The sequence below is a fragment of the Amaranthus tricolor genome, chromosome 8, assembly GCF_026212465.1.
Source record: "Amaranthus tricolor cultivar Red isolate AtriRed21 chromosome 8, ASM2621246v1, whole genome shotgun sequence".
In the NCBI taxonomy this organism is placed as follows: domain Eukaryota; kingdom Viridiplantae; phylum Streptophyta; class Magnoliopsida; order Caryophyllales; family Amaranthaceae; genus Amaranthus; species Amaranthus tricolor.
In genome coordinates this window covers 28,936,045-29,008,133 of record NC_080054.1, presented here as the reverse complement: position 1 = coordinate 29,008,133, position 72,089 = coordinate 28,936,045, and the positions used below count along the sequence as shown (strand labels likewise).

Genomic DNA, 72,089 nt, shown 5'->3' with positions numbered 1-72,089 from the left:
TCATATTAAAAGCTCGGCACATTAAACAAAACTAAACACAAACTATCGGCAAATTGCATCCCGGAAAAGCAAATGAATGAATACTATATGTGATTGATTTCTAAATTTCAAATACCTGTAGTTCAATATCTCCATCAAGATTGTATCGCCCTGCTTGCTGCAATAGACAAACAGACTATCAGAATGAAAGGTACACAAGATGAGCACAACGATAGAAGCATTCCCTGAACATTGGTGTCACCTAGGTGTTTAGTGTCCAATTCAGACACAATGCAACAAAAGCATCAAAGCAAGGAAATTATTATTCTAATAAAGTGGAAGGGACTCCGTGACTTCTAAAGAAAATCTAGACAACTTATATTTACGCAACAAACCAGCTCCAAAGAAACACCCCATCTCGAAAAATAATAAAATCATTCAAGACAACAAACACTTCCAATGGGCAATCACTATGGGAAAGTAGATATTTATATCATTCAGTTACATATTTATATTATTAAGTTACCTTTGTTGATATACAGAATAGTTACTTTCCTAAAATAGATGCTAGTGCTCATGTATATAATGAAGAAGAGTTTACTCCTTAGTATATAAAAAACTGTTTTTTTATGAACCCTAATTTTCATTGTCTTAAAATCTTCATGGTATCAGAGCCTTAGGGTTTAGATCCGGGAAGGACTCATCATCTACCGTATCTTACCTTGCAAATGGCCGATTTTTCAGAAGAACAAACACAGAAAACCCTAATGTCCATGGAACAGATGGAACAGATGTTACAGATGTTTCAGAAACTCAACAAAATAAACAATCAAACTGAAAACCCAACCTCAATCATAGTTTCAGAGAAACTCACATACCACAATTATACAAAATGGTGCAAATTAATGCACGTAGCCATTGGAGGTCGGGGGCGGCTCAATCACATCACTGCCGCACCCCACCACCGTCAGATCCCAATTATGTCCAATGGGAACAAAGAGATGCCATGGTCATAGCGTGGATAATTGAGAATATAGATGGAGAAATTGTCAATCAATTCCTGGACTACACAACTGCACATAGCCTACGACAAGTAATCGAAAGTCTCTTGGGATGTGGTAGGGACGAACTACAGATCTTTGATCTAAGTTCAAAGGCAGCAACATTAAGACAGGACAACGATACCATAGAAGTTTACTACGGTAAACTCAACATACTATGGAAAGAAATCGATCGGAGAATGCCGAATCCAATGACATGCTCAAAGGACATAACAGAATTCAACAGATACATACAAAGACAGAGACTTTACCAATTTCTCACTGGGATTAACGACAACCTAGACAAAGAAAGAAGGGACATTCTCAATAGTAAACCTTTACCAACGGTGGAGACAGCCTACGCTACAATCAGACGGGAAATCGCACGCCGGAGAATTATGAACGGCGTCTCATCACCGGGAACGAGTCCCTCAGAGATTAGATCGGGTTTAGCCACGTGAAACAAACCTTTCCAGAGAAGCAACAGCCGTCAAACAAGGGGAAGGGAACACTCCCAATTCACACTCAAACCCACCTATTTATAACCAAAAAAACCTAAACCCACCCTCACAACCCTTAAGCCCAAACTCAAACCCAAAGCCCAAAAACTCTTCTGGCCCACACCACACAATTTCCACAAGCCTTCTTAGCCATAAACCTAACTCTCAATGGATATTTGACTGTGCGGCAACTGATACAATGACCTTTGACCCCAGTGATTTTTTATCCACCCATCCTACTAACCGAACCCATATCCAGACAGCTAATGGGGAGTATGTACCGGTTGCCCGAGCTGGACCAGTCAATATTTCTCTTTCTCTTCATCTTAACAATTGTTTGTCAATTCCCAGTTTGTCTCATAAATTATTGTCGGTTAGTCAGTTAACCAAGGACTTAAAATGTACTGTGCTTTTAACCTCTGAAAATTGTATTGTGCAGGATGCTCAGACGGGGACGATCATTGGGCGTGGTACTGAACGAGGTGGACTATACTATGTCGATGAGGTGATTCAAAATAGTGGTGCAATGCTTGCTCATGGATCTCCTGCTCACCAATTGTGGACTTGGCATCGTCGTTTAGGTCATCCGTCCTTAGGTTATCTAAAACGACTTTTTCCTTCTCTTAATAATTGTACTACATCCCTAGATTGTGAAACTTGTGTACTGGCTAAGAGTCATAAACATTCTTATTTTCCCAGTAATACTCGTGCTCCCAAACCCTTTGATATAGTGCATTCTGATGTATGGGGTCCATCCCCACATATTGACTCTCATGGTTTTTCATATTTTGTGTTATTTGTTGATGATTGTTCTCGAATGTGCTGGGTTTATTTTTTGAAACACAAATCTGAAGTTTTCGATGTCTTTGTAAAATGCTATAATATGATTCTCACACAGTTCCATGCAAAACCTAAAATCCTTCGCTCAGATAATGGTGGTGAATATATCTCTGTTGCAATGAAACAATTTTTTCTTGATCATGGTCTTGTTCATCAAACCTCCTGCCCAGACACTCCACAACAAAATGGGGTTGCTGAACGCAAAAACCGTACCCTTCTTGAGGTAGCACGGGCTCTCATGTTTGAAACTCATATACCTGTCCGTTTTTGGCCTGAGGCTATTGCTACTGCCACCTATCTCACAAACCGACTCCCCACTAAATCCTCAATTTCCAAACTCCTCTTGCCACCCTCAGTATCTTCACTCCTGTTCCCTCTTCTCATTCCCTTCCTCCTCGCATATTTGGGTGTGTTGTGTATGTCCATCTTTCCTCTAGGGTACAAACCAAGTTTGAACCACGGGCAGTCAAATGTGTGTTTTTTGGGTATGGCACTACTCAAAAGGGCTATCGATGTTATGATCCTCTCCATAACAAACTCTATACCACCATGGATTGTGACTTCTTTGAACACTCTACCTACTATACCCAACCTCGATCTCAGGGGGAGAGTGTGAGTGAGGATCTGAGCTGCTTGATTCATCCCTTGGCTGACAGTCGAGATCCCAAAGAACAAGTAGGTACTACCACTGATATTGCCACTGACATTGTTACTGAACCATCTCCTCAGACTACTACTCCAATCCCTGAGCATCCGGCCGAACAAGAGGTAACACCAAGTTCTCTTGCTCCTTTCATTGATATAACTACTGATGATATTGTGCCAAGTAGTGTTGTTGTCCCCAGGAAATATAATTTGCCCCCTCGAAGTACAAGAGGAATGCCTCCTAAGAGGTATGATCCTGAGTATGAACCCAAAGATCCCGATATCCTATTTGTAGACAGGATGATGAACAACTATCACAAACAACTGTTGCCTTCAATGCATCTCTTTATTCCAGTACTATTCCGAAAACCACTGAAGAAGCCCTCCAAGAACCAAAGTGGTAGCAAGCTATGGATGAAGAGATCATGGCTCTCCAGAAAAACAGGACATGGGAGAGGTGTAGATTACCAGGTAATAAAAAGACGGTTGGCTGTAAATGGGTTTTTTCAGTCAAGTATCATGCTGATGGAACCATTGAGAGGTATAAAGCAAGGCTTGTTGCAAAAGGGTACATACAGACTTATGGGGTAGACTACTCGGAAACATTCTCTCTTGTGGCTAAAATTGATACCATTCGAGTTCTGTTCTCTGTAGCAGCAAATAAAGAATGGCCTCTGTTTCAATTTGATGTAAAAAAGGTCTTCCTACATGGAGAGATTGAAGAAGAGGTATATATGAAGCCACCACCCGGGTACTCAGATAAGTATAACCAAGGAGAGGGATGTAGACTTAAAAAGGCACTATATGGCTTGAAACAATCTCCTAGGGCGTGGTTTGGGAGATTCACTACATCAATGAAGAGATTTGGCTACAAACAGAGCAACTCAGACCATACTTTATTTCTCAGGAGGAGTGGAAACCAAATTACATGCCTTGTGATCTATGTAGATGATATGGTGATTACTGGAAACGATTCTAAGGAAATTGATCGACTCAGGAGCAAATTATTCCAAGAGTTTGAGATGAAGGATTTGGGACAACTGAAATACTTCCTTGGGATAGAAGTTTTAAGATCAAGGAAGGGGATATTTATTAATCAGAGAAAGTACATTTTAGATCTCCTAGCAGAAGCAGGCTGTTAAACTGCAAACCGGCAGAGACTCCTATGGTAGCTAATCATGGTCTACAAATTGTTGAAGGGGCAGAAATGGCAGATCAAGATCGTTATAGAAGAATGGTCGGAAAACTGATCTATTTATCTCACACGAGACCAGATATCGCCTATGCAGTAGGGATTGTAAGTAAGTTCATGCATCGACCTCAAGTGGAACACATGGCAGCAGTCCTGAGGATCCTGAGATACTTTAAGGGAACCAACAATAAAGGAGTTTTCTACTCAAAGAATGATAATCTTTATCTTATCGGTTACACATATGCAGACTGGGCTGGTGATCGGGACGACAGGAAGTCTACCTCAGGGTACTTCACCCTTATAGGGGGTAATCTAGTCACTTGGAAGAGTAAGAAGCCGAAGGTAGTTGCTTTGTCCAGTGCTGAAGCAGAATTCAGAGGGATAGCAAAAGGAGTTACAGAGATTCTGCGGATCAGGAAACTTTTAGGAGAACTAGGTTGTCACCAGACACAGGCAAGTCTTCTATATTGTGATAACAAAGCAGCAATAAGCATTTCCGAAAATCCAGTCCAACATGATCGAACGAAACATGTAGAGATTGATCGACACTTTATCAAGGAGAAACTAGAAAACAAGGTCATCCGTCTTCCTTTTGTTAGATCGAAAGACCAACTAGCCGACATTCTTACAAAAGTTGTTTCATCAGAGGTCTTCAATAGCACTTTATGCAAGTTAGGCATCGGTGATCCCACGACCTAACTTGAGGGGGAGTATGGGAAAATAGATATTTATATCATTCAGTTACATATTTATATTATTCAGTTACCTTTGTTAATATATACAGAATAGTTACCTTCCTAAAATAGATGCTAGTGCTCATATATATAATGAAGAAGAGTTTACTCCTTAATATATGAAAAACTTTTTTCATGAACCCTAATTTTCATTGTCTAAAAATCTTCAATCACAACATGCAAATCAATTTCATTTTCCCGCATCACATTAGTGTACTTCCAAGTTAATCACCTCCACACTCCTACTGTGCATAAAACTCTTTGATCTAATATATAAATTAGCTGTCAGATTGAGATCGCTACATTACATATTTATACCCGTGTGAAGAGTTTCTTTATGTCAAAGTAGCAATGTCCATGGTGTTAGAGTAACATATCATGGGGCCTCAACCATGAACTTAAGCTTTTGATGGAGTTGGTTCGTGTGGATGCGCACATACGCCGAGTATTCTACTTTAAATGAGGGATGGTTGAGATTCGAACACGTGACCTCTTGTCACGTTGGCTTCTAATACCATGTCAAGGAACCAACTCAACCAAAAGCTTAAGCCGATAGTTGAGGCCCCATGATATGTTATATACTCTAACAATTAACACAAGTAAATTCTAAGAATAAACTATTTCTACAAGAATGTACTAGTCTACTCCCTATGTGTAATGACAAATCCAGTTCCTGCTAACTAAGTCACTGTGCTTTATCCATCCTTTTTAACTCTATCAATTACCCTCTCTTACCCACAAAACCACCAAAAATTATTAGCAACAACAACTACCAATTATTAACAGATTATTCCTAGAAGACCCAATTAGCCCACATTTGCTCATCGTACCCTACCCTGTGTATCTCGTACTCATAGATACTATAATTAGGTCTGACGACAGACTATACCCTTGTCAAAGGGAGATAAGAGGTAGCTACAATAAGACCATCAGCAAAAACAAAAATCCCACATTTGATACTAACCATAAATGTCTAACATAATCATATACACAAAATCTATAAAATACTCATAATGTTATGATCTTAAAATAGAAAGACTACTTTACACATCATACCCTAACGATTACCTAACATTACTGTACAATCCTTATACTTTTCAAAATTATCCTATATTTAGACATAATCAAACCCATTAACTTGTTAATCATACCTGAGAAGCAGGATCAGCGGCTAAAACAGCACGAGCAACATAAGAAAACCGATGAGAATCCATTAATTTCTGGGTATTTGAGGAAGATCTCAATTTTTTCCCATAAAATTTCTTAGTAAATGTAGCTGAATTCCTTAACTTTGATGTTGCTTGTGCTCTGAATATTGGAATCCCAGAATTTACCTTGCTTTGATGCTGCTCTAACAACAAATTCACATTCTGTCCTATTGAATTACTCATTCTTTTTTTTAATTCCTTCAAATTCTCTGTAATTTATTGTTCAATCATCCAAAATACCCACAAATTTCCCACAAAATTATGGTTAAAATTGAATAAAAATCTCAACTTTCTTTATAAAAATAGTGACCCACAAAAAAAAATAGATATAATTCTTGAAAAAGTTTAAAAGATTTGATTTTGTATAAAAGCAATAATTTATCTCTGTAATATTGATCATTTACCAAAATACCCACAAAATTTTCCACAAAATTATGGTTAAAATTGTATAAAAATCTCAACTTTCTTAATAAAAATAAAGACCCACCAGAGAAAAACTATAAAAAAATCGGATTTTGATGCAAAAAAACTACTAAAAAATGGGAATTTTATAGAAGCAAATTGTGAATAATGTAGTGAATACTTCCAAGTAAGATGGCATTGGTGAGACCCTGAAGCTTAAGAGTGAGACTAGTGATATTTCATTTTTTTTTCCTTTAATTGATTGGTAATAGTTGTTTTAATCATAAGAAGAGGGATACGTGTAGGGTGGATATTGAAGCACTAATTGATTTATTGGAAAAAGTGAGGTTCTCACGTGTGAAGGATTAAGGAGGATCTCAAGCGTGGGACCCATGTATGGATGATACGAATCTAGAGGTTTAGATATTTAAAACTTTGAGAAGAAAAAGGGCCCTTGATATTAGGAGGGAATTCTATAAAAAAGGTTTATATTTAGAAAATTCTACACACTAACAACCAACCAATTTTAAGAAAACACAAGTATTAGAATTTTTTTAAATTTTCCCACATTCTAACAGTAAGATTTGAAATTTATAAAAATAGACAAATTCTGTTAAAAAGTAATATAATATGTTAACTTTGAATTTATATAAATCTTTCCTTTTTATCTAGTTTTATGATTAAAGACAAATTAAGGAGAAAAATAAAGTCAAATTAATGAAATAAAAAAAATAAATATTTACCTAGTTTTTATGATTTGAATTTATCTAGTTTTTATCTAGTTTTATCTAGTTTTATGTAAATATTTAAGGAGAAAAATAAAGTCAAATTAATGAAATAAAAAAAAATAAAGTTGCGTAATTGAGATAGTTGTGAAGAAGTTAAATGAACATGTAATAAAAATAATAATAAAAAAATAATTTCTCCTATTATGACGATAATACATTTTTCCACCCTCTTATATAATAAATATTTACCCCCACAAAATAAAAAGCTTCTTTCAATTTTTTCATCACTTTACAACCATTCTTCCACCTCTGCAACAATTAAATTTCACTAATTTTTTATTAATCAACTTCGTTTTCTTACTTTAACTTTTTTACCCTTAAATATTTACACCTAATCCAAATACACCTTAATTTTATTATTATTTTAAAAAAAAACTCAAAATCCTACTCCAGTCACCCCCTACCCCTATTCAAAACCTAGCCCTTTCACCCGCAATGCCCTTACCCCCCTTCCTTTCCTCCACTAAGTCTAGCCCTACCCTTTCCGAGTCATTGGCTTGCAACTTGCAAGGTATTGAGAATGTAGATCTTTTCATCAAGAGTCTCTTCTCTCTAAAATACGCACCCACCTTTACTCGCTTATATAACTTTTGAAGTTTTCTCCATGGGTTAGGATTTGGGTAAGTGGTAGCGAAGTGGGTAGGGGAGCTGATTTTGGGATTTTTCTTTTTTATAATTCAAAATATATAAAATAGAGAAAAAAATTATATATGTCTTTTCATTTGTTTTTAACAAATAATTTGCTACAGTTTGCAAAAACTTAAGTTAAACAGCTTTAAGGTGATACTAATGTATGATATTTTCTATTATTATATGGAAAAAACTAAAAAAATACTACAATTCGCTTTTTATTAGAATATGATTTTCTACAACTTCAAGCAGTTGCGTTTTTTGCCAGTAATCTGGATCAACTTTCACTTGAGTTTGATATCATTATTTATTAAGCTCGTCTTGTATTTGACCTATGAGACGGACTTATATAATTAGCTTATTTTTTTAATTGATTACTTTAAAATCGTAAGTGATCGTTTTAAAATTATAAATAATCACTCTAAGATTATAAAAAATAATTATTTTAAATTGTATGTAAGCACTTTAACGTTGTAAGTAATCACTTTAATACAAAAAATATATATTGGGCCAGCCCAATAAAAATGGTACTATATGAGTTCAACTCATTAAGAATAAGTGTTATTTAATTAGAGTTATCGGTTATTCTTCATGCTGCCAGCTGCATGCAAAAGTTGAGTAATACTAGATTACTATCACAGGTTTAGAATTTTAAAAATAAATTTTTACAATACAAACAAGAGTCAAGAAGTCAAACTTAAAGGAGATTTACTATTAAAATAAATTGGTGGTAGTTGAAAGTACTCTATAAATATATAAAGTGGCAAATCCTCTTCTATTTTACGGATGTGGAAAATGATAATAAGCACTTTAAAACTTCCCCTTACATGTGAGTGTCATTAGAATTTCACGGCTAACGATTCATTTGGTAATCTGTACGTAATGGTAAGAATGGTAATTGAAAGTTAGGTAATTTTGGTATGAATGATATTTCTTGACAAATTTATTGGTCATAATTATTTTTCTTCAACAATCTCATTTTCTTCAAAACATTCAATTCAATGCATTTATTTGAACATGTGAACTGTGGTATTAGGTGGTAATGAAAAATTACGAACAAAAAAACGTTTTTATGATCAAACTCTCATTACCATGGGAATGACATTATACATATAATAAAAATTTACACTATAAATCATTCTTAATACAACTAATTAGTACCGATAACCAAACAGACCGTTAGTGCACTAGAATGATTACAAACTTCATTGAGAATAAACATCCAATTTAAGGCTCCTTAACCAGTGGTAAATTTAAATGTTCTCTTATAAAGGCTTAACAACAAATCAGACTCTAATACCATTTTAGAATATTAAAAAATGGGTCTGAGCAACCCAAACAAAGAGAAGAAAAGATAACTCATATGAACTCAAAGGAGGCCGATGAAGTGACATATTATATTCTCTTTCTCTAATATTGAATAACTCACATGTAAATAATAATGGACGCTTTAACACACAAGCTTAGCTGTGCAGCCTGTGCCTACCACAGATCGTTGGATCATAAAGTGTTCCACCATCTACAAGAAAAAAATGATCATCCTATCAAAGTGAATATTATCACATGAAATTTGGCCCATAAAATTGGGTCATGCCCAACAAAGATAGCAATACTAAACCTCACAATTTAACATATAGGGATACGCAATATATTATCCAATATTTTGAAGTATACATAAAAACTTAATAAATAATCACATACATTTATTATCTATATTTCAACCTGCACAAATTTTTTTTTTTGGAAATGACCTGCACAAAATTAAGATCAAAGCATATAAATTGTAAGTATAAAAACATAAATATCAGGAATATCAACTAATATTCTCATTCTTCCTGATTTATGAAAGAAATTGTTAATTCATATAACTTATTTTCAGAATGTTATTCATATCAATGATTTTTTATTATTATTATTATTGATCGATGAGTATTATTAAAAATTAATCAATTGATTTACCAATTTATTGATCAATGTGACATTATTGGATTCTTTCAACTGCTCGCATTTTGCATCATTCTAAAAATAAATGATATGAAAGAATCCATTGGAAAAATGAGCAAGCTTGAATATAAGCTAATATAGAGAGAATGAACTTAGAGAGAACATGAGAAAAGAAAAAAAATGAAAAAACTGAATTATTATTATTATTGTTATTATGTCTATGTTACAAGCTGAGAATACATCTTATATATAAGAGATAACTAGCTTCAAGAGAACAAACTAACGGCTAAAACATCTAACTAAAAACTAACGGCTATTACTTGTACATAATAAGCTATGTATAACCAACATCCCCCCTCAAATGGGGAGGTGTAACACCCCGGCCCCTCGGACCGCTGGTGACTACTTATGGAGACTGTAGACTGGCCCCACAAACCAACACAAGTCTTTCCAGCGCACTTTAGCCTCACTCGTGCGCACCCGGGAACACTTCCCAGGAGGTCACCCATCCTAAGATTGCTCCCCACCAAGCACGCTTAACTGTGGAGTTCTTAGCAAATGGGTTCCCTAGAAAAAAAGATGCATCTTGTTGGTATGAGTAGTCTATCAATCCTTTTTCAAGCTAAATCTAGGGTATTACACTCACCCCCACTTAAGAATACAACGTCCTCGTTGGACCGTAACTTCGAATCTTTTCCCCCACTAGGTGCACTGATCACTATCAGTCACGGTCGCAGGGTTGCTCTGATACCATTTGTAACACCCCGGCCCCTCGGACCGCTGGTGACTACTCATGGAGACTGTAGACTGGCCCCACAAACCAACACAAGTCTTTCCAGCGCACTTTAGCCTCACTCGTGCGCACCCGGGAACACTTCCCAGGAAGTCACCCATCCTAACATTGCTCCCCACCAAGCACGCTTAACTGTAGAGTTCTTAGCAAATGGGTTCCCTAGAAAAAAAGATGTATGAGTAGTCTATCAATCCTTTTTCAAGCTAAATCTAGGGTATTACACTCACCCCCACTTAAGAATACAACGTCCTCGTTGGACCGTAACTTCGAATCTTTTCCCCCACTAGGTGCACTGATCACTATCAATCACGGTCGCAGGGTTGCTCTGATACCATTTGTAACACCTCGGCCCCTCGGACCGCTGGTGACTACTCATGGAGACTGTAGACTGGCCCCACAAACCAACACAAGTCTTTCCAGCGCACTTTAGCCTCACTCGTGCGCACCCGGGAACACTTCCCAGGAAGTCACCCATCCTAACATTGCTCCCCACCAAGCACGCTTAACTGTGGAGTTCTTAGCAAATGGGTTCCCTAGAAAAAAAGATGCATCTTGTTGGTATGAGTAGTCTATCAATCCTTTTTCAAGCTAAATCTAGGGTATTACAGGAGGGGAATAAACTGAGACTCCCAATTTGTGCAACAACTCATTAAATTGTAGTGAAGGCAAAATTTTGGTCATAACATCAGCTAACTGATGTCTTGCAGGAAGATAACTAAGTTGTAGAAGCCCTTCTAAGACCTTCTCCCTTGTGAAGTGACAATCTAATTTAATATGTTTGGTCCTATCATGAAAGACAGGATTTTTGGCAATGTGTAAAATAGATTGATTGTCACAATGCAAGGTGACAGTCTTGAGGTCATGGAACCCCAACTCTTCCAATAGTCTGACCACCCAAGTTACTTCTGAAGTTGTTGCTGCCATTGCTCTGTACTCAGCTTCAGAAGAAGATCTGGAGACCGTTGATTGCTTCTTAGACCTCTATGATATGGGTGACTTTCCTAACAAGAGAATGAAACCTGTCACTGACCTCCTTAAATCTGGACAAGCAGCCCAATCTGAATCAGAAAAAGCTTGTAAAACAAGCTTATCTGAACTTTGCAACAGAATGCCTTGATTCGTTGTATGAAACACATATCTTAATATATGTAGTAATGCATTCCAATGTGGAATTCTTGGTGTCTGCATGAATTGACTGAGATACTGAGTTGTGAAGCTCAAATCTGGCCTTGTATTTGTAAAGAAGTTAAGTTTTTCTACCAATGATCTGTATAGTTCTGGTTCCTTTAAAGGCTCTCCTTCTGTGCTTGTTAACTTGCAAGCTAGTGGAAGAGGTGTAACAGCTTTCTTTGTAAAATCTTCATGCTGCTCCACACTTGCTAACAATTCTTTTACAAACCTTTTTTGAGAAATCATGATTCCACCAGAAACATAGGTAATTTCTAATCCCAAAAAATAGTGTAACAGACCCAAGTCTTTGATACTGAATTGCTTTTGCAAATGAGCTTTTAAAGCTGTAATACTCTCCAAATCATTTCCTGTAACAACTATATCATCAACATAAACTTCCATTATTACCTCCTTGTCTCCTTGCCTTTTGATAAACAAGGAATGATCATTCATGGACTGGTTAAAACCTTGACTGAGCAACTCATCATGAAGCTTTTCAAACCATTGTCTACTTGCCTACTTCAATCCATACAAAGACTTCCGAAGTTTGCAAACCTTGTGTTCTGGATTGTCCATGCCTGGAGGAACTCTCATGTACACTTCTTCATGGAGAATCACATGTAAGAAGGCATTGTTCACATCTAATTGGTATATGTCCCAATGCTTGTGAACTACCAATGATGACAAACACCTAATAGTAGTCATTTTGACCACTGGACTGAAAGTCTCTGAGTAGTCTACCCCATATCTTTGAGTAAATCCTTGTGCTACTAATCTTGTTCTAATGTCCCATCAGCTTTCAGTTTATTTTTAAACACCCATTTGCATCCAATTATTCTTTTGCCTGCAGGTAGATCAGTCAGAACCCAAGTTTTGTTATCAAGAAGTGCTTTGATCTCAGCATCCATTGCTGCAACCCAAGATGAATCCCTAACTGCCTCAGCATATGTGCTTGGTTCATTTGATATGCTATCACTAAAACTCAGCTTTTCATTCAAAGAAACGAGATTACACCAATGTGATGAAAGAGCTGTAGAACTCTGTATACTATTGCACTTATAGTCTTTCAGATATGAGGGTGGTTTTGAAACTCTAGTAGATTTCCTACCTGGAATTGGTGGCGAATCTGAGGAAATATCTGACATAGATGTATCAGTAGAAGACTGTTCTATAATTGATGAGGAATTGGTATTATTTGAAATTTGAGAATTTGATGTAAGTTTAAAAGAAAAAGGAATGGATGTTTCAATAAAGGTATTTGTAAGAGGTGTAACCATGGGTAGAAAAATAGGATTGTGATTTTGGTTTTTTGTGTTTGAATAATGAAAAGGAAGATGGTTCTCATAGAACACAACATGTCTTGAAATGAAAACTTGATTTGTCTCCATATCCAGTAATTTATAACCCTTCGATGAACTAGAATAACCGATGAATACACATGATGCTGTTCTTGAATGAAATTTCTTCTTGCCTGGAGCTATGTTGGTTGCAAAACATAAACCAAAAACCTTGAGATGTAAAATATCTGGCTTATGCTTGTATAGCCTGTAGTAGGGTGTGTCAAGATTAATGCTCTTCAATGGTGTTCTATTGATTAAATAAGTAGCACATAGAATACAGTCACCCCAGAATCTGATAGGCAAAATTAGCTTGAAAATACAAAGCTCTCCCAACCTCCAGAAGATGTCTATGCTTCCTTTCCACCACACCATTTTGCTATGACGTGTAAGGACAGCTACTTTGCTGAATAATGCCATGTCATTGACAATATGACTTCAAATCTCCTTCAACAAGTTCTTGAGCATTATCAGTCCTAATACTCAAAACTTTTACACCAAATTGAGTGTTGACATAACTACAAAAATTTGCAAAAATCTTACGGACTTCAGATTTGGATTTTAGTAAATGTACCCAAGTAAACCTGCTATAATCATCCACAATCGTCAAAAACTGATTACAACCAGTATATGTTTTATTGATATATGGTCCCCACAAATCTATGTGCAACAATGCAAATGGAAACTTGGTCCTGATGCTACTTTGAGGAAAAGACAATTTAGTCTGTTTGGCCTTAGGACAAATCTTACAGATGCTGTCATGAACAACAGATTTGACATTACAATATGGAAACATCGACTGCAATTGAAGAAAAGGAACATGACCTAATCTGAGATGCCAAAGTTTTTCTTCATTTATTACATTGCTAGAAACTGAAAGACATTTTTTATTGGATTAATTGACTCCTAAAACTTCAAAATTTCCTACTTGAACTTCTGTGACTGAGCTTGGTGTAAAACTGTATAAGCCTGCTTGTAGTTTACCAAGTACTGTTGGCCTCTCTTTCACTGAATGGCCCTGAATATGACAGGTGTTAGAATTGAAAACAACTTGACAGTCCATATCCTCACAGAGTTTTGGAACAGAAATTAGATTGAACTGAAAGTCTAGTACATGTAAAACATGCTTTAATTCAATGATTGGGTTAGACTGAAGTCTCACTGTACCAATGTGTTTAACAGGAACCTTCCTCCCATCAGGAACCCTAATATAGTTCCTGTCACCAGAGAACACAACATACTCACTGAACAAGCTCAAATCACAAGCCATGTGATCTGTAGCCCCACTGTTTATAAACCATCTACCATTTACGGAATTGAAAACAAAATTTACCTGCTAGCATGGCATGTGGTGCATCATGATTAATTTGTTTAGAGTCATTGGATTGCATCTTCTCTACCAAAGAAATGAGATGATAATACTGAGACTGTGTGATACCCTTATCTGCCTCACTACTGCTTCCAATTTCATACTGCGTTCCAGCAATTTTATTTGAGTAAGAGAATGTAGCATTAGCCTTTCTTTCTTTGAAAACTTTGAAGTTTAGTGGATAACCATGTAGCTCATAGCACCTTTGATTGCTATGGCCTGGAATTTGACAATGTGTGCAGAAGTAATAAGGCCTTTTTTCATTGTTCTGTCTGAAACCACCTCTAGCATTACTTGCACCACCTTCATATTGCCTTGTACCACCATTGTAACCTTTGTTATCTCTGCCAGTAGCTGTAGCAAATGACCTAGAACCACTACAGCTATTCTTGTATGGTTTGTGGTAAGGCTTGAAATTAGTGTATTTCCTTTTATCTGCTGCAAATGCCATGTTCTTAGAGTTTTGCATAGCTGAGATGCTCCTGTGTTATTGTTCTTGAACAAGAAGCCTATAGGCTTGGTTCACTGAGGGCAATGGCTGCATCATTAGCACATTGCTTCTGACATTACTGAAGTCATCACTCAACTTCATGAGAAATTGTATCAACCTTTGTTCTTGTTGCATCTTGTGTATTTTCTGAGTAAGATTGCAAATGCAAGAAGGAAGCGGATAGACGGAGTGGATCTCATCCCAAATTCTCTTGATACTAGTGTAAAATTCTGCAATATTCTGTATGCCTTGAGCAATTTCAGACAATTGATGTTCTAGAGCATATAATTGTGGCCCTGAGGTTTGCCCATACCTATCCTCTAGGTCCTTCCAGATTTCCCTAGCTATATTGGAATATAAGACAGACTTGGCAATGGTTGTATCCAAGTTGAACAAAAGCCAGGAGATGATCAAATCATTAAATCTCTCCCATGGTTTGCACTCAACAAAATCAGAACTAGGTTTAGGCAAGGAACCATCAACAAACGCAACCTTGTTCTTTGCAGAAAGTGCAATCAACATACATCTCCTCCAATCACCATAACCATCTCCTTTAAATTTTATAGAAACTAGTTGAGAACTTGTATCAGAAGGATGAATATAGTATATGGAAGAAGGATCAGAAGTGAGTGGAAGTACAGAAACAGAATCTAAAAGCATTTTGTGTAATTTGTCAAAGAAAACCGATCTTGAATAGAGATTGAAAAAAAAACTGTGATGAAAATGATAATGAGTAATGTAATGAATTGAAATATGAAATTGAAATCGAAAGATAAAGTAAAGAATCGAGTATAAGATCAATGGAAAAAGAATTAACACAAATTCTCAATAAAATTGTACATACTGTATGAAAATCATCAAGAAGTGCATAAGAAATATGTGATGATCTCGTTGATGCCTCATGATTGAACTCCAGAAATACATAAGAAATGCGAAGAAGATGATGAACATTATTGCTGGCTCTGATTATTTAACAAACTTTCTGACATTATTTAACAAAAACAACAAAGATCAGCAATGCACAAAGAGCAGCAATACAGAATACAGAAACTGATTTCTGACAGCAATTACAGAAATCTGTTGTATGCCCAATTTTGCAATACACACGTTGTTTAATCTCTTTAAAACCAATCTTTCTTTTAACAAAAAATACACCAAAGACTCACACTATGATTACGTAAGGCTGTAATCAACGAAAATTGGAAAAATCTCACCAATCTTGAAATTTCAGAAATTTCAGAAACTCTTCGATCCTCTGTCTGAGTTCAGTGTTTGTGAGTCTCCTACTGCCCTTCCTCGAACAAAGCTTTGATATCATGAAAGAATCCATTGGAAAAATGAGCAAGCTTGAGTATAAGCTAATATAAAGAGAATAAACTTAGAGAGAACATGAGAAAAGAAAGAAATGAAAAAACTAAATTATTATTATTATTGTTATTATGTCTATGTTACAAGCTGAGAATACATCTTATATATAAGAGATAACTAGCTTCAAGAGAAACAAACTAACAGCTAAAACATCTAAATAAAAACTAACAGCTATTACTTGTACATAATAAGCTATGTATAACCAACATGATAATGGTATACATGATCGAGTAATTGCTTAGCTAATTTATAGTATCTTAATAATAATAATAATAATAATAATAATAATAATAATAATAATAATAATAAGAACTTCGTGCATTGCATGAGTTTCAATACTAGTTTATTGTAAAGAAGAATACAAAGAGAATCTTAGGTTGCAAGACAATTACTCATAGTCATAGATGATATTAAAAGATAAAGGTAAGGACACTCCTAGTATTCCTCACAAGGCAGGATCTGGGTGGGGGGGTTTTCTTTTTTTTTGAAAGTTGCGGACAAATCATACTCATTCCCCCAAGGAGAGAGTAAGGAGTGATGCGCGCAGTCAAGAAACTCCCAACTGATATCTGCATCCAGTTGGAGTCGAACCCTACCTAAACCTTCTGCTTCACATACAGATGTTCTATCCATTAAGCCACAAGCATTTTTTTTTAAAGTAAATCAATAACAGGATATCATTAAAAAAAAACCAATTAAAAATCTTATCTCAATTATAATAAATATTACTTTTTTTTAAGTAAAATCCTAAATTCGATTCTCACCTAGAAAATCTCTTTCCTTCATTTATCATATAATAATAAAAACAATAATATCACTAATTACTTGTGTGCTAATGTGGAAATATTTTATGGTTCTAACAATTATGATGCACGTGAATGATGGTCCCTAATTTCAAAAGAATAGTAGCCTGGAGAATATGAAAAAGCCTGGAGAATAGGTAACTTTTTTGTTTTTATCATTCAAATCTAAGTATACATGCAACATGCAAGAAAAATAAATTATATAAACTTAATAGATTACAAAATATATGACAAGTTTAAATCTTTGCTTTACAGACATTAAATGTAAACTTCATCATCAGGAACACCATATATCGAACCTAGTAACAAGAAGTTTTTATATGTGAACTTGATATTAATTCTAGGCGAGATACTCTTTCCTAAAATATCATTTCCTCCCTACTACGGTGTTTGGGAATATAAACCAAAAATATGTTCTAAGCTACAAAGAATTACATTAAATTCCTAACACAAGGAACTTAGAACAACATGAGAAAACTTAAGTGGAAGAAGAAACGGAAATTTACAATCAAGGATTGCAAGTTCTCTATGTAAAGTACTAGAGAAGAAAAAAAAAATCAGAAATTGCATGTATATTCCATTTATACCTCATGTAAGAATTAACTTACACATGTCTTCTATATTTATAGAAAAGTATACAACCATTCATGAAGTAATATGTCACTTCATGAACCGCAACATCGATTCACGAATCATTGTCGATATTAAATCAATTCATCCCTATAATTCAGTTAATATAACCATATTAACCGTAAGTAGTTATTGCATAACTAACAAAACCGAAAAAAACGAACATTGCAAAAACCAGCGCGAAAGTCGCGAGCCACGACATGAGCAATTTCCAAAACAGAAATTTTGTCTTGAAATTTCGCAATCCCCATGTCTTTTATTTGATTTAATTAATTATCATTTTCGACGATCATTATATGCTCTAAATGACAACAGAAAATTGATAACAATGAAATCTAGCTCAATTATTTATTCAAACATTAATTTATAGTACTTTTATATGATTGTAAATTTGAAAGTAAATAAGCCTTGCATGAGTATTCGCGATAGATTAGGTAAAATACTTATGTTTTAATTATTTAATTCAACTTTATAATTAAGATATAATGTTAACACTTTTATACTTCTTCCATCATCATTTTATATATAAAGGGTGTTTAGCAAACAGTTGATAGTTGATTATAGTGATTGATTTGACTTGTTAAAATTATTGACCCGTTTGACCAGTTGATTTTGAACCCACTGTTATGAGCAGCTTGTTCAATAATAACTTATTCATATCAATAAGTTGTTTGAACCATCTAATTTACATACTGTAGCATTGAATGGTTTGACCACTCAATCCTCTATTTATATCAAAATAAAGTAAAATTGTCTAATAAGCTACTTTATAAAACACCCATAGTTTATTTAATGTATCAAAAATTAAGTTAAAGATAATTAGAAGACAACTATTAATATATAATCCAGCTATATACATGGAAGCTTTATTATTAGTTTCATATGTAAGATGAATTAGATCCGAATTTGAATTTGAATTTGATGAGTTGGTGCAAATAGTAATAATCTTTTTAAAAAGAATTTTATCATTTTAGGATGAAATTAAGAATAAAGTGTTTCGACTAATTTCTAACAAAATCTGTCGGATACTAGTCAAAAATTTCCTACCGACTATTTTTCGACTCTAAAATATTAGTTGGAAATTTTGACTGTAACGAACTCTCCTAAGAGATTGACTTTACAAGAGACAGATCTCCTAGGCCCAACCCAACAATGTATAAAAAAAAAGAGAAAAACTTAAAAACTAATGCGCGTATGACCCTATTTGGAGTTGGTGTTTATAACCTATTGAAGTTGGTATTCTAACCTATTAAACATGATATTTGGAGTTGGTGTTATAACCGATTATTAAAGTTGGTATTTGGACTTGTTATTATAAAGTATTTGAAGTTGGGGTTATAATCTATTTATGTTGGTAGTATAACCTATTAAAATTGGTATTTAGAACAATTTAATAGGTTAAAATGCCAACTCCAAATACCAACTCTAATAGGTTATAATGCCAACTTTGATAGGTTATAACGTCAACTCTAGATAGGTTATAATACCAACTCTAAATACTACTCCCTCCGTTCTTTTTTGATCTTCCACATTACTATAACGGGTAGTTTCAAAAGTTCTTCCACTTTAGAATACTTTCTAGTTTTAGAAAGTTTTTATCCCACTTTTACCCCTTAAAACCCCCATTTTCTTTTAATGTACTTCTTTTCTTTTATTTATAATTATTTTTTCTCTCATACTTTCAATACAATCTGTAACACCCCTGAATTTCAGACCCTTCAGGGGTGTCACTTGTGGAAATAAATAATTATTTAAATAGGAAAAAGAAAGATGACGTTTGAAAACTTCCAAACAAAGTCCTACGGAAATTTCGGCAACATCTGCCTTGAAATTTGACGCGCCGAAGATTTAGACAAACGATAAATCATCATAATGAAGAGGCATCAATGACCTCGTAATAGAATCACGGCGGAAAGGTCATCGCCAAAACCTCTGTCGACATGCTAAGCATGGATCGTGGTTCCCATGTAAACGCTCGGGTTTTCCAAGCAAAAAGATAATCCACTGTACAAGCCATTCAAGATACTATAACAAAATATAAAACGATATAAATCTTTGCAGCGGAACGAATTACATCAAAAGGAGGACTCATGCCTCAACCAAAACATATACACTTTCAATTCGAAATCACATGTAGCGTCAAAAATGGTTCGAACAGGGCACGCGTCAAGGTTCTCACTCGATTTCCCCCCCCCCCCCATATGCAATGCAAGGAAACTCCAAAACCTGCAAGACCTATCTACGACGTCCCTGCTGCTCAACGTAAAGTCGTAGACCAAACGTGTCATAGTAGGGCCATCAGAGACAAGCCGTCAACAAGGAAACAAGCAGTACACGTCAGTATCTAGCAACAAGTTATCTATGCAACCAACAATCAATTCAACAAGATGAGAGAAGATAGACACTCCAATGTATAAAAATCTACTCCAACCATTCCTCACTTCTGTGCACTTCTCAATGCCTTCACCATTTTCTATTCCTTCCTTAATTCCACGTATCATCTTTTGTGACTAGAGGCCACCATATTGGGGTTTGCAAGACCCACATGGCAACACCTCAGCCAAGGGCGGTGACGGCCATGCCGGCGCCCAATGGCAAAGTATGATCATACCCCCGTACAGCGACCATATATAGATGATCCATGCCTCCGGGAACTAAACCAACTGGGGTACCAATCCAGTGGAGTCACAGTAACATCCAACTTAATATCTCATCAATAAGGGACTCATTCCCATTCCATCTCATATAATCCAACATTCTACTCTCGCGATATCAGAACTCAATCTCTACTATCTTTACAACTGATTTTCACTTGTAACACAAACTTAACCGTATTTAAATAGCAAATCATATTCAACCTAGTTCGTATAATATTATCACGCAAGGAAAATAGATTGAAGATGCATGCAAGAATCAGTTACTGCGTGTACTTACCTGCACTGCAAGATGACAAGCCACAAAAATCGCTTCGAAGGGGTTCTTACGCCCCTCTTATGAACCGGGCACCTATACACGTTTAAAGTAAGACTAATAAGCCTACTTCACATCATTTACGAAGCACCGACTCCATACAAGCTACGCTATTAGCCAATTAAGTTTCGATTCAAGCTAATACGCATTCTACGCATACTCATGCAATAAATTCAACCCATGTTCATACATGAACTACGCCATCAATTCCAATCAAACCATAACATTAGATTCTAGTCAGGTTTATATCAAGATATGTTCAAGAACACGTAATACATGACGTTACACTTAATAACAATCATATCACCTATGATAGTAGTGGTTTATTATTTTTCCAAGGTTTTTAGAGTGAAACGATTAAGAATAAATTAGATTTGTAGCTTGGCGAATCAATAACGATTCGTATAATTTGGGTCAAAGTCACCCAACTTAGCGACACAATTGAACATATCAGTATAGCAACCGAGCTCAAAACTAACCACCTCATCAACGACTATAACCACGATAATACTTTCATTAATGACAATCGCTACCTTAATCCGTCTCAGTAATTATTATTATCGTTTACTCTACAACAATGGATATTAACAATACTAGTCACCATTCATCCAAAGTGTCACATACACAAGCTTATACAAGATTTCCAATACAAAACATCATCCAAGCCACAAAAATAGTATATACTACTTTTAATTCATCCACCCCTAACTTATTCAAGTTCAATTCACACTTTCAAATGCTTACCCACTTTAAATCCTATTAAGATATAACTTAATCCAAGCTAAGATTCATGAATTTACCCAAATTACTACCTTTAAATTCATCATAATATAAACCCTACCTTATCTAATTTCAGATCACCATAATAATCAAACCCATAACAAAATCAAGATATTCATACTCCAATTTAACAAATATGAACTCTAAATAATAAGAAATCAAATATCAACACATACAAACTTAATTTGGGTAAGAGATTGCTCACAAGGGGAACTAGAAATGGGTGAGGGTATAAGTGGTGTTGTGGTGGTGGTGGAGCACGAAGGTGGACAGCTAGACACGGCTGCTGCTGCCGGGAAAACCACCACGAAGGTGGCTGCCCTTGCTGTGGGTTCACGTTGCTGCAACAGGGAGGAGGAGGATGAAGCAGCCACTGCTGCTGCGTGTCGCGAGGGAGGAAGGCAGGGCTGCTGCTGCTACGATGGTCGCTCACCGGTGGAGGAAAATGCGGCTGGTGGTGGTGAAGAGAGGAGGCGGCTGCGCCCGTGAGTGAGGGAAGCGAACTGAGAGAAGAGAAGGAGAAAACGGCTTGTCTTCAATGTTTAGGGTTTCGTGGGTCTTTAACCGTTTTCTTTTTTTTTTTTTTTATTTTTTTTTATTTTTTATCTCGGTTCATTTTGTTGCAAGATCCAACTAAGAGACTCACCTTCGCGGCCTCATACATTTTAATAAAATAATCATTTTGATTCGAACCTCTTTATTTGAGAAGTCGTAACTATATTTTTAGTATATATATAAGTCGACATTTAAATCCATATGTGATAGAAATTTATTAAAACTAATTCGGAAATAATTAAATAATAATTGTAAAATCTTTAAAAACTATTAAAATATTAAGTGATTACGTCATTAAAATGTCGGGGTGTTACACAATCATTACTTCACACTACTATTTAATTAAAATAATACCCACTACAACCTCATACTTCCAATACAATCATTACTTCACACTACTATTTAATTAAAATAATACCCACTACAACCCAAAGATTCTATCTTCCTTAATATGTGTGAAAAACTCAAAATGGAAGATCAAAAAAGAACGGAGGGAGTAACTTTAATAGGTTATAACACCAACTACAAATACCAACTTTAATATGATATAATACCAATTCTAATAGGTTATAATACCAACTTCAATAAGTTATAACACCAACTCTAAATAAGGTTATACAGTGCGCGTTTTTGTGTTAGTTGTTTTTTTAGTAATAATGGCCGGCCCATTTGAAACGCGTCTTTTATAAAGACGAATTCAATTAAAAATTTGTGTTCCGTCTGATTTCCTACTAAAATGAAATACCAATTACCAGAAACATTTATTCCAATTATTTGAAAAGTAGAAAATTATTCAGAATAGATGTATATTAACTAATTTCTAAATATTTTGGGTAGTTTGTACATAGATTTTTTTTATAGTGAACGGTAACTTGATACACCTCCCTAGACAATTTTAATGTTTTTCCTCAAAGCATATTTCTCTTACTTGGTGGCCAGGATGTTTATAGAATAAGCCTAATAGAAATAAAGAGAAAACTACTCTAGCCTTTTTTGTATTTTAAAAGTACTCCAACCTAATTGGTAATTAGTCTTTCATCCCCTCACACTCCAGCATCATATTGTTTTAGTGAGATACATTTAGCGATATTTAATTTAAATTTTACTATTTTAAATTTTTAATGGTATAAATAGTGGATTTAATGATATTTATCAAATTCTTTAGCAGCATAATTAAAAATCATACTGAAGTTTTTCGCTACATAAGATCTAGTGACATTTTTCATAAATGTCATCATAGACTATAGTAGCAATTACATATGTCATTAAAGGTCAAATAAAGTGTCATTTAATCACTTTATAGTAAAACTTAAAATAAAAAACCAATAATTAGTACACTAAAAAATAAAAAAGTGATAATTTTATTAGTGTCACTCGGAAGAAAAACAAACGATTGCTCCATGCTTTTATTCATACATAGTTTAAATTTAGATTGCTAACAAAGTACTACCAATGCAAGGAGCTTCATACAGCATACTTCTCTGTCTTACTAAATTAAATACACATAACATAACAAAATAAAAGAGACAGAGAGAGTATTTTAATTAATTTTTAATCAAAGTGTACATGTTGGAACTGGAGGACCAAAGTTGCAGCGACAAGGAGAGCAGCAGTTTCTTGAGGAGATACAATTCTGTCCACATGGAATACACTTCAATTCTTCACTTTTTAACATCATTTCCTTCAGTGGATTTCTTTCTAACTCCGCCTCCACAATTGCCATTGTTTCCGCCTTCAATAATATTTCCTTTTCCAACTCATTCTTCATTTCGGCCTCCTCCATGCTCATTGTTAGCTCATCCGTAAACCTTGCACCTATATGCATAATTTCGTAATTTCAATTATTATTTATAATTTTTAATTATGCGCAATTAAATATATTAAACAGGAAATAAAAAAGTTGAATTTTGATGAATTGTCATAATTTTTAGTACTCCACGTACCATGCATGACTCATTCGTTTTGTTATGATCAGTTTACAATAATCAATGGTTATGAATACTGTAAAGGTGTCTAATTCTATATCGCCCTAAATTAAGGGTCTAATTAATTAATTACTTTACATTAATTTATCTTTAACTTAAGTAATTGAATTTAGTCCTTATTTTTTGTGAAAAAATATAAATGTCCAAACCTTTAAATTTTTGGGTTATTTATAAAACCAAATTAAATATTAGTATAAAATAATATAGTTTAGTGGTTAAGAGTATAATTTTATAAATAGCGAAAAATTAAAATTTATTGATTATTAAAAATTTTAAAAAAAAAGGGAAAAGAGAGGAGTACGTGTTCCATCGAACATGAGAGATATCGCGAAGACCACGACTAGGAGAAAACAGAATGAGATTCTTGCCATTTTTGGGTAAGAAGAGATTTGTTTTGTGTTTTTGGTAGTTCGGAAAGGGGATGCATCGTTTCTATTTATAGAAGAAACCCCCGGTGGTTTTACAAATCCAATTTAAAATACTCATTTTTTTTAAATTTCACCAAGAGGTATAATAAATTTTCTAATCTTTAAAGGTCGATACCTTTTTCATTGAGTCGCAATCTTTTTTTAATCAAATTATTAAAATGCTCTTAAATCTATTTTTAATTTTTAAATTAATTATTATTATTATTATTAAACTAAAATTATTTTAAATTATCGGTATGAGTTGCCGCCATCTTTCCTTTCTCAGACCTTGGCCTTAGTTTTTCTATGAGTGGGATATACTGGGTAGGATGATGAAGATGATGATTAAACTAAAGTTATTAATAATAATTAAATTAAATAAAAAATATTAATTTTAAAAAAGGAAATAATCTTTAAAAATCGAAAAATAAACCTAATCACACGTTTTGAGTTGAAATTTGATACATGTTCACTCTTTGGCCATAGCTTTTGATAGGAAAATCACATTAATGCAATGTTTGCAGCATTAGTACCTAGACTTCCCGATCTTTCCAATGATATATTATATGCCCTATTTTGATAATTGAGCAAGAAATGACTATCGTTTGAAGTTTGCTTGTGCTAAAAATTTGATACATGTACAATCTTTTGTCCATAATTTTTTGTAGAAAATTTTCATTAAGGTAAGGTTTGCGGCATTGGAAACTAGATTTCAAGAGCTTTCCAATGATATATCATATGCCCGATTCTGATAATTGACCGAGAAATAACGACCGTTTAAAGTTTGCAGTAATTTTTATTATATCCAGTTGCGTTAGCGTATAACACGCGACCGGACCGCGGTAGAGTCGCGTAAAATACGCTAAATGTATATTAGTCAACCCAATAAAAATTGTATCTAGTGACCGTCTCATTTAAGAATTTGTGTAGACTAATAGTAGTACACAAATTATTGTGTAAGGTGCGATGTCACTCTAATATATATTTTATTCATACGTTAAATAGTCCAACTAATACAAATTATGAAAATAACATATTATTGTACCATATTTAGAAATTAGGTGAAATTTTTTTAATAATTTCACATATATCTTTTTTATAATAATATTAAAATTTAATGGTAGAAAATATATGGAGACTGAGGATGATTAAAGTTAATTACATTCAAAAATTAAAATATTTTTTTAGGCAAATAATAAATAAATAAGCGGATTTTTTTTGCCATAGGAAGCACAATTTCAATACTAGTTCATTATAAAGAAGAGTACAAAGAGCACCTTAGAAAGCAAAACAATATACTTTTTATAAAATAGACTATAAATCTTATCTTAATTGTAACGTGTATTACTTTTTCTTCATAAAATCCTAAATTAAATTCTCACCTACCATTTTTGTTCCTCCATTTATCTTGTTATTAAAAAAAATAATAATTTAACTAAAATTTATGGTCCTAACAACTATGCACGTGAATAATGCAGCAAATGCTATGTTTACAAATGAATAGTAGACCACGTGATTATGAAGAAGCCAAAATCTTATCTTTAAAAGGACTGATATTTCTACTAAAATTCAAATATGATCATTTTTATTTTTTTTTATTCATCCATTCAAACCCAAGTATAGAAATTTTAAATTAATTACTTCCTTTTCTGTTATTTTACCCAGAGGGATACTTGTACACAAATCATTGTCTAAGACGGAGATTCATTCTATTAGATAGTTTAACTAATATAAATTATAAAAATAATAAATTATTATTCAAAATTATGAAAGTTGGTGAAGTTTAATTAATTAAAATTAAATGTTAAAAATAAGTAGTGGGGCGTTAAGAGAGATAAATCACAGATTATATAATTAGTGTATGAAAAATATCATTAATTTTGTTTGTTAGTAGAGAAATTACAATATTACCTATATTTATATGACATTAGGAGATAATAGTAAGGACTCCTCATCATCACATTCAGTATATTCTGTTTATATAAATATTATGGTTAGGGTCTGAAGAGGGAAAAAATACAACAATATATACCTATAAAAGAGGATGCAGCTAAAGAGACTCTCAACTCAAGATTTATTCTTAGAATTATAGGTCCTTACAACAAAGAGAAGTGAGTGGAATTAAATCTGCCAGCTTGCATCTTACTAAACAAGCTTGGCCCTTAAACATAAAAAAATTAAAAATAAATAAAATACATATAAATAAATAATAGTAAGGACTAAGGCCAATAAATAAATAAGTGGATTATTAAGTTTGTCTTTTTGGCATCACAAATTTTTGTGTGAGGGATTTTCAATATACGATATGCCCCACACATTAGTTAAAATGAGTCAATTGTTGAGTCTATTCCCAAAATATTGCAAAATAAAAAAATAATTCCCACTTTGCATTATTTGGGAAAGTATTTCCCACAATACCGTCCACGTGGAAAATTAAATTTTTTTTATTTTTTTCCAGATAAAACCGCCATCTCAAGTGGCGGTTTGCCTTAACCACAAAAACGCCATCTGAAGTGGCGGTTTGGTCCAGGTAAACCGCCACTTCATGTGGCGGTTTGCTTGTGACTTTTTTTTTTTTCTTTGCCTTAAGTTTTTTTTTTCTTTCATTTTAAAATAGTGAACGCAACATGCATTAAACTAGTTCAATACCATCTATTCCATAATAATCAATTACGAACCGGATTGTTTTGAAAAAAATAATTATGAAACTAATGCAAAGATATATTACAATTATGGAAACTCATACAAGAAGTTCAAGTCGTATAAGAATATACAAAGCTTGTTAAACTACAACCCCCGACCCCTTTTGTTTTGCACACCGGTCGATGAGATGGTGTGAACTCGTCAACCTCCGCTACTGGGCCCGGCATCGCCATGATCGCTGAAACATACATAAGTGTTATTAAAATCATTTAAATATTATCAGATTGAACATGTTGTTACAAAATTTTAAAAAAAAACATACTTTGTTGACCTTCGAGGGCATGTTTTCTTATTATGACCACTACATCCACAAAAGGTACACGAGTTACGAGGACGCTTCAACGGTGCATCCATTTCGTTCCGTATACGAGTTGATCGCGGACGACCCTTTGCACGCTTCGTTGAGGGATCTGGAACAACTGTAGGACCATTCCAAGGATCGCAAGTAAACATGTCTGGAACGGGCATGAAAGACTTCTTATATGTCGATACGTATTTTGTAGTGCGAAATGAAGGGTCCACAAAAGCATCGTACGATATGTTACGAGCTCGACATACTGTAAGAACATGTGAGCACGGTAACTTGAAGATGGTTGGTTTCTGACATGTGCATGATGTTGCTGTGAGGTCAACCATGTAGGATTTTCCACCTTTTCCTGCTATCCTATTGCCACAACCAGTGGTGACCTCGAATATCCCACGCACTGTGTCATATATCCTAACATCATGAAAGCGTGCTTTTTCAGCATTCTTATCAATCGTATCACTTGGTTTCTTCGCATACACATGTCCACTATCTAATCTGCTTCTCCCTAAATCCCTCCTTGTGGCAAAGTATTCGTTTACCCGGTAGAATGTCATCCTAACTAATGAAGTGATTGGGAGTGACCTGGCCCCTTTCATAACGTCGTTGAACGCTTCAGACATGTTTGTAGTTCTCACTCCATATCGATGCCCACCGTCATGAATCAAAGTCCATTGGCGCTCGGGAATAGAACCGTCCACTAAGTACTTGTACGCGTCCTCATTAAGCTCTTTAAGGCGATTCATGTAAAAATTATACTTCCGAATCTTTGTTTGTTCAGAAGCTTTTCCAAATAAGTTCTTAACCGCTATGTTTTTAAACTTCTTATGCACGTTTGAAGCTAGATGACGTTTACAAAACCGATGGAATGCATATGGTTCTTCCCAACCTTTTCCAACTCTGTTCATTGCATGCAAAATTCCCTTGTGACGATCAGATATAACACATAAGTCGTCCCTCTTAGTGACATAATGCCTTATACAATCCAAGAACCAACTCCATGTGTCATTGCTCTCTCCCTCCACAACGGCAAAGGCAAGTGGAAACAACTAAGAATTTGCATCTATGGACATACCAATCATAAGTGTGCCTCTGTACTTTCCGTACAAATGTGTACCATCTATAGAAATAAGGGGACGACAGTGGGGAAAACCCTTAATGGATGGTCCGAAAGCCCAGAACATTCGCTGAAACATCACTTTGGTAGGATCCATTGTTGGTTGGACTTCCCATTGCACCACTGTTCCTGGATTAGATTGCATTAATGCCTGCACGTATCGTGGAAGCTCCTCAAAGGACTTATCCCAATCCCCAAACACTTTTGTTATAGCCTTATTTTTGGCCAACCAAGCTCTCTTATATGTTATTACAAATCCGTATTTATTTTTTACAAAATTAACGATTGACTTCACCTTAAACGCTGGATCAACTCTAATCATATCCACGATAAGATCAGCAACAAATTCAGAAGTAAGGAGGGGATGGTCGTCACTGTAATGTACTGAGCAATCTTGATTATGACCCTTATATCGCACAATCTTAAATGATCCCGTTGCGGTCATAACAGCTCGCATCCTCCATTCACAACCTACATCCTCCGCATTAGTGCATTGGATAACGTACTTTGAAGGCTCCGACTCAATTACACGGAAGTTTCTATTATTAGAAATCGCCCATGCTTTAACATTCTTCTTAAGGTGGTCTAAGGAGCTAAACTCTTGCCCTATCCTAAAGTCTCCATTTTCATTCATGGAGTTGTCATCGTTCCAGGTCATCCATGCATCAATCAATCTTTGATCAACCTCATCAATTCTAAGCCAATCTTGAGATGGAGCACCATCTCTAATCGCTGCATCTAGAGCTTCTCTTCTTTCATCATCCTCTTCTGAATCAGAATCAATATGCTCATCCTCCTGATCTAAAGAGTCAACCTCGTTCGCATTAAGGCTACCCAAGTGACTCGTGGAAAAGGTGTTCATTACACCACCACCAATGCCACGTGAATGAGTTGGAGAGCTATTCTCATCCAAGTGCTCATTAACGTAATTTGGGTTACTTAACATTTCTGTGAATGTATCATGGCGTACACTAGGACCTGATTCTGGAAGTTCCATGCTAGTCATGACTTCCCTCGCATTATCCAAACTTGCAACCAATTCAACATATACCTCCATTGCCGTTCCAGGGGCTTGTGATGCCGTATAAGCAAGAGCACTTATGCTTTCATCATTTTTAATCGGGACTAACACATTTTTCCTAGTCACCGGATATTTCATCTCCAATTTTAACATAAAAGAGTTGCGATCACAACCAATTACATCATAGATTTTGCTAACAAACACCTCAAAAGTCGTATTTTGACGATGGATAAACATCACTGTATTTATTCCTCCATTATACCCAACATCGGATCCAGTATAACTTACTTCCCCACCCCAATACACTATAACGGGATAATGATCCATATTCTGCAAATACAAAGTAATAAACTTTCATTGAAGCATATCATCAAACACTTTATATGCATACAAACCAAATCCTAAAATTCAACTACAAATGTGTAAAATGTAAGCTTATATCATGAAAACAAGAGAATTTATTAAACAATCAATGTATTTATAACTTCAATTGAAAACAATAATGAACAAAATATTCAATTTGCAAATTGAAATAAATTAGGGTTATGTTATTACCTTAAATGATGATGAATATGAACAAGTAAAGAAGGAGAAGATGAGAATGTAGTTGATTAATTTAGTTAAATGAGAGGAATTGTGAATATGAAGTAAATGAGAATTGAAGACTTTTTTTTTTTAGATAACCGGCAGCAGCGAAGGGAAGGAAGCAAATGAAATGAGTGAAGAAAAAGAACAGATACTGCCGTTTTGTACAGGTATAAAACCGCCACTTCAAGTGGCGGTTTACCCAAATTTTTTTTTTTTTAAAAAATAAAAAAATTACCAAACCGCCATTTCATCTGGCGATTTTCTTCAATTCCCTAAACAAAACCGCTACCTCAAGTAGCGGTTATATTAAAAATTAAAAAAAAAAAAAATTTTCAAAATAATCCTACGTGGACGGTAAAGTGGGAATTACTTTCCCATTTTAAGGAAAGTGGGAATTATTTTTTTATTTTGCAATATTGTGGGAATAGACTCTCAATTGTTGGGCCCACCAGCTATGAATGATATGCATTACTATGATATTATTCGTTTTGGATCGAGCCTATACAAATCTGTTTTTGGACGCTTTTTCCAAAAGGCCTTATTCAAAATTGAAGTTATATAACTTTAATTTTTGTAACACTTTCTTATTTTTTCAATGTTAAATTTGAGATGTACATTTAATAATAAATGAACTAAAGACACTACAACAAATTTAGCTTTTTGCAACATTAGATTTAGTGGCATTAAAAAAATGTCACTGATTTATATTTTTTTGTATAAAAATTATTGGCTTTTATTTTAAGTTCTACTATATAGTAATTTAGTAACGCTTTATTTGGCATTTAGTGGCATATGTAATTGTTACTATAGTCTATAGTAGCATTTATGAGAAATGTCACTAGATCTTATGTCGCAAAAAATTTTAGTATGATTTTACATTATGCTGTTTAAAAGTTTAATCAATATCACTAAATCTACTATATATAATATTAGAAATTTAAAGTAGTGACATTTAAATTAAATATCGTTAAATTTATCGCACTTAAAATAAATTATATTGTAGTGAGACCACATCACTTGTGTCCTCTCTTCTAACAATGTGATTTGTCTCCTTACACCATTGCTTTACCACAAAACTTGCTTCCTTCACTAAAGCTTAAAAATTACTCTTAAAAATTTCATAAAAAGAAAAATAGACGAAAAACTAAATAATTAGGAGAAATTCGTGGAAGGGAAGGTGGAGTTAATTATTTTGTAAATCATGTGATAATCAAACCATTATCTTAAAGATAGAAAAGAAAGCTTTTAATTTTTAAGTAAACTTAGGATTCTCAAATAAATAATAATATTTTGATCTTCAGTTATCATCAAAATAATGATAAAATACATAAAATATTTTTTAAAAAATTTGTATAGAAGTAGTAAAACATCTTAGTCTGTCCCATATCTCAACAAATCCAAATTCTTTTTGAAAAATTGGAAATTAAAAATTTTGGCTTTTTTTTTTTTCTAAATCTCAACATTGAGAAAATATTTAAAATTTAACTTTAGTTAGGACATATTATAAAATATCGAACTTATTGATGATCTGTATAGACGTAAAAATGAACATGTGACACTATTTTATTAGTTTATATATATTCTTTCAAGTTTTTTTAAAAGTTAAAAAATTTAAATAATATTTTAAAATTGAAAATTTTAAAATAAGGTATCTCAAAAATAAGGCTTTTTAAATAATATCTCAAAATTGAGATTTTTATATTTAAAACACTACAAATGATTTGTTTTTTTTATTTAGGATAAAGTTTGAAATTTTATTCGGTGGAAGAGTAGTTTAGTCAAATATGTACATGGTCATGGTCCATGCAATTTATTTCTATCATAGTATAAGGACAAAACTACTCCCGTTTCTAATATTTTTCCCGTTTAGAATATTTTATTTTGAAGATAGATAGATGATAAAATATATCTATGTGAGATCTCATTTGATTCGTCTTAATGTATATTAATTTTTTATCATATATTTTTTATAATTTATTATAATGCGTATTTAGAGATATCGAGGCTTGAAAATTGCTTTAAAAATTGTACAAAAAATAAATGGAAAGAACAAAAAAGAAGTGAGGGAGTATCATTTGAGCAATTAAACATATATAGAATTATTTTCTTCGCCTAGATGAATTTTGATACACTTTTATGATCGTTTATCTTTTTAGTTTTGAATTATTAGTTTTTTTGGTTGTGATTTAGCAATATTTCTTTTTATTTATCTACAAATTTGTGTTCTCTTTTATCTCATTTTAAGTTTCTTGTAGGTATTTGTTTCTATTTTACTCATCAATAATTACAAACTTTTAAAACATACATCTCTAGAATATTATGGCCTTATGGATTGATGTAAATTCTGGTGGTTGAAGGTTTTTTTTATTTTATTTTTATAATAAAATTTTGATATTTACAATCTATAAGAAAAATTAATTTATCTTTTCTTTATCGTTAAGGGAATTCATTTTTTTAAATCCCAATAAAAAAAACTTATCTTTCTAATAGCGAGTGGTAATCTCATTGGATGTAGATGTAAGATGTAACACCCCAAATTTTAAGGAATATAAATAATATTATTTTATTTAACTTTAATTTATATTGGATATTATAAAAATATTAATAATAAAAATAATGATAGTAATATAGATAACTATAAAGAAAGATATATATAAATAATGGTAAAGAGTAGATAGGTAGTTTTATATTTTATTTTTTTTTTGAAAAGAAAATAAAAAACAAAACAAAATACGGTTATATTATATGTTCTCCTTCACCGCCATTTTCTTATTTCCTCTTCCTACACAGTTACCTTCTCTCATTCTTTTCCTTCTTCATTTTACATCTTTAATCTATATCTTCTATAATTAGTTTTGTGATCTTATTAGTATAATACTTCACATCTTCAAAGAGGCTAGAAAAAGTTTCTAAACTTTTGATCTTGGTGCGTTTGGGGCTACTTCAAGAGACGATTATTCCCTAACTTTGATAGTTTTTAATCATCTTTGGTGTGGGTAAGTTTAATTTTTCATTTAATTTTGATTTTGTTATGTTTCACAAATTAGGGTTTATGTAGAGAAATTGATTTAGGGCTTTCTGATTTTGAAGTTCTTTGGATGAATTAGTTGTAGTTAAGAGTTAATTATGTGTTTATTGGTAACCTAGATTATTAATTTTCTATCATTTATCTTGAATTATTATGTAAAAGAAATTTGTAAGAATTTCTGGGCAGTTTTAACAAAAATACTATTTCACAAAAGTTGTTTGTATCAAAATTTTACCCAAGATAGGCTCAAGAAACGCATGATTTGTATCTGTATAGAGGAAGTTATGCCTATTTTAAGTTTCTGCTGAAATTTTAAAATTAAATTAGGAATTTTAATATAGATTAATAAACTAAGAGAGTGTTTTTATATGGTGAATATTAATTTGGTAATTAAAAATACTTGGTGGTTTAATTAATTTAATTATACTAATAAGCTATATCAAATTCAAATAAAAAGTTGATACTTCGTAAAAATAAAATTAAACAAAGTTCATTAGCTAGTCAAGTTAAATTTACCATCAATTTTTAAATACATACATGTTTATATTGTAGATATCGATTTCATTGAGAAGTCGTATTGATTGTGCTAGTTGGGTTGCTCTAATTACGTTAGATTTCTTACTCGAATCTTTATTAGTTACGAGAAAAGAGTACAAAGGTATGTATCTTTCTCTTTAGCTGAGATAAGTTTAAGCACAAGGATATGCTCTTCTTAATATAGAAAGTGGTTTGAATAGTTATAGAAAAGTTATAGATTGTTTAATGTCTTTAAATGGTTGGGATTACCTTTGTGGTGTCTCAAGGAATTGGAACCTCGTCGGGATAATCTTAACGCTACATAATACTTGGGGCTACGTTGATCAGTACCTCGGACTTAGATCTTCTGCTGCGGTTTGGCCATTTGTGGGGTGTGCACACTAGGGATCTTTGTCTAATAGGTATTTGGAGGGCCTAGCTAGCCCAATGGAAATAAAGTTCATTCCATTCTATAGATTTGACTGATGATTCTAAAATTTTGAAAGGAAATGATTTATTAAAGAAAAAGGAATAGTGTTTGATTTATGGAAATAGAAAATAAAGGGAAAGTGATTTTATAACGTATTTTTTTTATAGTATTGTGTTTGCAAAAGGGTTGGGGACATCACCGGTAGGTGAAACAGAGGTGTCCATTGATGATACAATAGTTAAGAGTACAACCAGGTACAAATATTTGGGATTGATCATTCAAAGGGATGGGGAGATTGATGGGGATATAAAGCACTGTATTCAGGCAGGTTGGCTTAGGTGACGAGCAGCCACCACAGTGATATGTGATAGGAATTTTCCAAGCAAGTTAAAAGGAAAATTCTACTGGACGGCAATCAGACCTGCTTTGCTATATGTGACCGAATGTTGGCCTGTAAAGAAGATTTTCGAACATAAAATGAAAGTTACAGAAACGCGTATGTTGAGGTGGATGTGTAGGCACACTTTGATGGATAGAATTAGGAACCAAGAGTTTAGGGACAAACTAGGGGTTAGCCCCTATATCTGGAAAAATGCGAGAGAATAGGTTGAGGTGGTTTAGTCATGTGCAAAGGAAGACTTTCGACCCCCCTGTGAGGAGGGTAGAAAGCATTATAGTAGATTGTAAGAGGAGTCGAGGTAGACCATAGCGAACTTGGGATGAGAAAGTAAGAGTAGACTTGCAGGAGCTAAACCTCTCTGCGTACCTAACTAGGAATAGGAGCAGTTGGAGACCTCATATCCACATCTTAGACTTCAGATATCCGTCCTTTGACCTCTTAGTGCCCTCAGCCCCTTCTCCTTACCGTTTCTTGTCTTTTTAGTTCTTTGTTCTCTTTTGTAGCGGTCCTTCTGTCTATAGGTCTTCAAGTTGTCTTGCTCGTGTTTTTCGCGTCTCTTTATCTTTCTCGAGTCAGGGGACTCCTTTGGCCATGCTCTTCTTTATGGGTATGAGTTACCGCCGTCCTTCCCTCCCCAGACCCTAGCCTTAGCTTTCTAAAAGCGGGATATAATGGGTTGGATGATGATGATGTTTGCAAAAGTAAATAATTTGTAGTATATATGTGATGTATCCTGTCTACATATATGTTCGGATTCACAGTATGGAAGCTAGCTCAGCTTGTTTGGCTGATGTTACATGTCATTATATGTAGGTACCTAAAGGTTAGAGTCGAGGTACGGGCAGAGAGCTACGTCCATTCATTTTGTGTATACAGTTATAATGTTTCTTTCTGCCTTAGTTTTACGTATAATTAGTATTTTAAGACTTAAAAGAGTAAAAGTTAATCTCCGCTAAATCTTTTCGGTTAGGTTCTAATAGTTTAACTTAAGTTATGGTTTAGATGCTAGATGGATAGTTTCCTTAGCGATTATTCTTAAAATAATCGTGGAATATCACGCTTGAAATTTCGAGTTAGGAGATGCGTTAGCGATTGACCTATGTGGAGTTGAAAACTTGGAATATGGAATGAATATTTTGTTGAAACATGTTTATATTTTGAACGTCGGTCCTAAATTAATATTTTGGGCAGTCCATATTTCAAACGGAACTTTGCAAAAATTTTGGTAGAATTATTATATAATATAATATAGTCTAGTTACTCGAAATTCATGGGTGTTATTGTAGATGTAAGAAATAGGATTATTAATTATTCCTACTCTTTCTTTCATTTGACATTTTAAAGTGTTTAATTTGTTATTCTCATAAATAATTTTCTTATATTTTTTATGGTCTCTGCAGATTTTTCACTAATTTTATAAAAATATTTTTTATTGATCCTTATTCTTTTCCACAACTTTCGTTTAAAATTTTTTTCATGTTTATGGTTTATAGCTTTCCTTCATTATATATAATATTCAATAAAATAATAAATTTACTATCCAAAAATTACATTATAAAATGCTATTCTGTTCAAATGTGACCCGATCCGAAAATCCGAACCGAAATCGAAAGCTAATCGGCCCGAATATATGTTTCTTTTTCAGGTTTATCGAATCGACATTATCCGAACCGAAGTTGCGCCCGATCTGATTTACGACCGAAATCTTAAAATCGAACCCGAATTGCGACCGATTTTATAATCGACATATAACCATTTAACCGAGATTACCCGAATTTAATAGTGACCGACCCGAATCATGCTCAAAACCGAACTTGATCCGGCTAAATCCACTTTATCCAAACAAATTTTTAATCGAAATGCTGTAAACTTGAACGAATTTTAATATAGAGGTACGATCGACTCATATTCAATCATCTTATTAGTTAATCTAATAAAGTAATAGAAATTTTAATAAATTAAATTTTATACATACATGGTTTCATATATTTAGAGTTAATAATCAATGGTCAATGTTTATTTAACTATTTTTAATCAAATTTGATGAAAAATGATAAAAGTTTAATTTTAATTTACAGTCAAATAAGTAAAAGTAACAAAATAATAATCACTAACTGATTTGCATTTTAACTATTTTGCCTAAACTAAGGGGAATCTTATCATCAATCAAAAAATGCCTAACAACTTATTAGTAATTAGTAATCATCGTTCTATAGTAATTAGTAATACGTAGCCAAATTCTACTCGAAAATAATACCTGAACCCGATCTGTACCCGGTAAAATCGAACCAATTATTAACCGATGATAGTCTGAGACTGATCGACTATTTGACACGAACTTCAACCGACACCGAACTGATGCTAACCCGATAGCTCAAATAACTGATCATCAACCGAACCGTGACTAATCGACCTGACCTGAGTGTGACCCGCCGTAACACGCATCTGAAAAATAACCGATCCGAAATACAATTGAATCGAATGACACCCGTCCGAAATCGACCCAATCACCCGAATGAACACCTCTAGATAGAAGGAGTAATGATTTAGCAAATGCTCTAATAATAATATTCTTTTTTTCCTTTTTTTGAAAAAAAAGTGGGAAAAAAGAGTATTATTATTAGAGCAATTTGTTAAATAGTTACTCCAATATTACTAATGTCTCATTTACTTTATAGACTATCCAATGCACTTATTCAATTATTAATATCTTTAATTGTGTATATTTTAAAATTATGAAAAGTTGATATGAATAATCCTTGTGTTTTAACTTATAATAATTAATAATAAAATAAAAATTAAGAGTAAGAGATAAATAGTGTCCAAAAAGCAAATAGAACGTTAGCATAGAATTGGAGGGATTTTCTATTTCCCACTTAATTTTTTTTTTATTTTAATATGTCTCAATGATTTTACTTTAAAACTAACTTTTTATGATTAATGTGAATTGTTTTATTAGCACAGGTGCATAGGGATGACAATTCAGTTCGAATTCGACCCTAATCCGACACTTGCGAGGAAAATAATCTGATTCGAGTCCGAGGAAAAAGTTATCCGACTCCGACTTTACGATCCAAGTCCAAGTTAGAGACGGATCGGAGTTGGACCTTATTAAAAATCCGACACTCCGACCTTGAAGGAAATTCTACTTGAGTTTGACTTTTACCTTAATGTTTTGTTTCCTTTAAAACTCTAGACATGACTAATCCAAGCTCTCTTTCATAGTAGTTGTAGTTTTCGATTTTGAAAAACTACTTGGTATTTTTATTTAGATTAATCAATCAAAATAAGACAAATCAAATCAAGAGAAATTAAATACGCTAAATTAAAAAGCGAGAAAATTTTGTTAAATTGTAGTAGTAGAACTATTTCTCTTGTTAAACTTGAATTCAAAGTACATATATTTTTGTTAAATTGTATTTGAAAAATATTTTTTGTTAATTTTATATGCTTTAAAATCATTACTACAATTTCACAACGATAAAGTTTGATATGAACACAGTTAATAATCAATATCTATAAAAGCTTGGATTAATTATGTGATTAGTGAACTTGTCAATCTCAAATTTCTTGATATATATTGATTAAGCTTGGATTATTTATACCATATCAATGCGATTCTCACGTTCTCATTCTATTGATTTAATTTAATTAAAGTTTAACTAAAATCTAACCTGAAACATAGTTTACTTCTAATCTTAAAATCTTGTTATATTGATCAGATTAACAATAAAGTATACTTAATTTAGGGATAATCCACTCAATTTAATCACTTAATCATAATTTCATAGACATTTTTAATATCTTTAGTTCATACTTTGAATCTAGGATCAAATCCTAACCCTAATTAATGAAACTACTCGCTATAATTCATTGAATTGAACATAATAATAATAATAATAATAATAATAATAATAATAATAAATAACAAAAACTCTAATAATGATGTTAAACATAGAAAATGTATGAAATTAAAATAACTTCCATGATGGAATTTAACTAATAACTAACAATATAGAATGATAAAGATTGAAGGAAATTCTATTTTTATTAATGACTAGGTAAGAAATAAACAACATAATGAAAATGACAGAGAATAGGGAGAAAACTTAAAACCTAATCCAACCTAATATCCCTATTTATATACCTTATAATTTATAGTTGGAAAAATAGAAACTAATAATCCAACCTATCTCTCATCTGTTATAATTTCATTTTTAAATTATTTCTAATAAATTGACATATATTTCCCCACAACATAGCATATTACTAATAATAGGTAATAATAGGGTATGCTGCCAACAAACTAAGATAAACGTTTGATTATTTATTATCCATATTTCAACCTCCACAAAATTAAGATAAAAAAGCATATAAATTGTAAGTATAAACACATTAATATTAGGAATAAACTAATATTTCTGCTGATTTATAAAAGAAATTGTTCATATAACTAATTTTCAAAATGTTATTCATATCAATGACCCGAACACATTTTTTTTTCCCCCTTTTAATCTCTCAACATAATTTAAATGTATTCGTCTTATTCTACGAATAACTAAAATTAGTCCTTAACATTTGAATTAATCTCCTAATTTCAAACTCAATGAACATAAGGATATATAAAGAGACTTTTATAAAATACAGAGTTTTCAAAAATTAATTACATTTTAATCATACAAAATACACATAACATAATATACGAAATATAATATAATACATAAGTTCATATCACACATAATATAATTACAATACAACTTACCGATTATCTTGGCCAAGAAGACCAAAACATTAAACATCTTTCACTTAGAAGAAAAAAAAAAACGTACAATAATTGCTCCATGCTTTTATTGAAACTTTGCTTATGATTTAGATTGCTAACAAAGTAGTAGCAAGGAGCTTCATAGAACATACATACTTCTCTGCCTTACTCAATTTATAACGTACGCAAAATAAATAAATAAGACAGAGGAAATATTTAAAATTTTTAATTAACGAGTACAAAGTGGAACGGGACCAGTAAAGTTGCAGTGACAAGGAGAGCAACAATTTCTGGAGGAGATACAATTTTGTCCGCAGGGAATACACTTCAAATCATCACTTTTTAACATGATTTCCTTTAATGAATTTCTTTGTAACTCCATCTTTTCTTGCTCGGCTGCGGCCACCCCCAGAATTGCGATTTTTTCCGCCTCCAATAATATTTCCTTTGCCAACTCATTTTTGTTTTCCTCCTCCGTGCTCTCTGTTAGCTTCTCCGTAAACCTTGCACCTATATGCATATTTTCGTAATATTAACTATTATTTATAATTTTTAATTATATGCAACTACAATAATGAAAGGTTATGAATATATGCAAGGTGTCCAATTCTACGTGACTCTACAATTAAGAGTTTCAATTACTTTTTGTTAGTTTATAGTATTAATTTGTCTTTAGATTAATTATTTGATTAAACTTATTGGGGTTTATATTTTAAATAAATAATTATGTCAAGGAATCAACTCAATTAAAAGCTTAAGCTAATTGTTAAAATCCTATGATACGTTATATACTCTAACACGCGCTAAACTAGGTTGAACTTAGTTATATACTCTAACACGCGCTAAACTAGGTTGAACTTAGTGTGAATGTCAGTATATCAACACGAAAATGCAAGGTGCACACACTTAATAAGCCAAAAAGATATATAGCATCCTAAAATCATATCCATATGGCAACGGGAAAATAAATTCCGATATATTATAAAGCGTGCATACTGCATACCATCTTTAATTTGTCTGGGTGAGATATAATATCCCTACAATTATTAAAAAAATTAACAAAAAAAAAAAAAGGGAAAAGAGAGGAGTACGTGTTCCATCGAACATGAGAGATATCGCGAAGACCACGACTACGAGAAAACAGAATGAGATTCTTGCCATTTTTGGGTAAGAAGAGATTTGTTTTGTGTTTTTGGTACTTCGGAAACGGGATGCATCGTTTCTTTTTATAGAAGAAACCCCCGGTCGTTTTACAAATCCAATTTAATTATTTCCTTCATTTTATTAATTTCACCCAAGAGGTATAATTGTACACAAATTATTATATACAAGACCGTTTCTGAGATAGTCTTGAAGTGCAATCACCTAGCCACTTAGGGTTTAGTTTATGAAAGGGCCCAAAATGAGTTAATTCTTATTATAAAAAATTAGTTCTTAAATTATATATTTGTATCTTATCATTATATGATTTTAAATTTGTATATTTATTCAACATTAAGGTGATGAAAAAAGAAAAATTATATGATGCATAATTGAAGAAAAAAAAAATCAAAATTTTACTTATACAAGGATCGCTTCTTTTTTAGTTTTTACCTAGGGCCCAAAAATAGTTAAAAACGACACGAATTATATCTAAGGTAGGCGCTGTCACTTTAAGATATATCTTATACATAGATTAGTCTAATTAATATAATTATAAGAATTATAGATTATTGCACAAATATTAAGAAAGTTGGTGAAGTTTTTTTAATCATTCTATTTGTGTCCTTTCCTATAATTATATTAAAATAAATGATGGAACGTTAAGAGAGATAAATTAAAGTTTATATTAGTGTATGAAAAACATTATTTATTTTGTTTGTTATTAGTGGAGAAATTTTAATATTGCCCTTATTTAGGAGATAATAGTAAGGCCCATAAATAAAGTGGTGGATTAATTAAGTTTGTCTTATTGACATTACAAATTATTACAAATTTTTGTATGAGATATTTTTAATATAAGATGCGCCCACACATTAGTTATATGATGCGATTGTTGGGTATGTTAGTTGTGAATGATTCGTATGTCAAAAGATCTCATTTTAATATTTAGGTTTTTATGATACACTTATATATTTTTCATATAATACATAGAAATATTAAGATTAATAATTACTTTAAAATTCTTATCTTATCTTATAAAAAGAAAAATAGACGAAAAACGAAATAGCTAGGAGAATTTCGTGGAAGGGAAGGTGGAATAATTATTTTGTAGAGAGAGAGAGGTCATAATCAAACCATTATCTTAAAGGTGGAAAAGAAAGCTTTTCATTTTAAAGTAAACTTAGGATTCTCAAACAAAATAATATATTTTGATGTCCACTTATCTACATAATGATAAAATACAAAACATATAAATTAAAATACAAAACATATAAATTTTAAAATCTTTTTTCGATAAAAGTTGTAAAAGATCTCAATCTGTCCCATATTTCAACAAATTCAATTTTTTTTTTTGGAAAATTTGAAATTAAAATTTTTAATATTGGGTGTTTTTTTAATCTCAATTTTGAGAATTATTTAAAAGCTATAATTTTTAGAAAATCTTAATTTATGTATTTTTATTAAAAAGATAAAGAAATTTAAAGAATATTTCAAAATTTATAAATTTTAAAATAAGGTGCCTCAAAAGTATAGCTTACTTAATTAATAACATATCTCGAATTGGATTTTTAGATTTAGAACACCCCAAACTATAAATTTTTGTTTTGTTTTTCTTTTTTACTTTGGGCAAAACTTTAAATTTTAATCAGTGGAAGAGTAGTTTAGTCAAGTTCAAGGTCCATGCCAATTATTTATATCATAATAGTAGGACCGTACCATTTCAGCAATTAATTAAACATTAAAAAATACTTATTTAATGCTGAATTATTTTGTTCGTCCATATGAGTTTGACACATTTTTATGTTCGTTTATTTTTTTGGTTTTGAATTATTTTTATTTTTGATTGTGATTTAAAAATATTTTTTAATTAATCTACAAATTCATTTTTGGTATTATCTTATTTTAAATTTCTTCAATCAACTTGTTTGTATTTTATTCTTTAATTACAAATTTTAAAAATATTTATATATCTAGGATATTATGGACTAATATATGGTTGATAATTTTTTATTTTATGTTTGTGATAAAAACTTAATACACAGTTTTCCAATTATTTATAAGAAAGATTAATTTTTCTTCCAATAAAAAAACTTACATCTCTCTAATATGGTGTGTTAATTTTATTGGATGTAGTGAATAAGAGTATTAATTAAATATAAACGCAATAAACCAGCTCCAATAATTGTTGTAACCATGTGGCAAATCGTACATGCGAAAACTTTAATTTTTTGGTTCTTGTCCAAGAATTAGGTCACATAGTACTACATTTACATTTATTTTTATGGGATACATTATTTATTAGTCCCAACTCCCATACCCTCAAATAATGTTGGGAGGACCTCAAATACTCTCTATCTTTCTCAAATAATATTATTTGACTCAAATATATAAAAAAATTTACATTAAATAATGTTATTTTAGAGGAACAAAAAGAGTAATAAATGCCTTATAATGATTAACTTTTTTTATTTAATTTGTCTCATTTTCTATTTTAACATGCCTTAATAAATTTGCCACAATTTTAATTCTTAATATAATCCTACCACAAAATCAAGCCTAGGGAAAAATGATGTTAGATTTAAAATTCGAAAAATTAATATAAAAATCCAGCCTTTTGTCACTTTCTGAAAATAATCACCTTTTTATTATTCCTATTTTATAGTAACTCCACTTATAGCATTGATTTGATCTTAACATTAGGGGTGAGGAACCGAGGATAATCAAAGATCCGAAATATGCAGTCAAATTGGATATCCAATATTCGAAACTACCATATCGAAGTATCTAATACTCGATCTGACTCAGATATCCGAAATATCCAATATCCGACGTCAATTAAAATTAATTGAAAATTTCTAATCGGATATTCAAAATATCCGCTAGTCAAAATGAGTTTTTTAATAAATATACAAGTTTAGTCTCATGCTTAAAGAATATCTGAATTAGTTATATGCGGATATCCGATATCCAATATAATGTTGGAAAATCGAAATCTGATATTCTAATATTAAAAAATGTTGAATATTTGATTATATGATAGCTTTGATTTTGTTCATAACTGATGAACTTAGTATATGTATATCCTTATTTCCTCCAATGATCTTTTACCATCACAACTAACAAAGAAAGTAGACTTTCCAATAGTGACAGTACACTAGTTATAGATTTATTATTATTTTGTTATGAACCTATAAAATAGCAGAAAATACAATGTAAATTTTTTGCTAAAATTTTAAAAATATTTTTATTATAGTATGTATTAGTTTTAAAATAACTTTTCAAATCATAATTGTGTAATAAACTCAAATTATAAAAATTCACAAAATTATAATAGGTTAAAACTTTAAAAATATAGATATAAAGCTCAAAAACTCACCAATTTTTTTTTTAAAAAGTGTTTAGTCTGGTTCGATTGAGTTATTGACTCGGGTCAAAGATTCACATCTCTACTGACAGCATAATGAGTATTATGCACTATAGCATCATTAGTTGGGCAAAAATTTTCAACACACTGAGAAAATTTGAAACAATTAAGTAATTCAAAAAAAAAAAAATTGAACTTGGGGTAAAGTTGATTTCAAAAATAAGCGTCTTTATATCCGAGTCTAAGGCCAAGTTTGTTCGCAGTTATTAACTGCAAACACAAGAAAGACAATGTCATAATGTTAGATGGGACAAAAAAATTGGAAAACATGTTGTTCGCATTGAGTAACTGCGAACAAAACATGACTTTTATTTTTTTTTTGTCCTATCTAACGTTATGACGTTGTCTACTTTTGTTCAACAAACAATTTTGACTTTTTCCGATTAATTTTTTACTCGCTGTTAGTAATTGTTAACATACCTGACCTTAGGCTCGGTCATAAAAACGCTTATTTTTTAAATTAAGTTTACCCGAAGCTTTTTTTTTTTTTTTTGTAGAATGACCTTATGAGGCGGTTGGGTATGAAGCAAGTAAGATCTTATGCCCACTGTATAATACTCATTATCCATGATAGATAAAGAAGTTTATATATGTATATACACTCACTACTTACCAAAATCGTACCCTAACCCATTTTAACTAGAACGGATGCGATGCAAAACCAGCAAAATTTACCCACTTGCCATCTCTAATGATTAGCACAAAAAATTATCCTTGTAGCGAAGTAGTGAAGACTGATGCCATCAATTGGAATCATGAAGGAGTTTGAACCTTCCCGTATATGCAAAGCACAAGGCCACGATCTTCCCAATATTATCAGTAGCCAAAACTCATATGAACATGAACATCAAGAAAGATCTGGAATACAGGCACGATTACAGTGACAAACGATGGTTTCATGATTGTCGTGTAGCAAAAATCTTTATCAACCTGTCGTGATGCGTTTATACCAACCATGTTTGCACTATGCATATAAGAGCATTTCATCTACCATAGCTCCATTTCTTTGCCTGCTTTGTACTATCCTTTGCTGCTTTCCCTCGACTCACCATCATCCGAGAGGATCTCAATCTTACAGCAGCTGACATCGGCAATGCAGGGATTGCATTAGTATCTGGCGTAGCATTTGCCCATTCAGCCATGAGCACCAATTTCGATCTAGCTGGACCCCGAGTTGCTATGCAACTTTCTCCGTCTTCACTGCAGGTGCTGTTTACCTATCAGCAATACTAAATTTGCATACCATGTATTTGCTGGCTCAGTTTTCACCAGCCTTTCTTTAGGCATATTTGTATCAACTCAGTTCTGGGTGAGCTTCATCTTCTCTCCAACCATTGTCAGACGAGCCAATTTGACTGCAGGTGAATGGGCAACCTTGGCGGTACAAGAACCGCATCACACCAATTACCGATCACCATGACTATTACTGTGATTGCTACTGAAACCACATTTTTGCTCTGTGTCTCAAGTACTTTAGATATGGTTGTTCTGTGTTCAAACAAATGCACAAAGTGCAGCCAGAAGGGTAAAGATTAATTCTACCAGGCTACCAGCATCAAAACAACCACAATTTCTCAACTCTAGCGGACTAGCAGAGAAGAAATTACCAGGGAAATTCAGGGGAGTAGCCAATCTGTTGCAGATGGTGAGTCTGACGCATTAGGGTATAGCAGATAAGACAGCCCTATTCCTCATGAGTCATTTATGCTTCCTCATGTATGTCATACAATTTGCAAACTTGAAATTCAACCATTTGCATTAAACAAGAATTGTATCCGCACTTACATGTTGAATATGATTTTCTACAATTTCAAGCAGCATCTGCATTTGGTAGAAATGTGGATCAACCCTTACTGGTGCTTGATGTCATTCTACATCGTGCATGTAATAACTAACTAATACTTGTACTCTAACTCAATTACTATCATATGCTTAGCTTTTCGTGAAGAATTTGTTGAAGCAGCTGTGTCTAGCACAGATCGTTGTCCTCATGAAATGTAATAAATGTGGATCAACCGTTTCAATTCCTTAAATATCGGGTCGGTTTAAAATTGAATTTGACTCATCTAATCACATTTCTCACCATTTAATACACATCACAACCCATAAACACAAAGGTTCAAGCCAAGATAGCAACAATTTCTCATGGAAAGATGCTTACTAAAATCTCACAATTTAACATTGATACAGGGAAACACAATATATACCAACAGTTGCATGGATATATTTCTTGTATACAGATAGAACTTAATAATCATACACCATATAGATTATAAAATTCCTTGTCATTTTGCATTTATCTATGTCAATCTGTAAATATGAAAGAAACATTTCATTATCCCAACACCATTAAGTGACTCCCACATTATGTGCAGATAAGAAAGAAAGCATCGATAAAATTATCAAAAATGAAGAAAGTCTCTTCTCCCATCTCTTACACAGAAAAAATTTCTCTTTTGGTAATTGCTATCTCCTGTCTGAGAATCTCAACGGGAGACCCAAGAATCCAGACAGTCAGAATAAGTTCAGAAGAATTCAACTGTTTACTCCAATGTGGAATAAGTTCAGAAGAATTCAACTCTGTATCTCAAAAATCAGGTGACAACAATGTGGAACCTGGTCTAAAGTTCAGCTGTTTACACCAATTACGTCTTCCACAATGCTACGGAGACCTCTCTTCTCTCGACTGTGTATTGTGCTATGCTCAAGCATGAACTGCTCGTCCCAAGTACTTCCCTTGACAGGGAGTTATATATACCAGAATGGTGACTATGAACGAATTAAGAGTGACAACTTCTAGGAATAAAACAAGAAATGAGGCCCATTCCTTGATGCAGCGATGCAGGCGGTGACAAATGCCAAAATAATTAAGGTAATACAAGAAAGCAGGTGGTCAAAGGGGGAAAAGAATGAGCCTGCCAATGAGCTGGCCAGTCGCTGAATGCTGAGAGAGCTTGAAAATTAGAGCTAGTCAATTATGTTTAAGAAAATGCTTCAACAAACATACCGGGGTGCTTAGTGCTTACCTTTGTTAATGATGCGAGATTTGAACACCAGATGCTTCAAAAGGTATTCCAACATCAACTTCCTGAATAATAAACGAAAAAGCGAAATTTCCAAAATACAAATATTAGTTTACTAATTATACTCTGAGGTTGTAATGGCATTAAGACGAGCACTCCAGAAGATTAAAGAGAATACTTACTGTTAGCATTGCAGTATATCAGTTTCACATCAATTGGCTTTCAGCTCTTCAGATACTATTATAGTGAAAGTAATATGTGCTGTCACCTCCACCAAAGTTCTGAAAAATTCATTTTTGAAAGCTCGGAAAAAATGAAGAAACGAAGAGGTATGATAACAATAGGACTACTATAGCAATTGTAGATCAAACTATAATTCTTTGTGCCAGGAGCTGATCTTCAATTACTGTTGCAAGATCGCCTAATCCTTAGGGGTTCTTACAAGTTTTAATCACGGATCGAAAGAAAGAACGATGAAGGGAATGAAAGGTGGTGAATGTCGAATGAATTGACTGAATTTTTTTGTGTTTTCTGTTTGATTTTCGAAAATGCAAATGGAGGATAGTTATAGCTAAAATCGAAACTCACATGAATCCACGTAGCAAGTAACGACGCTCTTAAGGCACAGGTGCACGCGCCAAATACATCAAGCATGAGAACTTTTGCAAATACCACTCTAATCCAAGAATCATACAAACAACGGGGATTTGACTGGCCATAATGACGTGTAGAGGTTACCGCTTTGGCCGGTTGTAACTTCTTGGTAACTACCTCCTATGTGTCCATTCTGCAAGTAACTTCTCACGTAACTTCCGTCCCGTAATAAACTACTTACAAAACCAACAATACTCCTAATTACTTGCATAAAACCGAAAATTAACTATCTAAAGATAACTACCTAAATTTCTGATTTTCTTTTATTGCATACATAAATAACTACCTAGCTAATATGGACTAAAAGGACTTAAAAGGTGATGACTTTGAGCATTCCTTGCACACGCTCAAAATTGCTCGTAACTTACTGAAAATAACTTCCTTGATGTCGTGCTTTGACTTGATTTCCGTCTTTGTTTTCTTCTTGACTTGTACTTCCATGCTTGCTTATGACTTTCAAAATATTTATACATGAGCTACTTTTATGTTTTTTTTTAACTTAAAATTAAATACTGAAAACATAAAAGGACCAACTCTGATAAACACAAAATAAAAACACAAATTAGGAGCTAAGAATTAAAATTCAGATTTGAATTTGATTATGGATGATCTTTAAAAGGTGGAATAAAAATTGCTTGTTGAATGAGGGTGGTGCGCCAACATTGAACAAGCATTGCAAATAAAATTGAGTGATAGCTTGATATAATCCACACAAAAGCTACCCTTGTATGATGTTGTTGATGTCTTTGGATAAAACAAGCCATAAATAAAATTTGCTCCCAATTTTGAAATATCGGTGGACTTTGATTTGCAACAATTACTCAGCAATTAAGAAGGCAACAGGCTCCTTCAACGAAGCCAATAAGTTTGGGTAAGGAAGATTGAAAGAGTCCACAAGGTTGTTCTACCCTAGATTGAAGTTCTTTCACACAGAGCTGTTTGAAAAATGAAACCCAAGGCAACAAGAAACATCTTTCCTGAATGTGCGAAAGAAAATGCCTAGTTTCTGAATATTTCAGAAATAAACACTTAACACGGAGCAGCAGAGTTCTACATTTAAATCAACATATATAGCACCTAGCGGCCTGCAACACAAAAATCTTGTTAGATTGTTTCCCAACAGGAGTCAATCATTTCATCGTTCGTTTTCACTAGAGTTCCAGCCAATGACATTTTTGTTTCCTATATCCATCTTATTAACTCTTCATTGTACATCATCAGATCCGCCTTAGATAAAACACTTGATTAAGAGAAAAGATCCATTATATTGATTGGCACTGCCGATTGCTAGAGTTAGTAACTTCATGAATACACAGATACAAAAACCGTCCATAGAGACATAAAAGCAAGCAATTTCTCTTGGACACAAAATTTCGAGCAAAAATTGCACATTTTGGATTGGCCATTAATTATTAAGAAGATAAAAGCTACATTAGTACAGCCATTGCAGGCACACTGTACGTAATTACAAGCTTCTTAGTTCTTTCATTTCCTTTCTCATGAATTAGTATACCTTAGCGAAACATTTTGTATCGTTATCTATCAGGGGATACATGGCGCTAGATTATTGAGTTCAAGGTCAGATAACAGAGAAAGCGGCTGCATATAGCTGTGGGATGCTTCTACTACAGATGGTCAGAAGAATACAGAACAGGAGAGCATAGTTCTTGGATCTCCTATTTGTTAAAAATTCCTGACAGAAACAATTTTTCTCTGACCCAAATATCAAAACAGAGCATTTCCAAAGGACAAGTGTCAAAGATATTCTAGATCCAAACTTAACAACATCAAAAGATGACGGTGACGACAATATCAAGAAAGAGGCCATGAGTTGTGAATATAGGACTCCCAATCCCAAGAAGTAACTTTATTTATGCCATCAATGTCAAGGACAGTACAAATCCATACACGAAGACGAAAAAAGGGCACCTCTCCCGACCTTTTAGTGCACCTTCTATGGAGGGCAGGACTAAAACCTCAATGATATCATTGCTACTCTAGCCTCTAGCCTCTAGCCATAAGGGTACGCCTTGTATTAGAAACCTTCAACGTCAGCTTTAAACAAAAAATAGTACAATAAGAGTGACATGAAAAGCAAGAACAAAAATTCCCATTCATGATTCTAACTTTTCAAAGTTCCAGGATAAAAAAATGCCGCAAAGACCAACAGAAAATAAGAGTAAATTCAGATGGGGTGACAGCAAAACTCAAGACATCAATAATGTATCCAATATGTAGTAGAACCAAAAAAAAAAAAAAAAAAAAAGCACAGAGCAATTAAACCTAATAACTCATAGTACACAAAACACATTACAGTTATATAATCTTTCCATCAAAATGGTTGATCTATGAAGGTCAAACACCCGCTTAGCAAGTAGCCACCAAATTACCCATCAGTCCACCAGCAATCTCGTAAAACTTGGCATCTGAAAATCCAATGGCAAGAGCAAGCTGCTCCAATTCCTTTCCTGCACCAAGACAGTACATACTGAATGTAGCTATGTGCGGGAAGTCTTCTTACAGCATAAAATCATTCTTAATAGCCAAGGGAAAATTCAAATTTAAGAAATTTAAAAATAGAGAGAATGCTAGAGCCTAGATGCCTACATAAGTTTAGCTAAGCTGCACAAGTAACACATGATAAACATTGCATTTACCAGTCAGAAATTCCTGAATTGAGCTTTTCAGGTATTTGTACTCGTCTGCCAGACCATAGACAGTAGCAGCCGGAACAACCACATTGTCTATCATCCATTCCTGGATTATGATAATAAAAATATTACGAGAAATTTCTTTTCTTCGATTTGCATCATTAATTACTGCATCCAGAGCAACAACCTTCAGATAGTAGTGCAAATATCATCAATTTCATGTGCAGATATTTTTTATATGTATTGCTTGGGGAAAGATTACACATAGGAAGTGCAGATATTTTCTGTACTGAGAACTTCTATACCAGCTGTCATTACAAGTACTCAAAGATGATCTAAACGACAGTTGGAAGCAACCAAAAACCCAAAAACAACAGAACTAATGTCTCCACTTAATACTCAGAAAAGCAAATACCTGTATCAATCCAGTGACTGGTTGGTTGCTTTTATTAAAATCAAGGATAGAAACCTTACACCCTGACAAAGAATTTAACCACTTAGATGAAACAAACAATTTCCTGCATACATTTGTAAGCAATCAATGTCATCATAAAACCTGGTTTAAGAACTCGGAAAATCTCTTGTACAGCCCTTTCTTTATCTGTAACATTCCTCAATCCATAGCCCATAGTGATGGCATCAAAAGTATCATTAGGGAATGGTAAATTAAGTGCATCACCTTGCAGCCACCTGTGATGCATCAATACAAATATAACTGCCTCATGACGTTGTTATCACAAGAGACATCTTTAATCAATATCATTTAGCTACAGAATTACCGGTGCTCACTCTATGTTCTTGTAGCAAGCACTTGACCTCTCTTGCTGTCGTGATGAGGCAATTAACAATTGTTCCCTCGAAAAATCCAAACCAAGCACCTGCAAGTAGATCTCCAGTTTGACTTTGGTCACACTCGGTCTCACTCCCACAATAGGTTTGATTTCAGACATTAGAGATTAGAGATTGAGGGAAAAAAAAAACCTGCCCATCAACGCCAACTTTTTCAGACAAAAGAAATGCCAAATCCCCACTTCCACAGCAAATGTCCAACACAGTATCCCCTCCCTTCGCCCTGTGCCAATATTGAATCGACATAAATTTATAAAAAGCTGAGCTTTTTTATAAATCATCACTTTGAAAAGTCTTAAAAGTTCTATTTTTCCAGACATCCAAATAACAAATTACAAACATTCCTATTTGCATTTATTTACTGCACCAGAATCTTTTATCTCCCCCAATATCTTTTGAGCATTTCAATTGTACAAGGATTGTTTCTTCTCCATGTATACATAGTATTGATCTCACAACAACGATATTTAAATAGCTCAAATGTGTTAAACTTACCGTTAATATCGAATAAAAATACAAAAACTAATAAATTATAGTCTTAATCGACACAACAACAAAGATAATTCAGTACAACCACATTGCAACATAATATACTCATACACTTCTAAACATTTTTGTTTAGAAAGGCATTATATTTCATACAAACGATGACCTAATTCAACTTTCAATTCATAACCTTTTAGTCAATTAAAGAGAGATACTGGTAAAAAAAAACACTACCTTATGTCATCAACTTTGAGCTATGATCATTATCGTAAAATGATCAAATGGAATTATGGATTATATATTTTCTTTTTCTTCTCTCTCTCTCTTCCTCTCTACCCTTATGAACCAATATATCTATCTCATGATCTATTCCCCCACCAAGAAACCAACCAAAATACTAATCGATTTCAATTTTTCAATCAAACCAAGATTTTTCAAAAGATAGTTGTTTTTTAAAAAATTATTGGAAGATATTTATCTGCAGAACAAATGCAAAATAGAGTATAAACTAGTAATTGATAAAATTCCTTTTATTAGTCACATTTTGCCACTGAAATTCCTCAATTACTTAAATAAATTAATTCTTTTATCACAAATCTAGTTCATTGTTCAATCAAAGTTCCAAAAAGCACTAAATAATAATAATACTAATAATCATTATAATAATACTCCATTAATAACAATAATAATAGCATTTATAATAATAATAATAATAATAATAATAGTAATAATAATAATAATAATAATAATAATAATAATAATAATAATAATAATAATAATAATAATAATGATAAAATTGAAGAAAGAATGAGGAAATTTACCCGCTCCATGAAACAGCCATACGTTTCCAAACACGGTGTTGTCCCAGACTCAGCAAATCATTCAACTGATCTTCATTTTTAGAATAAAAAAATTTATCAGAATGAATCATCAACCACAAACTAAATTAAATTAAAGAGAAAAATAATTGAAAAGGCGTACGTTATCATAAACAGGAGCAATGCGGTTAAAAAGCGCCTGACGTTCATTGGAACATCGGATTTTGAAATCCCGGCCGCGGGTAAATGAAATTCCCGGTGAAGGAGATGAGCGGAAATTTAGTAGTAGTGGGAATTGCAGTAAAGCCATGTTCGGCTTATCCTTGTTTCGAAATGGGTAATTATCTTGTATGCTTGGGCCTTGGGTTGTATTTTGGGCCGAATAGAAGAACTTGGTTGGACAAGTACAATATCGGCCTTTTCTTACGTAACGAGGTGCCTCAAATTTTTTTATTGACAAATACTTTATTAAACTCCGTCTCACTGTGAAACCAAGTTATACAATTAGCTTATTTTTTAAATTGATCATTTAAAATTGTAAATAATTATTTTAAAGTTATAAAAATTCTATTTAATACTACAAAAATTATTACTTTAAAACAGTAAATAATTACTGTTATAATTGATCACTTTAATATTTTATGTAATCATTTTTAAATTATAATTTACTTTAAGGTTATAATTCACAAACAATCGCTTTCAAATTATAAAAAGTTAATAACTTTTAATTGGTCAATTTAAGATCGTTAAAGATCATTTTAAGATTACAACTTTACAAATAATTATTTTAAAAATAAAAGTGTAAATTAAATCAATTTAATAAAGACAATTTCAATTTGAGGCCTCTATGAAAATTTGTGAAATTAAGAAATCTTACATATTAATTTATGTCACTTCGTGTTTGATTTACTTGGATTTAAGCCTAAAAAAAATTTAGTGTATTTGTAGCACCATTAAATATGTTTGCAGCCAAAGCCACCATGAGACTCAATAAAACAACAAATTTCGAAAGAGAAAACAAATTCATATGAAATTAGCCATTTCATTTATGCAAATACATTAGCAGTATATGTTCAGTTTTACATTGCAATGATAATGCAAATGATGGAGGGGGTCATAATTTTCCCTCTTTTCATCCAAAATGAACCTAAACAGTTTTCTTATACTTGGATAAATCGCCATTAGAACATATGCATAAGCAACAAAAATAAATAAGATTTTATCGTGTGGAGTTCAAGGGTTGAGCCTGTCAATGTCTCGTTTATATTTTAGGTCGTCCTTACTCCTTAGTCGTCTGTGAAGTATTGTCCAGCGAAGCCATCCATGAGCGCGTATTGCATGTTCTCAGATGGTTTCCAATGGCGCTTCCGTTGGTTTATGAACCAATTGTTGATTTGCCTTTGATCCAAACCCGTCATCTCAGCTAGTGCAATCTTATCGGCTTCCTGCATAGCGAGAACCAAGGTTGATGAATTACACCCACATACAGCTTAAAGGCCTAGCAATATTACCAAGTACTAGAACATTTTAGATCTAATCAGCTCGAATTTGGACGTTTTCGACTGTGCTTTTGAACGAAGCTAGCATCTTTTCAGGTGCGTCTTGGACCTTGATCGCTCCTTTTGTTATTTTACAGGTCTTTTCGGCTGGGCTTGTAAGCCAAGCAAAATATTGTTACCTATGATACAGTTCTTGGGGACTCGTACAATATGGCACAAAATGAGGTCCATTTCAGGTTCATGAGTGTTAAGAGTATATAACATATTTTGGGGCTTCGACCGTCATCTTAAGCTTTTGGTTGAGTGGGTTCCTTTACCATGTCAAAAGACCATCTCAACCAAAAGCCTAAGCTGATGGTTGAGGCCTTAGAATATGTTCTATACTCTAACAATGATATGGTATCGTGTTAGGCTTTTGGGGTTTAGACGCCTAATCTCATTAGCTCTATGTCGATGAGCCACAGGCCATAGCGATGATATGCCATCAAGTAACGACTAACAACTCATTATCGAATTTGAAATGTTTTGGTCACATAATAGCATATGCGACTATCTTTCAACACTTAAGAAGATAGTTAGAATGCGGATTAAATCCAAGACTCAGAGGATAGGGATATAGAAGGCGCTCACAGTAGGATACGGCCATTTATAGTGAGCATTCCACCACTCGAAAAGCATTTGTCTAGCTTCTCTAGGTAGCTTCCCTTTCTTCTTTTTCTTCGAAAATTCGAGCTTGAGGCTGCTTATATGACTCCCAAATCTACGTAGGAGCTGATTCTTAAGATCCTGTTCTCCATCCTTCGGTTGCGGATCCTGTACATCTATTTCTCCTCCGCTACAGTCCTCATCCGATGATACAGCGCCTTCCTCTAGCGTAACATGGATTCATTAGTTAGTTACGGTGGAAAAAAATTGCTAGCATATCGTTCTTCAATCATTAATCACATATTCAGTAACGAGTCACCACAAAGTTATCTTTTGCAACTAATCAACGGATAATAATCTACCTTATAATGTTATTAGCTCCTATCTATACAGGTTTTGAGAGCCAAATGTACGCAACATTACATTTAATGGATCAAATCTTACATCGTTTCAATGATTTGTCAAACTAATGTCACGTGATTTGCCTTTTCAATTAATCTCATAGCGAATATGAAAAGCAAATTATGGTTGATTTTGATATATTTTTGCACCATTTTGAATGAATTGCAAATTCTAAAGGTGAATCAGCCAACAATAATGTTAAATTTATGTAACACCAAGTCAAACATAAGAATAATAACAAATGTGTTGTTTGTTCTTTCTTTGGAAAAATCCTTCATATGATCAAGTTTTCTGAGTCAAACAAACTGTTATAGCATGAACAAAATACATGAAGAAATAGCTAAGCTTACAATTTGATGCAATTAAGCCAACAACTAATGAATGCCTATGCAACTACTTCTTGAATGATATTTGGTGAATATTGAATACTTTGAAAAGATATTCAACTTGAATCCAACTAACATACTACATTGATTTGTTATTGATTAATATCCCTCCCTTTCTGAGAGTTTGCCTCATTAAATCCAATGTACAGTCACGTAAAATGATTAAAGGTGACAAAATCAAAGGAACAAATTAGTATAATACTACATAACATTTTAGAAGTAAAAGAAAATGAAATGCAAGTCAAACTAACATTAGTTTGTCACTTTTGCACTTCTAACTTCTAAGAAATCGAGCTACTGTGAACAAGTTAATTAAATTTTTAGTTGAGTTGGTCGCTTGACAAGGTAAGAATCAAGCTAAAGTTGTTCCAAGTGCTCGGAATGAGTTAGATTAATCACGTAAAGATAACGTGGTCATATCTTGTAAAGTGTGCACTATGCACTAAGCAATCAATTTGGGGTGCATCCCTCCTCTATTCTCTTCAAATGAAATATGAGTATGATTTGTTAGTCACCTAGTCTGAAATCTATTTAAAGTGAAATCCACTAGAAATAATGGTATGACATATGGTATACTATAGTTTTTCATTCAAGTGCTCGGAATCTAATAATTATGATGGTATGATATGCTATATTATAGAGTTTAAAGTACTCCTGTTACTTATGCAGTCAAGTTATTTCGGGTTTTGTTAGGTCAAATTTAGATCGGGTCAGTTTAAGGTGAAGCTTTGCCCCTTCACAAAGAATCCTAGGAAAAACTCATGAATATATACCACATACTAAAGTCATACGATGAAACAAAATGTAGCAAATAAAATGATGCATGCCAAATTATGGAGGAAAATGAAGAATAAATATTAAAAGAAAAAAAAAAGAAACGTAAGAAAGAGAAAGAGAAAAACATGGTGGAAGACAGGTTGAGGTAAAAAGAGTCATAGACCATAGTCTAGTCCTTTCCCAATTCAGCATGGACAAGACGGCACAGTCAGAGCCACGCAGCCTGAATTATTAATTATTACCAAAAAGAAAAAAATACTTTTTTTTGCCTCATGCTCCTAATTGGTTGAAAATTTTAGAAAAGTAAATAAAATAGTACTTTCTCTGTTTCAAATTACACCTAATATTTGTTTTTTCACCAAAATACAATATATTAATTCGATTCTTAATATTTTTAATTATTTATAATAAAAAATTATAAAAATATAATATTAATAGTCTTTACATCGAAATAAATCAAACAAAATCTCATTTGACTATATTTTAACTTATAAATCAATAATTAATTACAAATTAAAGATAATGAGTAAATAGTGTAAATATTACAAGATAATGATTTAATTATTCATCATCAGCATTATCTTATCCAATGTCTCGTTTGAAAGTAGGGTCTAGATGAAAAAAGATGACGAACAATCCATATCCGTATTCTCTTTACAGGAAGGACTAGAAGAAAGCGGTTAATTTTACCCCAAACATGTAGAAGCCTTTATAATAATAATTAGAACTTTATGTATTATAATAATTAAATCATCAAATATGATTTAATTATTATAATAAATAATAAATCTAATTATTATCATCACCTTTTATTTAACTTATTAGCTTCTTTTAGTTATTCACACTTGCAGAGGTAATATTTTATTCTTTAACATTTTTAGTTATTTTTAATTAAAAAAATAATATTAATAATCCATATATTGAAATGAGTCAATTAAAAATTTTATTTTAACTTATAAAATAAGAATAAAATATAATTTAAAAGTAATATGTAAATAATGACAAAAATAAATTTTATAATGACTTAAATAGGAAGGAGTATTATTATTACCACTATTCGAATTATTATTATTATTATTATTATTATTATTATTATTGAAAAAGATAGGAGAGAGGAGTCAAATCCCCGGAAGGCACGCTGATAAAATGTCAGATTAAGTGACCCCCTTAGAGTATAGACCTCTAGGACATAGCCTCTAGGCCAATATAATATAGGGACCCACAAAAATAATAAATGAAGGAAGAATCAAATTAGAAGAGGAGGAATATGAACAGTAATAATATAAAGTGGTCCATCTAACCTACAAAACATACGAGGATAAAGCATTACACTTATGCTTAACGCTTGTCATTGTCATCTAGAGCCTAGAGGATTCATTCATGCCCTAATTTTACCAATTCCAAATTCTTCAATTTTTTTTTTATGTTTTTTCATAATATTAAAATTTATACATGTTATTATGTCATAGATTGAAACTTACTTTTACAAAATTAAATTAAATTTTTACTAATATTGTCTTGAACATTTTTTTTTCAAAGCACGTTTTTATTTTATTATAACTACACTACACCTGTTAAAATTTGACGTGAGTCAAAACTGATCGAAATCAAATCAGAAACTAGTGAGTCATTATTCGAAAAGTTTAAACCCTAACCTAAAAGTAGTCGAATGCAATTATACCCAAAAAATGATCAAATCCGATTGAAACTGAACACGATCATTTGACCCGTTTTCAATTCTTCATCATCACTATCAATAACACGTCATCAATTTTAGGTTCACATCATTATTTTTAGTCAAATCTGACGATATTTCCAATGAGTTTAAACATTTTGAGTTAATAATTCTTTATTAAAACCTTAAAATAGGTACATTAGTCAGTAGCATGATACAAATAATCGGATCCAAACTTGATCGCAACAAGACTATTAATTTTGGAAAATGAAGGACAGCACACGCTTGGCCAGGCACGTGCAGAAATTGGATTAACATATGAAAACATGAACCTTATAGCATTACCCCATTTGTGTGTAATTTAGAAAAAGGATCTAAACATCAAGAATCAAAACGCACAAAACAGATTACATAATGAACCACTAAGAGAAGGACAAAGAGATCAACAGGGAAAAGCCATATATATACAGAAATTGTAGGCCATCTAAACAAGCTAAGTGCAAACACACAGGGGGGCCCTCCTTTCCCTCATTAACCCTTTAACAAATTTATCAAATAAATACACTAATTGCCACATGATTATTATTCTTAAACTTCCTCAATTCCAATATATTTAAATCATATTGATCGTGATATTTTCTTACACAATACGACACATTGTTAAGATACCAACTCAACTAAAAGTTTAAACTGATGATTAAGGCCCCATAATATGTTATATACTCTAACATGCCCTCTCACACGAGAGTCTATTGGGTTAGAAGTGTGGATGGACAAAGAGTCAAAGACGATGAATATTCCACTTGTGATGAAGGGTGGTTGAGATTCCAATTCGTGACCTTTTATCACACTGACTTCTGATACTATATCAAGGTACCAATTGAACCAAACGCTTAAATTGATGGTTGAGGCCCTAAAAATATTATATATTCTAACAACAATCAGGAGCGATTATTTTATAAACGAAAAAAGTATTTAACCGAAAATACTCTCCCATTTAAGAAGTTTATGTAGTTTTCTCAATAAGACAGGAATGAAAGCTTCGATTTAACCTAAATCATTTTAAAGTTGTAGATTTTTTCCCAAAATATCACTTAAAAATATACCCCTGAATGCTGAATATATACTCTCAATTTTTTTTTTAAACTAGTAGAAAAGAGGCTTTTGAAGTAGATCTGTAAATTTTTAATCCAAATTTGACTAAAAAATATCAAATCATTACAAGAAAATTTTTACTTATAAAATAATTTAGGCCCTATTTGGTAAACGACTATTAGTTGAGCTTTAAATGGTTTGAGCAGCTCAAAATATTAAATAATTATTTAAACCGGCTGTTATAGGATGAGTTCGAAACTAGTTTAAAAAACTAATTAAATAAACCCAAATTAACTCAATTTGTTGGGATGAGTTATCCCACATCGATAAATTGAAAATGGTGTGCACGCTTTATAAACTATTAGAGACCTTATTCCCATTGCCATATGGTTTTGGGATGGTATATATCTCCATGGCTTATGAAGTGTGTGCACTTGTGTCCCCGTTAATATGTTGGCATTCACAATAAGTCCAGCCTAATTTAACACAATTGCAAAATCCAACCTAAATGACCGAGTAGTTTGACAAGGACAAGTATACGTATACCGAGAAAGTCAGAAGAGAATGAAGAACTGGAGAAAAGTCTGCAAAGGGATACATGTAAAATTGCCCGTCATAGCAGAAAACCCAAAACAGGAGAAACCCTTTTCTTGAGTGTTTGATACAGAAAATGACGTTCCAACCAATTAAACCCCAACCCCAACCCCACCCAAAGACCAAAGGAGGAGAGGCATTACAATTACTACAAATGAATTGAAAAGGGATTGTGTTTGTTTTTATTAGAAAGCTGCTTTTGGGTCTTCTTCAGCGCAAACTCCGGGAGTCTCCATGTGAATTTAAGTCCCTACTCCCCATCCTAACCCTATCCAACTCTTTTTTCATTCTTCTTACCCTTTTCCTACCATTAATTAATGCCATCTTCTTCTTGCTTTCATTTTCCCTTCTTGGCTACCGTCTCTCAATAATACGACCTCAAATAAACAATTTATGTTCTCATAATTAAAAGTTTCTATAATGAAATTTCCGGTTTGTTTATAAGTTAAAATAAATTTTTTTTTTTACTGTTTGACCAAAAAAAATAATTAAAACAACCACTTAACGATTTAATAAAATTGGTACTTGATCAATTTTTTTTGCTTGTAAGTTTAGGTTACACATAAAAAATAACGTCCCTTTAACTAAATTGTTTTCGGATGTGTGAAAAAAACCATACAATTACGGAAAATAATGAAAATAGAGAAGGAAATATGCTAATGTAATTAAAAAAATGCAAATAGAAAAACTAATGATAAGGACTAAGGAGGTGGGAAATAGTGAAATATTCCCTAAATTAGAAAATATTGCAGGCTAATAACGTTATAGGAGTACTAAGATAAGATCATTGTACAAAATACTTCCATGCAAGCAAACAATATTTTGCCATGAAGTCTTAACTTAAATACAAATAAAGAATAACACAATTGATGCATGGTTCATATGCAATAGACAGCCCCAAAGAACATGCAACCCTAGGAGATCCCATGTCAAGCAAATTATAATTTTATCAACTAAGATCGATGACATCTATTAGATCCCGAAAAAAGTAGGTAGCGCTGAAAATTCACCGTAATCTTATTAGAAACCTCCCAACATCGTAAGAGTTCCTAGGCTATAAATGTCTCCCCATGCCTCATAAATCTAATCTATGTCTCATAGAATGACTTGTGATTTGTAATAGACCACCATTCTCATAAAAGCTTCCATATATGAATCTGATCGACAGATCGAATACACTATCTCTCACGAACAGCCTAAGACCATTTTCTCCGACAACAATTCATGCAATATACTAGAACTGAAAAGGCCAAAATCTTACTCGCTTCTCACAAGTCTACAAGGTACGAAACAAGCTAAGATGCAACATGCATCCATCCAATAGGCCTTCAGTAACTAACAACTACAATTGTATATGCTATCTAAAATTTCGATACGAACTAATAGTACACCTATTAGCTCTCCCCGAGATTATTAAGAAAGTACTCAAGTTCGTAAAGATAATCATCGAAAAGTATAAGCAACTTGTAAGCATATACGTTCATTAACAATGAAAAACTCATAGAGGTGATAATGCAAATACCTTCAATCGAGCCTTGTTCTTGGGAAGATTCCCTTATTGTCTCCGAATCACCTATCATACCGAAAAGGAAAACAAGGTAAAGAAACTCATTTTGTTTATATCTTTCAGAAATTTTCAACAACAAAAAAGAAACAACCTCAACGGCAAAAGAAATTGTCAAAATTATTCAAGAAATCATGTAAATGAAATTAACAACATTTTCGTTCTTGATTCAAGAAATCATGTGAAAGAAATCAACAACGTCGATCTTAATCAAGACGTGATACATGGAAAAACATCGTATAATCAATTACAACAAAACCATAAAATCGTACACAACACAAGGCCTCAAGAAGGCATCAATTATCAGTAGCTTTGGCTAGTAGTATGTTACCATCTATGGTGGACGTTCTTATGAAATCACGACAAAAATTATCACTTACGAACACCATGCTACAATGTTTCGGATTTTTTGAAAATACGAGCAAAGAATATTCAACGATTCATACATACAAATTTCCTCTGGTACCATTAATTGGCTTCCACCTATGATGAGGTTAGGAGTCACATGTATGCAATCTTGCCCTTATTGTACACTAGTTAGTGATAATAAAAAAAGATTTTTTATCGACCCTTGATAGTAAACAACACCAGCAACTTTACATAAATAAAAAGTGTACATGTTTTAATAACTTTATTTTAATAACTTAATTTACTATAGTCAATTATAATTCAAAATCAAAACCTTCAAATATCAAAGACAATAATTGTGACGTTCAAGACAGAATTTCCGGTGCAAGCTAGTCTTGAGACTGATCTTGACACTCAAATATAAGTAGAACACTCGAAAAATTCAATTTGATAAATCACGGGAATTTAACACAAAATAATCAAGTCGTACACTTGCACATATCCAAGTCAAAACACGTGTATATCATTCAGTCTAATATACTCTCACATAAGATTTGTTCAACAACGAACCCCCTCTTTACGGCTAAGTAGATTCTTCTACTAATTAACAAAGACATAGATAAAAACTATAGACAACTAGAATAGATGCATATCACAAAAGGAGTAAAGTTCAGACAGCAAAGTCAGAAATGAATATAATACAACAAGATAGTTATTGTTAAACTCTGACAATTCGCCACATGATCACTCTATGGGCCCACTCGTGTAGATACGACCGTGGGGCACCTGTGAGCTTGGGCCCACAAACCCACAGATAATAAAACGTTGACTTGCATACACATTCAATGAGGTTAACTTTTTTTCCAAAATCACATGGTGTTAGGAAGATTATCTGTCAAGCATTATATACAAGTTTATAACCCACTAATTAAGTGATCTAATGTGAGATTTTTCTCATATATAAAGTATTTCCAACAGTTATAGGGGAAAATAAATTATGTTGATAAATCAAAATCTAAGGCTGAAAAGAACACAATAACATAATCAGTATGTCTAAAATGGAAAGTACAAGGTAAGCATGTGATGGATGTCGAAACTCATAGATGTACGATGGTGTGCTCATGTGTTGTAGAGAATCTTAATCAGACGGAAAACAATTAAGAATTCAATTAAAATAATTTCATACCACACGAACGATTAGATTAGAGTACCAAAAAGCTGATTTGTACTTTGAATGATAAATAATATTTTCATAACACAAGTAAAGATCACCTTCATTTTGCTTTCGAGTAGTTTCATAATAGAAATATTAAGTAACAGCTTTTCTCTGACAATAAATGTTAATTAATAACAAATATTTGTACTTTCACTAATTACAGATAATTAAGTTTTAAAAGTTATGTAATCATCTGTTAAATGTGCTTAACAACAAATGCCATCAGTATCTGGTCTGCCTAGTCATCCTTAGACCTGTGCAATAGGCTGGATAAGGGTCGGGGCAGACTTAAATTAAAACTGGAGGGGTCGAATCGAGCCTTGCAAAATGCGACGTGGGCTTAATAAGGGTCGGGGCCATCGAGCCCGGCCCAACCCGACCTGACACATATCTGATAATTCTCAAACTGAAAGTATTCCTTGCTCAACACAGTTACTGGAAATATTTTAGTTTATGACAATTTTGTATTATCAATAATATTTAAACATTGAATAACTTTTAATTATTGATGAATTAATAAAATATTAGTTTGTTGCAACTCATATCCTACAATTAATAATTGTTGTATTATTTCAAATTACAATAAGTTAAAACACCAAACAACAAGAATGACAGTTTACATGTCCTTACTTTCAAATTCACTTAAACAGTTCCATTTTTCTACTTAATTTTCTCATTGTTGCACAATCCTTGTTGAACCCTCTACAACCCTCTAATAAAAATATGAAGGCCCGTTTAGGGCTCTTATGCTCATTTTCAGCCCGCTCCATACATAGTAAAAGTTAACCCTTTAAAAGTTCAATCCATTTTAAGCCCAAGCCATTGAAAGCCCGATCCATTTTAAGATAGTATTTAGCAAGTCAAAGAAAAAAAAGAGAATAATACATAGTTAAGACGATTATGTTATAATTTAGAAAATGGGTCTCGACAAAAAAGAACACACAAAGTTGAAGAAGGTTTAATATTAAACCAATTGGTAGTAGTAGGAGATATTCCTGAATTTTATAAAGTGACAGATCATATTCTCTTTCTCCAATGTAGGACAACTTACATGTGGGTAGTAGAAGGCACTTTAACAAATTTTTAAGTGCTGATCATTGTCCATACAACCACGTTATCAAAATACTTTCTCTGTCGTTTTGAGCATGCAACAAAGAAAGTGCAGTGGGGTATTTGAATTGAGATGACACAATTAAAACATAAAAATGTTGTAAAATCAGAAAGACGAACTAAAAAAACGTATAGTGTAACAAATTCAAAGGAACATAGGAATTAACTGAAAGGTGAATCTTTGTCTTTGATAGAGTTTGTTTTTCTTATATGTATGGTGGGTAAAGAATTACTTTAAATGTTACCATTTCTCCTAAAAATAACCACCCATAATGTGATAAGCTTTCCTTTATTCCTTATGATAACAAGATAATCCTAGAGATAAATAAGCTTTAAGTAAATAAAGCAACAGACATCCGTGATGCTCAACTCCACCAATTCCACCTCTTATTGCAGCAAAATAGAATTCTCATGCAGTATTGGAACTTGAAGCTCTTTAAAAGTTGCTAGACAAACATTATCAAAGGTAACAATCACATTCAAACAAAAACAAAGGCCTTATATGTTTAGTAATTGCCCACATTATATTGTTTTCTAATCTATGATAAGGCGGGAAAATCCTCAACATGAAAGGCTACAACACATCGCATTGTCGACGTTGTAAAGATTTTTAAAAATAACAAATCAATATTCACACGTTGTAAAGGTGTAAAATATCTGTACTTTAAACCATGTCAAGAGACATCTTATGATTTGGACTGATATTTAGACGTTACTATAATTCTAGACTAGAATGATTTTCCTAAGAGAGTCCACAAGTAAATTATATTACAATACATGAAAAAATATTCACAAAAGATATCATTCACCCACAAGACTTGAGCATTCTCCAAAAATTAAAGATAAAGCATGATCAAATGTCCTAATAAAACCTCATGTATAATCACCACTAAACAGTAAGATGATGTAGTAAGATGATGTTTTAATAAACAATTGTTTCCTTCCTTATAACCATAAAATATAGCCATATTATCCCCTCTCTTGTAACTGAAAAGATAAAGTAATTATAACGTACTAATCTGTCTCACTAAAATTGCTATATTTAAGCTATATAAGTTCTCATATTAAATGATCGGAGTAAAAGGTAGTTATCTCAATGAGACAAATAACTCCAAGGACATAGTAATATGGGTTAGAGTGCTTCAAAATTGACTCAATTAATTATAATGGAGTATAATTGACTCAATCTGAAGTAACTCATATATAAATCAAACTAAACTGTCAGGATACTCTCTCTGTCCATTAGTATTTGCAACATATGATCAAAAAGCTCTCAAATATTTGAGTCATATATTATAAACTAAAAGAAAATAACAAGATTTAACATACACACGAGCTGAACCTAAGATATCATACCTAAAACCCAATTAAACATCCGGACACTTAAATTAAATATACATATCTAAAGTATGGATGGCATAAACTAAGATAATCCAAAGTCATGGTTGTCTGAGCCTCCATAAGACTACTGATATTTTAAACGTGTTACAGACTGCCAGATGATGAGTAGTATGTTGCCTAAAAACTTTGGAGAAAGACCCGGGAGGTGGTATGAAAGAAATCAGAGCTAAATTTGCATAATTTTAATTGGAATTGGTAAATTTTGGTCCTACATTTTTCTGAACTTTTACAGTCTTTCATACGACTATATTTTTTTTGGGAATGACAAAAACTGGCTCATTTGAGTACCTTGTAGACCATCTGTATTCACTACCATGCCTACCTTTGTTACTTACTCCATTCAACATCTGTTATAACTATACTACCTTCCCTCTCAAATACTCCCTTCATATTGATTTTTTATATTATTTATTGTTCAACCTTATTTTATATATTAAGGCTAATGTGTAAGAAAAAATATAATTGAGTGGGATCTTATTTGCATCATCTAATCGCATACTTTCATAATATTAATTTTTTATAATTTTTAATGTGTATAGTTCAATATATAAATGATCAAAATAACACATTGAATTGCGTAAAAATTCAAATATAGCAAGTATAGTGGAACGGAGAAAGTATTTGCTATATCATATATATTGTTCTGAAATACTTGTTACATTATGATTATTTTCACTATTCAACATTCAAGCGTATTTATATATTTCGGCTAATGTATAAGAAAAAATATAGTCTAGTAGAATCTTCTTAGAATCTTCTAATCGCATATTTTCATAACATTAAGTTTCTATAATTTTTAGATGTAGCAAAAATAATGAAACGAAAAAATATATCATAAAGAAACTTATAAATTATATCATTTATCTCTTACATTATTCCTATTTCATAGGTATTTAACTTAAGTTTTTGTCATTAGTTACATACACCAGTAGCATTTTGCTATCAACTAATAATTTTCATGATATTTATTATGCCAAATCAAAATAGTCCAAGTATTATGAAACAGAAATAATATTATTCTTTAACTGTTATTATGCATGTATATTTTCATAATATTATCTTTTTATGATTTTTAGATGTATTATACAACTCAAGTTATAAATGTTTAGAAAAACACGCACTCATACAAAGATACTCTATATTCCTTTTAATTTGCCTTAGTGATTTTGCATTCCTTCTTTCTCACTCTCCTTAAAATCTCATTCCAATGTTATCTTCCATTTTCATCCTAAACACTCATTTCTATCATTCACTTATTTTTTTATCTAATAAACTCGATTCCTCTTTTAATTAAATTCAATCTTTTCTCAAGTTGTGCAAAAGAAGAGAAACCGGTGCAAATTAAAAAAATGGAAAAATAATACATGATGTCTAAAAATTGTAAGTATATAAAGGGATTTATTAAATAATTCTAATTTCTGTTTATCAACTGTATTCATGACTGAACTTCATCTGAAATGTCAAATTCAGAATCTTTCAACCGTGCAAGTCTCAATCATCTCAGTCCTTAATTATTTCTTTTTCTCACTCTTTAATCTGACACAAATTAAGAAATTTCAAGGTGAACACTACAACAAATTAAACCCAAAAGTCACTCTCCTAGTCCTATGACCCATTTATAAAAGTTTTAGGCAAGTGATTGATGATCAAGTGTTCAAGCTATGTTAAATCATATTGTTACACTTTTGCATTAGAAAAGGTAAGAGATGATAGACATGTTACTCTTTCTGTCCTTTTAAATTTATAATTGAAAATAATATTCACTTTTAATAACAAACTCCAACAATAAGAAATGCAAGTAAGAAAGTGATATCATCATCTAACAAATATCAACTCAATTTATTAAATAAGGGGAAATAAATTTGGCGAATAGAAACCTTTTGCACTCAATTTCTTATTTCGCCTCGCGTATTAATTCTTACACCCCAACCTTGTCAAAGAACCGACTCTATCTAAAAGCTTAAACTAATAGTTATAAACCTATAATATGTTATAGACTCTATCACACTCCCTCACACAAAAGTCATTTGAAATGAAATTACGAACGCAACACAAACTTCCCTCATACTAAAGTAATATTGTGATTATTAAAATCATAACCATATCAAGAAATTAACTTAATTCAAAATTTAAATAGGTGATTATACCCTTAGAATATGCTAATATACTACAATCTCAATATAAGCCATAAGACTACATCAAACTTATTAGTGATCATAATAAGTGGAGTCTCACACATGACACACATACCTACATGAGTATATTATACATCACAATATAATTAAGTATCATAGCCAAGTAGTATTATAGAAGTATATAAGTAATTCCTATGTCATCTCTCATTATTAGGGTTTCACATAAATGTTTGTTTTTAAAAAAGAATGCACCACACAAGTCTAACAGTGTATAAAAAACAATTTCTGGGTTAGTTTACTTTATGGAGTAAAATCATAGGAGCCCAACTGTGACGAATTACAATGATTAGAAGAATTTATGTACACAAAAATGTTGTGCACAAAGCTCAATGAAGCTAACTTAACATTAAATATATACTTCTATACTATACAATATTCAATTAGAAAGCACACTGGCTAGCTTAAATACAACAACAAAACATTTACTCAAATCACATAAAAACGGTCAAGATTTGGAACGTCAGATGTAAATAATCTTACGGTAACTTATGTTTAAGAGATTGTTTAAACCTTGGATTCCGAATGCAACATTACGTCTAAAAGATTATTTTAACCCTTTTTGAGGGTCGTGTTTATGCAAACTTGTGTCTTAGAGCTAAAATATAAGCAACTTTATATTTTGTTTCCGATGGATTCTGTAGCGCAGGATTAAAAAGAAAAAGAAAAACTAACCAGCAGATGTAGTGTTTACAAAAACTCCCTTGCAAAGATTTCTAAGTTGAGTCTCAATTTTGTTCAAGAAGTCTGTAGCTTCGTCAAAGGGTCTTGAAAGATCTGACTTATATTTGTCCAATATCTCACAATAAGTCTCCTGAAAAATAAATAAATTAATCCCATAAACAGTCAAAATTATAAATATATAATAATAATGATAATAATAACAATAATAATAAAAATAAAAATAATAATAATAATATTAACTACTAATTAAATATAAAATCAAATAAAAAGGGCAAATAGTAAGAAACCATAAATTCATCAAGTTCAGGATCCATTCCTAAGCATGTCCTCCTTCCTCTTCCTATATCTTGACTATACATATCACTCTCTTGCTTGATTTCATCCAATATATTTGCTATTTCTGGCGGTGCTCCCACCTACAAATTTCCAAACTAAATCAAACACCCAATTCTACCTATATAAGATAAACATGTCACTATAATTAGAGAGTGACTTCACCGTCATTAGTCCTATGTCATCAACTCAGTATTCCGCACTAAATTAGAGTTCGAAGAGAACGAGGGTAACTGTCAGAGTATATAACATATCTTGGGACTTCAACCATGAGTTTAAGCTTTTGGTTAAGTTGTTTCTTGACGTGGTATCAGAAGCCAACGTGACAAGAGGTCACGAGTTCGAATCTCAACCACCCCTCAATTAAAGTGGAATATTCAACGCCAGATATGAGTAGGGCCTTTGTCGCATCCACAATTCTAGCCAAAGGACTCTCGTATAAAGGTTCGTGTTAAAGTAACATATCCTAAAACTTCAACTAAGTATAAACTAAGTTGAACACTCGTAATTACATGAGTAATTTTATAGGGATATGGGGATTGGCTTTAACTATCATAATTATACTTAATAATCTTAAAATTAAAATCATATTAATTTCATTTAATTAATTTAATTATATTTCTCAATTTTAAAGCCAATAATTATAGAATTACCTTAAAAACTTACCGTATTATAATACTATTAATATGATTTTTAATTAAATGACCTAAACGATGGTTGTAGGCTTGTAGCCTTATGATATGTTGTGGTGTATTATTATCATGGGAGGTTCTGAACATATTCAACATGTTTAACCGCACATGATCCCGAAAATTTAGAAGCCTTAATATTAAATTACATATTATATATTTCTTGTCTAAAAATACAAAGTTCTTCGAAAAATATCATAATTTTTTAAATTACACAAGGTTTCAAAAAAAAATTTAATTTTTGCTCCACCCCTTATTATTATATTATTATTATTATAAAAGGAAAATGATTAAAAAAAGAAATTTGAAGGGACCTTATGACAGTCTATGTAAGCTTGAAGAAGACGAGGATAGTGAGGATGAGAAGCAATCTTCATCTTGATGGAATTAGAAGTATGATCATCAGGTTGCATCTCAGGAGTTACAGAAGCAGACTCAGACAAACAGGTAGCGTTGATTAATTCATCAGACCCAAATCTGACGGCTGTTGTGTTTCCAGAATTCATGATCAAAGAATGGTAATCAGACGGTAAGATGAGGTTATCTGGGGAGATCAAGGATTTATCTGAGTAATCCTCAATCGTCTGATGATGAATTCCGTACATATCGTCCATTATAAGGGATTGTGTAACGAAAATGGGGGTGGAGGGAGAATTATAATTGTGAAAAGCATCAAGATTTTTGGTGGGTTATATAAAAAGAGATGAACCTGATGAAGAGAAGGGATGGAAGTTAGGTTTTTTTGTTGGGGAGAATTTAGTTGAAAATGGAGTGGGAAAAAAGAGAGATTTGATATTGGGAAGTGTGAATTTTTAGAGAAGTGGGAGTATTTTGGAATTTGGGGTGATTTTTTTAAGAAGAAAATTAAAATAAATTTTTTGATTATAATGTAACGTGGAAAGGATAGATAAGAATCGAAGTTAAAATTTTATATAAAAAAGTATTTTTTATTTGGTCTATTTGTCTCATTTATTTTTTTTTACACTTTTTAATATAAAATTTTAGTTTTATATCTTTAATTGTGTATAATAAAAAAGATGTAGTTGATATTATTAATTTTTACATTGAGTCGAATAAAATTGAATTACACGTGATTATATTTTATATAAATTAAAAATAAAATACAAATTAATGGAAACCAAAGAGTAAATTGGACAAAATTAATTTTTTCAAAAGTAAAATAAAATTCCTAAAATTAAAAAGGAAAAATAGAAAAAATAAATAAATAATTGATGACGAAGAAGATGATGATGGGAGAAAGGGTAAGGTTATGGGAAATAACTCAATAATAAGAGATCTTGTTCATGTGCTCCTTGTTTTATTTTGTTCTTTTCTCACTTTCTCTCACATTCTTTTATTTTTTTATTTTTTATTTTTTGCTTTCTTCTTTCAATTATAAACTTTTTTTAATGGATATATGGCTTGCTTTTGTTATCCTTACAACTTGTACTATACTAGTAGTTCTTTCTAGGAGTATTTAATGAGATGCTACTTCTACTCAATATGCAAGAATGGAATAATCCTATAATTTATTTTTATTCATTTGTTAATTTCCTAATTTTTCTTTTTAATATAAAAGATTATAATTAAAAAAATGTATAAAAAATTAAAAAGAATAAATAGAGTATATGTATTTCATGCATTCTTCATTTATTACTTGTAATGTGGGTAAAAAGGTATACATATTAATTATAAACTACTTAATGTTTTTTTGAATAGGAAAAACTACTCTATGTAGTTGATTCATGTTGATGAATTAATTGTGATTTTCTAGTACTTGAATCATCAATAGAATTACCTTATTATTTGGTATACATTTTATAGGTCCAAGTGCATTATTGGAAATTCTTAAATCTTTTTTAGGATGAAAATAATTAAAAATGATGAAAATAATTAAATTGCATAGATATAATTAAAAAATTTTAAAAATAGAAGAAAATATATGAATAAATATTAAAGAAAATCATGTGAATGCAAATCCTTAAATATAAAATCAAGAAAAAAAATTTAAATTTAATATAAATATGTCAAAATAGAAATATTGATGGCAAACTCACAAAGGACATTAAACAAATCTAACTTTCAAGTATAGTATGACTAATGAATCTACAGGATTGCAATAGCTTTTAACTTTTTTTTTTTTTTAATTCAATCGATTAAATTAGAACATCTTATGAAGTACATGTTCACTTTGAAAGACGAGGGATCAATAAATGGGATGTCTCAACACAAACTATTCATCAATTTTTTTTATTAAAGAGTAAGTATAAGGAAGGAGTGGGAGATTTGATCTCAGTATCTAATTTCTTAAAAAGCGATATTTGCTCCAGTTAATATAAAAATTATTATTTATAAAAAATTTATTTTTATCCTTTGTTTGAATTGAGGGAATTGAAGAGAAATATATGGGGGAGGGTATCAATTGAATGCTTCACTTCCTTTGTTGGGACTATAGATTTGAAAGGAAGAGATATTAAGGATTAAGTATGTTAATTTAGAGCATAATTATATTTAGCCACTGAATAAATTATCCACTACTAATAGATATCAAAAGATAGTGATATTCAAATCACAAATATAACAAATATATCTATTTGTCAATTAGTAGTTGGTAGTGGGTCAATTAAGTTTTTTCATTAATTAGTATTAACCAAGTCTTTACAAATGTGGAACTTTTTCCTTAGTAATGCTAAATAGGAAAATAATTCTCACTGTATGTCCATAAGAAATTTATTGTCCATAATACTGTCCAGTATCCACGTTGATTGATTGACCGATGTTCACGAAGGAAGTAACTATGCTAAAAGTAAAAAAAAATAAATAATTAAATAAATAAGAAATCCCAAAATAGTGTATTTTTCAGTTCAACGATCGCCAACTCGCATAGTTGATTGATGAGGAATAGGAGTTCACTAAATCAGTAAACGTTGCCAATGCAGGGGAGTTCATTAGTTATTACGTTATTTTAAAATCAATGCGGTGCCCAATGGTAGGCAAGGGTGG

General features: G+C 32.3%; 6 protein-coding genes and 1 long non-coding RNA gene across 12 annotated transcripts in view; 1 reads left to right on the top strand and 6 right to left on the bottom strand.

Annotated features, from left to right (window-relative positions):
- The window catches only part of LOC130820450 (alpha-glucan water dikinase, chloroplastic-like), a 17,416-nt gene extending 10,563 nt beyond the window's left edge, over positions 1 to 6,853 (bottom strand). The window contains exons 1-2 of the mRNA XM_057685831.1: positions 6,082 to 6,853; positions 116 to 157 (exon numbers count right to left, since the gene is read on the bottom strand). Of these exons, the coding sequence (XP_057541814.1) occupies positions 116 to 157; positions 6,082 to 6,321 (282 nt within the window). The 5' untranslated portion in view covers positions 6,322 to 6,853. The remainder of the gene's footprint in view (positions 1 to 115; positions 158 to 6,081) is intronic.
- An 8,205-nt stretch (positions 6,854 to 15,058) lies between these two features.
- Positions 15,059 to 15,964, bottom strand: LOC130821771 (uncharacterized). Its single transcript, XM_057687550.1, has 2 exons — positions 15,906 to 15,964; positions 15,059 to 15,773 (listed from the first exon to the last, which is right to left on the bottom strand). Exons 1-2 carry the CDS (start codon positions 15,962 to 15,964, stop codon positions 15,059 to 15,061), a joined length of 774 nt encoding a protein of 257 aa, XP_057543533.1.
- Positions 15,965 to 23,512: 7,548 nt separating this feature from the next.
- On the bottom strand, positions 23,513 to 24,607 carry LOC130820449 (uncharacterized). The gene is made up of 2 exons (XM_057685830.1): positions 24,454 to 24,607; positions 23,513 to 23,982 (listed from the first exon to the last, which is right to left on the bottom strand). Exons 1-2 carry the CDS (start codon positions 24,521 to 24,523, stop codon positions 23,723 to 23,725), a joined length of 330 nt encoding a protein of 109 aa, XP_057541813.1. The 5' UTR covers positions 24,524 to 24,607; the 3' UTR covers positions 23,513 to 23,722.
- An 8,404-nt stretch (positions 24,608 to 33,011) lies between these two features.
- Positions 33,012 to 38,157, top strand: LOC130820447 (uncharacterized). Of its 2 annotated transcripts, none has more exons than XR_009045204.1 (3): positions 33,012 to 33,288; positions 36,312 to 36,558; positions 37,631 to 38,157. It is a non-coding gene; the product is annotated as an uncharacterized LOC130820447 (long non-coding RNA). The 2 variants fall into 2 exon arrangements; XR_009045205.1 differs by having other exon boundaries at positions 37,626 to 38,157.
- A 1,209-nt stretch (positions 38,158 to 39,366) lies between these two features.
- Positions 39,367 to 40,633, bottom strand: LOC130820446 (uncharacterized). The gene is made up of 2 exons (XM_057685829.1): positions 40,520 to 40,633; positions 39,367 to 39,938 (listed from the first exon to the last, which is right to left on the bottom strand). The coding sequence occupies exons 1-2, from the start codon at positions 40,587 to 40,589 to the stop codon at positions 39,658 to 39,660; spliced, it is 351 nt and encodes a 116-aa protein (XP_057541812.1). The 5' UTR covers positions 40,590 to 40,633; the 3' UTR covers positions 39,367 to 39,657.
- A 9,127-nt stretch (positions 40,634 to 49,760) lies between these two features.
- LOC130820445 (2-phytyl-1,4-beta-naphthoquinone methyltransferase, chloroplastic) lies at positions 49,761 to 52,803 on the bottom strand. Of its 4 annotated transcripts, none has more exons than XM_057685825.1 (8): positions 52,640 to 52,803; positions 52,480 to 52,544; positions 51,305 to 51,395; positions 51,113 to 51,201; positions 50,880 to 51,013; positions 50,739 to 50,800; positions 50,330 to 50,510; positions 49,761 to 50,140 (listed from the first exon to the last, which is right to left on the bottom strand). In XM_057685825.1, exons 1-8 carry the CDS (start codon positions 52,784 to 52,786, stop codon positions 50,040 to 50,042), a joined length of 870 nt encoding a protein of 289 aa, XP_057541808.1. In that variant the 5' UTR covers positions 52,787 to 52,803; the 3' UTR covers positions 49,761 to 50,039. The 4 variants fall into 4 exon arrangements, with proteins under 4 accessions (XP_057541808.1, XP_057541809.1, XP_057541810.1 ...); XM_057685826.1 differs by having other exon boundaries at positions 50,330 to 50,429; positions 52,640 to 52,802; XM_057685827.1 differs by having other exon boundaries at positions 52,480 to 52,549; positions 52,640 to 52,768.
- A 686-nt stretch (positions 52,804 to 53,489) lies between these two features.
- LOC130820444 (homeobox protein knotted-1-like 6) lies at positions 53,490 to 69,951 on the bottom strand. Of its 2 annotated transcripts, XM_057685823.1 has the most exons (6): positions 69,401 to 69,951; positions 68,352 to 68,480; positions 68,056 to 68,194; positions 61,072 to 61,122; positions 54,606 to 54,844; positions 53,490 to 53,921 (listed from the first exon to the last, which is right to left on the bottom strand). In XM_057685823.1, exons 1-6 carry the CDS (start codon positions 69,698 to 69,700, stop codon positions 53,763 to 53,765), a joined length of 1,017 nt encoding a protein of 338 aa, XP_057541806.1. In that variant the 5' UTR covers positions 69,701 to 69,951; the 3' UTR covers positions 53,490 to 53,762. The 2 variants fall into 2 exon arrangements, with proteins under 2 accessions (XP_057541806.1, XP_057541807.1); XM_057685824.1 differs by lacking the exon at positions 68,352 to 68,480 and having other exon boundaries at positions 69,401 to 69,927.
- Positions 69,952 to 72,089: the final 2,138 nt, after the last annotated feature.

What these genes read in the sequence shown, in the direction of transcription:
- LOC130821771 (XM_057687550.1), bottom strand. Translation starts at nt 15,964, where the DNA reads ATGAGGCATCAACGAGATCATCACATATTTCTTATGCACTTCTTGATG. An exon ending in TTCTTGATGATTTTCATACA is followed by an intron (nt 15,774 to 15,905) that starts GTATGTACAATT and finishes TTTTCATCACAG; the next exon opens with TTTTTTTTTCAATCTCTATT.
- LOC130820449 (XM_057685830.1), bottom strand. Translation starts at nt 24,523, where the DNA reads ATGGCAAGAATCTCATTCTGTTTTCTCCTAGTCGTGGTCTTCGCGATA. An exon ending in TCTCATGTTCGATGGAACAC is followed by an intron (nt 23,983 to 24,453) that starts GTACTCCTCTCT and finishes TTATGCATATAG; the next exon opens with GTGCAAGGTTTACGGATGAG.
- LOC130820446 (XM_057685829.1), bottom strand. Translation starts at nt 40,589, where the DNA reads ATGGCAAGAATCTCATTCTGTTTTCTCGTAGTCGTGGTCTTCGCGATA. An exon ending in TCTCATGTTCGATGGAACAC is followed by an intron (nt 39,939 to 40,519) that starts GTACTCCTCTCT and finishes ATATGCATATAG; the next exon opens with GTGCAAGGTTTACGGAGAAG.
- LOC130820445 (XM_057685825.1), bottom strand. Translation starts at nt 52,786, where the DNA reads ATGGCTTTACTGCAATTCCCACTACTACTAAATTTCCGCTCATCTCCT. An exon ending in GCTTGCTACAAGAACATAGA is followed by an intron (nt 51,014 to 51,112) that starts GTGAGCACCGGT and finishes GATGCATCACAG; the next exon opens with GTGGCTGCAAGGTGATGCAC. An exon ending in TTTCCGAGTTCTTAAACCAG is followed by an intron (nt 50,801 to 50,879) that starts GTTTTATGATGA and finishes ATTCTTTGTCAG; the next exon opens with GGTGTAAGGTTTCTATCCTT.
- LOC130820444 (XM_057685823.1), bottom strand. Translation starts at nt 69,700, where the DNA reads ATGGACGATATGTACGGAATTCATCATCAGACGATTGAGGATTACTCA. An exon ending in CTGAACTTGATGAATTTATG is followed by an intron (nt 68,195 to 68,351) that starts GTTTCTTACTAT and finishes TTTATTTTTCAG; the next exon opens with GAGACTTATTGTGAGATATT. An exon ending in AGAACAAGGCTCGATTGAAG is followed by an intron (nt 54,845 to 61,071) that starts GTATTTGCATTA and finishes ATGTTACGCTAG; the next exon opens with AGGAAGGCGCTGTATCATCG.